General features: G+C 39.0%; 4 protein-coding genes and 1 non-coding gene across 11 annotated transcripts; 2 read left to right on the top strand and 3 right to left on the bottom strand.

The window, feature by feature from the left end:
* Nucleotides 1-9,684: 9,684 nt before the first annotated feature.
* LOC121805936 (probable protein phosphatase 2C 52) lies at nt 9,685-14,059 on the top strand. 2 transcript variants are annotated; one of them, XM_042205990.1, is made up of 6 exons: nt 9,685-9,894; nt 10,922-11,400; nt 11,486-11,836; nt 11,918-12,035; nt 12,128-12,351; nt 13,371-14,059. In XM_042205990.1, the coding sequence occupies exons 2-6, from the start codon at nt 11,140-11,142 to the stop codon at nt 13,830-13,832; spliced, it is 1,416 nt and encodes a 471-aa protein (XP_042061924.1). In that variant the 5' UTR covers nt 9,685-9,894; nt 10,922-11,139; the 3' UTR covers nt 13,833-14,059. The 2 variants fall into 2 exon arrangements, with proteins under 2 accessions (XP_042061924.1, XP_042061923.1); XM_042205989.1 differs by having other exon boundaries at nt 10,847-11,400.
* Nucleotides 14,060-15,948: 1,889 nt separating this feature from the next.
* TRNAQ-CUG lies at nt 15,949-16,020 on the bottom strand. The gene has a single exon. It is a non-coding gene; the product is annotated as a tRNA-Gln (tRNA).
* A 19,181-nt stretch (nt 16,021-35,201) lies between these two features.
* LOC121803013 lies at nt 35,202-37,866 on the bottom strand. 6 transcript variants are annotated; one of them, XR_006050890.1, is made up of 4 exons: nt 37,645-37,866; nt 36,284-37,516; nt 36,000-36,192; nt 35,202-35,898 (listed from the first exon to the last, which is right to left on the bottom strand). XR_006050890.1 is itself a non-coding variant. In XM_042202715.1 (4 exons), exons 2-4 carry the CDS (start codon nt 36,384-36,386, stop codon nt 35,308-35,310), a joined length of 543 nt encoding a protein of 180 aa, XP_042058649.1. In that variant the 5' UTR covers nt 36,387-37,516; nt 37,645-37,866; the 3' UTR covers nt 35,202-35,307. The 6 variants fall into 6 exon arrangements, 2 of the variants coding, with proteins under 2 accessions (XP_042058649.1, XP_042058648.1); XR_006050891.1 differs by having other exon boundaries at nt 35,202-36,192; nt 36,284-36,466; nt 36,624-37,516; XR_006050892.1 differs by having other exon boundaries at nt 35,202-36,192; nt 36,284-37,161; nt 37,430-37,516.
* A 1,750-nt stretch (nt 37,867-39,616) lies between these two features.
* On the top strand, nt 39,617-41,679 carry LOC121805285 (pentatricopeptide repeat-containing protein At1g03560, mitochondrial-like). The gene has a single exon (XM_042205090.1). The coding sequence runs from the start codon at nt 39,645-39,647 to the stop codon at nt 41,541-41,543; it is 1,899 nt and encodes a 632-aa protein (XP_042061024.1). The 5' UTR covers nt 39,617-39,644; the 3' UTR covers nt 41,544-41,679.
* A 762-nt stretch (nt 41,680-42,441) lies between these two features.
* LOC121802607 (DEAD-box ATP-dependent RNA helicase 50-like) lies at nt 42,442-45,050 on the bottom strand. Its single transcript, XM_042202288.1, is given in 9 exon segments — nt 42,442-42,679; nt 42,780-43,013; nt 43,091-43,198; nt 43,200-43,264; nt 43,357-43,452; nt 43,454-43,489; nt 43,633-43,846; nt 43,958-44,145; nt 44,222-45,050. Coding segments are annotated over 9 exon segments (1,257 nt in total). The 5' UTR covers nt 44,489-45,050; the 3' UTR covers nt 42,442-42,630.
* Nucleotides 45,051-72,089: the final 27,039 nt, after the last annotated feature.

Raw genomic sequence — 72,089 nt, 5'->3', positions numbered from 1 at the left:
TGCTCAGCTCATGAACGACATGATTGAAGAAGTTTGGGACCGTAACCGCCGTTAAGAATTTGTACTTTTTTTTTATTTCGTAGTGTAATGTTTGAATTTTAATTAAATGAATTTTTTTCCAATTTTTGTAGTGTTTTAAATATTCAAATAAATAAAATGCTTAGGGCGGACTATAGGATGGCCTATAGGGCATCCCACTGCAGGTGGAAAGGTAGGAGGATGAAATGTTGATGTGGCGGAGCATAGGGCACCCTATAGGGCGGACTATAGGGCACCCCATTGTGGATGCCCTAACTAGTGTATCGTGTTCTCCCTGGTGTAGTAAAAATCATTTTATTCAAATAAAGTACATGTGCTACTCTTATTTCACTATAAAAAATTGATTTTTTAAGAATACAAAAATCGAGACGCAATTACTTGCATTGAAAATTTTTATAAAAATAACAACAATTTAAATAGCAAAAGAAAGTGTTCTTAAAGTAATGATAAATTAACTTCATCTGTTGTTTTGTTATGATGTTTTTATTTGCATCATCTAATTTTAATTGGGACATCAACTATAAGGATATTTTTTGAAGCGTTAGTGGTACATTTAGAAATATAAATTAGCGTTCTTAAATTCATTAAAAACGTTCTTAATAGGGTTTTTTGTTGTGGTGTTTAAACATCTCCATAAATATTTATAGTAATCTAATTTTAATGTGCTATGCTATCTTTGGAGATCACGTAAGCATATATATTTGTGTTGGTATTTATAATAGTTATAAAAATATTTGTAAATAATTTTGAAAATAACACATGGAGTGATGGACATATGTATGTATGAGTTTTTTTTCTGTGCATGGATCTTCATCGGGATATTTTAATGGTGTATTGAATAATTTTAAGCTGTGATATTTATAAATGATTTTTTTTTAATTTATAGATTAATTTGTCAACTGAAATCCAACCTAAAATCAGGCTCATGACTAAAATGTTAAAATGCCCCCATCCCCTTAGAAATTTATACATCCATTTAGAATATTCCTAAACCGGAAGAATATTATCTGAAATAATTGATTGCCCATGAATGGGGTAATATTCCAAGTGGACCCCTACATCATACTGAATTTTACAATATTCTGTCTCAAAAATATAAAGTGAGGATATTTTTAAAATAGTCAGTATAATTGGATATTTACAATACTTTTCCATATCCCAATTTGTATATGTCGACATAAGAAGAATAGAAAAATATTATACGATGGAAAATGGGAGAAAATTAGGTATTGTGCAGTATCTCATTTAATTAAAGACTCTTCACTCATTTTTCCAGTCCATTAAGACTGTCTTCATTAATATTTTCAAACCGAATTAATTTTTAACTAAAAGCAATAATTAACTTATTAATCTTAGGTAAAATATATGCGTGCCCAATCTTCTTAACTTGTAATAAATTTTCCTATTTGAGCTTAAATAAATTTACATGTGTAGCTCTTGAAAAAAATGTAAAAATGTTAAGACTTCTTATAGTTTTTCAAAGTTATGATTAATGAAAGGTGTGAAATAGTACTTATATCATTCAAAGGGTCTTACATAGAGAAATAAATAAGGGTTAAATTATTTAAATAAAAATTACTCTAGTACGGTAAATTAAGAGGCAAAATACATTATTTGTAGTTGTGAGTCCCAAAATTGTTATTTTTCTTCTATTGAGGATATGTTATAGGAGTATTTGACATAGTCCACTTTATATAAACAAAAATGGGCCAAAATCATATGAGAATATTCACAACCATTATTCACCTTCAAAAGACAGAATATTCATATCTTTCAACACCAGAATTAGTATTTACATATCAAACGAAAATGCAATAATATAAGGGAATATAATGTGGTCCATGTTATTAAATTCGCGTCTCGTTTTGTCCTGAATAAATAATAATGAATATATATGTTTTTTGCTATCCGATTTATTATACTATTATTCAAAAGTTTTTTGCAATAAATTATGTACTGTCTAATTAAATAGGAGTAATACTTGAACTGACAAATTGTTTTTTGTGTAATGTATACTTACAAGTTATAAAAGTGGTTTAACTCGAAGTGAATGGAAATGCAGATGGTCTAAAAATTTAGCAATAAGACAATCTCCTAGTTTTGTGGGTTTAGGTCCAATAAAAGTGTGTAAATTAAGGCCCAAAATAGATACAGCTCCAAATCTATATTTATTGTTCTTAAATAAATAAATAAATAAATAAAGTTCTTAGCGTCCTATAGGGTTAAACATAAACAAATAAATAATTCTTTTACCCCTATATAGAGTTAACAAATTGGAACCAAATATAGCTTGTAATTTGCAAAAAAAAAATTTGGACCTTAATTTACACTTTTATTGGAATCTAGCTATTTTGGGAGTTAAATAAAAACACTTAAAAATATACTCTTAAATTCAATTACATCATGTAAAATTGTACCAGAAGACCATGATGCAGTGTGATATCCAAAGTAATTAATTTAAATATCTAAATATAAGTATCGTACTCCAGTAAACACAATTTCGTCATGGAAGAATTTTAAGCGAACCAACGAATTAGAAATAATAATAATTTTCAATGGCCACGTACAATTATAATCCATTTTTAATTAAAATAGTGTATGTTAAAACAATTTGGTCAAACAGAAACAGACGCTAAATTAGATAGTTGTAATTGTAAATTTGTGGAGTAATAAATTGACCGAAGTTGAAATTGTGTGAGAACGGAATATTTGGTGTATTATTAATTTTCTACGAATATAAGTAGTGGAGAGTGTTATATTGCTAACTCAATACTTAATTGCTAACTACAATTAAACAATAGTCATTAGATATTCAAATCAAGGGCCTACATCATCAGCCATGTAATGTCAATATGATTAACAAAAAAACGTCAATAAGGGTATTAAGGTCAATTTACATCAAATTAGTTATAACTAACTTTTAAAAAATATCTCATAACTTTAAAACGCATATAACTTTCTCGATTTAAATTATGTTTTCGCACAACATATATCAAATATAATTTCATAAGGATTCTAACGAGATCTCACTTGCATATGTTCTTACGTCAAAATTTGAAATTTTGTTCGAAAATTTTCAATTTTTTCGTACAGCAACAAATGTCAACATAGTATATAAAATATGTCAATATAATACATGTAGAATGTCAATATAAGCAATGTGTTAACATTCTCAAAGCATTGTGTTGATATTTTCGAAACACTATATTCACATTTTCATCCAAAACCCTAATTTAGTAGTTTTTTTTTATCTTTTTCAATTTAATTAATAAAAATAAAAATTACACATGACAAATTTTAGACCACAAGATTTCTAAAATCTTATAATCTTAAATTAATTATAGTTAGTAATTAAATGATGAATTAGCAAATAGTAGTATGCGTATTTATAAGAAACTTTACTGACAAATAAAGTCAACAACAGCTAAGAATGGAGCACGAAAATTAAATGAAGTTTGAAATTGTGGACTACCTATTTCTTGTTGAATTGAATTAAAGTTGTCCAAAAGCTTTATCTATTAATCGACAAATCACATGAAAACCTTTTTCTTTAATTTAATATTTGTGGAAATATAGTTGTGGAATTCTGCCAACCCAAAATCATAGACTCGGGTCTAATTATTTTAAGTCAACCAAAATTCTCTTGTATCAATCAATAATGTATGAGCTTGTCGTCCTTACATCTCAACATCATCGCATATTCGATGAAGCGAAGAAGGGGAAGTCCGATGAGAAGAAGGGGGGAAACACGACGTCCAAATTTATGCTATGCGGGCAGACTATGCACGTCTTCAAAACATATGTTGATGCTAATGAAGATGCATTCTGTGACATCGGAGAAGATTGCAACGAAGTAGTATAATGTAATACACCCCTTATATATCCCAGGGTAATCGGAGGTGTTCTCGTGCTACACATCGAGTATTGATCAACCCACTCACTCAATAGGACTTACCAGTTAATAGAAAAGAAGGTAGAGTGATCTGTAATAATTATCGCAATCACGATGTTTACACTATCGTGCTATCCACCAGGTCACAGTGGCTCATTCACAATGGTTCCATGTACCATCATGATAAAACCATCATGGTATCCACCAGGTCACAATAGCTCATTCACAATGGTTCCACCATCATGATAAAACCATCGTGGTTTTGGTAGCTCACTCGTAGTGGTGATTGTCACCATAGCCGGGCATATAAACATTGTCACTCACAACCTTCCAACAACAATTTCAAACATCCACGAATTCAAAACCATCATAAATTAAAACACACAATTTCAAACTTGTACTGAGAGCATCCCTATCCATGCTTTTAGCTAAGACTAAGAGCATAGAATTGAGCCCGGACCCACTTTTATTCATTTTTTACTCCATGCTCTTCCCCAAGAGCACAACACCCACATCCACGCTCTTCCGCAAGGACATGCTCAAGGGTCCCACCATTCTATTATTCAATTTAAATAAAAACATTTCCACAATATTAGAATGCATTAAAAATACCCGGAATACTATTACAAATTACTAAAAAAATAAAAATTACATAATTCAAATCCTAAAAATTACATAATTAAAGTCCTAAAAATTAAAAATTGCATAATTAAAATCCTAAAAAATAAAAATTACATAATTAAAATCCTACAAATAAAAAATTACATAATTAAAAATACCCATGTGGAAGACTAGTCCTCTGGCCTTATCCCCAATATTTTTCGGAGACCCCGTATCATTACCAAATGTGAATCAAGTTGCTAGGGAGTTGTCCGAGACCTATCGGCCAAATTGAGTTGAGTCAAAAGGGTCCACAACGAGTTGGTGGGGGGTTGAGGTGGCACAAAGGGAGCGGGGGCGGATGGAGTTTCGGCGCGACGACGGTTGGCCGTCGCCTTCTTCCTTCCTTGCGGTCGGCGTTGGAAACTGCTCGTGTCGGCGACGGGGCTACCCAAGTTAGCTCCGACAAGCTGGCTAGCCACCTCATCGAAGCCGCCGTTGGATAGGGATAACTACCTAGACCGTTTTGCTGGAGGAGCTGGAGGAGGATGATAAGCCTCCCCTGTACTTCGGATTTCTGCACACCTGCTGCCAAGCGCCGAGGTGCTTGAATGGGTTGTAATGCATGGAATGGTAGGTCGACATGGTGGTCGTGATGATGTCGGCCTCGCTCATGCCGCTCCCCGCCGACCGCTTTTCCTGGAGGTAATACCCCTGGAACTTTTGGATTTCTTCGTTGGCTCTGAAGATGGCATTGCGCACCATATTCTCGTTGCGCTCGATGGTTCCCTCCGGTCAGTTGGCATTGTATCGGCGAGAGACGCGGCACCAAAACATCTCCCCGGTTTGGTTCGTGCCGGTTTTCGGATATTCAGATATTTCCAAATAGGCTCTGAACATCTTCTCCATCTCCGGAGGAGTGTACGCGGTGCGGACGTTAGTGTCACCGCCACGACTATGAGTAGGAACACTACGAGGAAGAGGAGGAGGAGCGTTGGGGTTGTCCTCCGGAGTTTGGGAACCGCCGATCCCTCCTGATCCTTGTTCGGGTGCCCACCCGTATCCCCATCGGTGGCATCTTGCTTGTCCACTGGATAAGGCCGGTAGGCGATAAACTCGGATTTTAACTGTTTTATTGGACATTAAACATGATCTTTTGTGTGCTTTCATTGCATTATCTTAGAGTTTATGTCTATATTTCACTATAAATGTGCTTTGATGAGTTTATCTAGTGTTTGAAGTTAAAATAGGTAAAAAAGGGTCAAAATGAGCCAAGACGAGGCTGGGGTCTGCTTCAAACGTTAATCTGCCTATCAAGATGGGGTCCAAATCCTATTTTGAGATGACCGTTGTCTTCATCATTGAAAGAGCTTCGCGTGGGTACCTCACACGCCCCAATCGGAGTTTGGATGAGAGAGATATGACCGATCTACGAAAGCCGCGCTGTCCAAAAAAATCTCACGCGGCTGGGTGAATTATTACCCTATAATTCCACCCGGCCGGGTGTCGCAAATTGGTCAGAAACTGGTCGAAAATCATCACCCGGCCGGGTGATTTTTACCCTTTATAATTCCACCCGGCTGGGTACGTTGTTTTGGCGTATTTTTATGCCAAAAATACGATTTTTTGATGGGGATTAAAAGAAGAAAAAGCCTAGGGTTCAAGCATTCTACACCTACCGCCTCCAACACTCACACACACCTCGAAGAACACTTTGAGAGAGAGAATTGAAGATTGAAGACTTCCAATCGGAAGATTGAAGTTGCCATTCCGTAGATTCATTCTTACAGGAGTATCTTAATCTTTTCTTCATGTATTTCGTAGAATCTTTTGTTTCAAACAGGGTTTTTATGAAGAACATGAGTAGCTAAACATCTCTTGTAGAATTCTTGGTGATGATGCACTTATTTCATAGTTTTTATCCGATTGATTTTGTTCTTGCCTTGCTCTTGTAGTTATTTGATTATTCTTGGGTTTATTCCTTTCAATTGCTTGATCACCAATTGCTTATGTATGACTAATTAGATTAATCGAGAGATGAAATAATTAATCTGGAAATAAGAATAATGCACACCTTAATACAATAGAACTCGGGAGAGTTGAGGTTTTGAGTGAAGTCATTGACCTAATCGAGCTTTTGGGAGTTAGGAGTTTAGGATTAGAAGGGGACTTCGTTCCTAGCCCCTAATCTACAGGTTTCTCACATCGGGAGGGGGTTTAATCTATAATTGTGGTCGGCTTAGTAACTCTAAAGACACCAAAAGGTAAGGCAAATCGATTGGATAAGAGCTTGGAATTGTGAATCGGACCCTTGAGTTCTGCAATTTTCTCTATATTATCTTTCCACATCCTTTTCACACCGTGTTACCTTGTTCTTAATTGTTACTTGCTTACTATATGCTTTTATTAGTTGTTAGAACAAACCAAACTTTTCTTGATTGTCTAGATAGTAGTTGATTTTTGTTCATGGTAGTTAAGTTGATATAAAATTGTCTCTGTGGGATACGATACTCTTGCTTACTAATTGCTACACTAGCCCCGTACACTTGCGGGTATCTTTGTGTTAAAATAAGTTGAGTCAGTAGGCACCCAAAATTTGAGAACCTTGGGTTTGAGGAGGGGGCGAGAATTCCGTATCCGGATGAGGGAATGGTGTTGGGTTGAACCATTCGTGGTTCCATCCGCGGGAGTCGGAGGGGTGATCGTCGGAGCCGGACATTTTTTTTGCAAGAGTGAAAGATTGAGAATTGATGAGAGTATTTAGATGAGAATTGTATAGTGTGGTGTGGAATTTTTTGTGTGGAAATGAGGGTATTTATAGATGAAAAATGTGAATTTTGGGGGGAAAATGAAAAATAAAGTAAAAGTGTGGAGAAAACGGATATAATTTATTGGGAAGTGGGAAAATATTTTTTTTATTTAAAAATGATTTTAAATTAAAATTAAAAAAATAGAAAAAGCCAACGGCATTGCCGTTGGCCAATAGAAGGCCGCCACGTTGACCTGCTCATCCGCACGGACGTGCTCTTATTATCGAGCAGCGTCGCGCCGTCGGCGCGAGCACAACGGCGGACACGAGTGTGTCGCGCCTTCCGGCCCATCGAGCAGCGATGGGGATGCTCTAATCGGAGACGAATGGCGTTCTCATGATCTATTGCTCTTGGTGCCATTGTTGTCATCTTGGTTGTGGGTGACAATGCCTATTTTAACAACGGTTGTGAAGAATAGACGGTCGTGGAAAGGGAGACTAGTGTGCGCATGGTGATAGATATGTGGTAACAAATCTATAATTTTTTTTACTATCTAATTATTTAAATATGAGTTGCTAAAGCTTTTAAAACCAAAATAGTCTTGAAAGCTCATACTTTTATATGATAATGATGATACATAAATTGATTAGAAAATTATTTAGACATAATCTATGTACTTAATTACGATTAAATCACATAAGTATATAGCAATAATTTTTTAACTGTTATATCCATATTATATTTTCATTTTAATTTGATTAAAGAATACTCCATTCGTCTCATCTTTAGCTTGATGCATTTAAATTTCCAAATGTTGGTTCTGTCTTACTATACGAGCTCGACTAGTAAGTTACTCGATAATGTTGGAGTATTTTAGCTTGAACTCGATCTCAACTTATTTAGGGTGCGTTTGATTGGCACGAGAGTATAGTGCAAGAAAACTAGATAGAGATAGTATTTTCGGGCCGAAAGTAAAATAGTGTCAAGATAGTGTTTTTAAAATGTTGTTTGATACACAAATTAGTTTTGGTAGATATAATGTGAATTGACGAAAATATCCTTATTCTCATTTATATATAAATGTTTTCATATATAAAGACCATGTGAATTATTCGATTAAGTTAGTTAAATAATTTATTAGTAATACATTATGTTTACGTTATTTACTTGAGAATATGTGAAATTTATTAATTACTACTACTAGTTTTAGTTATCATTATTATTTTTTAAGTTAATAATTTTCTACAACAATGAATCAAATGTCAAATTTGGAAAAATATCACACCAAATTTTGCAACAATCCTTGGAAACAAATTTGGAAAAATCGAACTTCCATGCTTGCGAGAAAATCTCTGAAAACTAGAATACCAATTTCGAAGGAGAAGAAATGAAGACCGACGAACACCAAACATTCCGAAACTAAAAGTGGAGAACTGAAACCAAATTTTTGCTTAGATCCTCTTGGGAATCATCATACGCGGCCTCATTTAAAACCAAACAATCGTCACCAGCCCCAAAATTCAGAGAAGACACACCCCAAATGCCGACCCAATTCGAAGAATGATACAAAGATTTTGAAGAATCGAACACCAATTTTATGAATAATCGAAAATGGAGAACTTTAGAAATTTTTTTTGGCTCAGATACTCTTGGAAATCATCACAGCCTCAACAATCGACGACGGTTGTTAGCGGGCAAACAGCACAACAATCGAACCAGATCCAGCCCGTTGGCCATGGAGCGGCAAAATCCATGGTGTGACGGCGGCTGTCACCGTTACACTAACAACCGCCGGCCTACGAAAAAAAACTCCACAAAACGACGCTGGGCACTTGGCACCAAATCGGTGAAAATAGGCCGGCGAAAGACCGTCGGACGACCATGGAGTCACGCGCACCACTACCGCCGAGGTGAAGTTTCGAGAGTTTCGGTTGCATTGTGGAGCCAGAGAAGAAGGGATGGAGAGATCGAATGAGGGAAATTGGCGCGACTTGCAGAAATGAGGTAGAGTGAGAGGAGAGAGACGGGGACATTTTTGGGTACCAAGGAGTAACAGTGCACTATCACAGCAAAATTGTGTGATTGTATAATCACACAATTCTGAATAACTTTTCGGGCTAAGGCGGGCCTTCAACACTTTCTGTGGCCTTATGATAGTCCAATCATGGCAAACAAACAGCCATAAACTCATGACTATCTTTGCTTATCTAGGACTATCTAGCCAATCAAACGAGGCCTTAGTGTTTACAATCGAACCGAGCTTGAGCTCGAGCAATTTACTATTCAAGGAATAAACCCAAGCGTAGAGGCAACGCGCACAAAAAGGAGCGTGAGGCCCTTTATGAAAGACGATTAAAAGGGCAAAAAAAGGCAGCAGAAAAGAGGAAATGTCCATGTCTATTGTCTAACATCATCATTTCAGGCGGGCACTTTGCTCGTTCTCTATCGCCAACTCATTCTCCCCTATCTCCCTTACTCACAGTCTCACACACACTCACTTTTCATACATTTGCCAATTGTAATTAATGCACCTTCATCTTCACCCCAACAACCTTCTCCCTCCTCCTCAAATTTAAAGAATACTGCTGCTAACATTTTTCTTCATGTAACAAGGTAAGCCCCTCCTCTTGTTTATTTATCTAGATGATTATTTCCCTTCTGGGCTGCTAAAGTTCGACCTTTGTCTTCAGTTTGCAGAGTTGTCAAAAGGGTTTTTGGAAATTTATCATCTTTTTCTTGGATTTGGTCATAGATGGGCAGCTTTGAGCTTGGAATCCTTTTTTTTTTTCAATTTTTCTTGAAATGGAGTTTTGTTCCTATGTTTTTTAGCCTTTGCGCATTGGAATTCAACGTTGTAGAATTCTCTGTTTGACGAGTTGCCCCATTGTGTGAACTCCCTTTTTTTTGCTTTATGCTTTTGTATTTTTAACCCATTAGTCAAGAGAATGAAATTTTCAAGTTTGAACGAATGCATCTTTTCTTACCCTTTCCCCTTTTTTCTTTTCTTTATTTCTAGTTTAGTATAGCAAAGAAAATACTCCAATGTACATGCTTGTTTCTTTCCTTATAGATCTTGTGTGTTTGAATGCGTTTGCTTTATTATATTTTATCCTATTTTAGATCTATGGTTGCCAAGAAAATCCCACAATAGTAGATGTTTAGTTGTAAAACATTATCCTTTAATTTGATTAGAGAGGTAATTCCCCTTATCAGTCAACTGAGCTTGTTGATTGAATGGATTTTGTGATAGCAAAAAATGCATTAGAAAATAAAAAAATGGTCAACTAATTAGGATTGCTTAAAGGCTTATCTTGTTTTATGCTTGTGTTTTGTGGTGGGAAATGTGGCAACGATTTCAAGATTACCCTATGCTTCTGTCATCAAATATTATATTGTATGGCTGGGTTGTAAATTGTGATAACATGAAATCTTTAAACCTTTGTTAAAATAATGAGAGATTCCTGTCAAAGGACAAGTAGCCTTGTGATAATTTTTTAATTCACACTTTCACATGCTAACTCTTTATATTTTAGTATTGTTGATTTTGGAGTTTACTTTCTTGCAGCTATTTCCATATTTCTATACATACAGTGAAATGCTATATGAGCAATCTCCACTGATTGAATGTCATTTTTTCTAGCTGGCTTGGTTACCGGTCCTCGGCGTGTTCAACGAGCTTGATCTTTGACTTTGAGAAAAAGGGACCTAGAATCTGTATTCAAAATCTCGTGACCCCTCCTAACTGTCTTTGCTTGGTCAAATACTATCTGATCTGTAAAAATTGATTCTTGTGTGCCAAGAAGAAGAGGTTGTTCTTTGATTTAATTCTGATGGTCTGTTGTTTCCCATTCTGAGATAATGGGGGGTTGTGTCTCAGTTAGTAGTCAGAGCACTTGTAGTAGCAGGAGTAATGGAGAGAGGATGTCTCCGTCTTGTTTGTGCATAGATATGCTTAGGCGCAAGAGAAGTAGGAGGACATTTTCCGACCATGTCGCCACTTTGCAGCATCTTTCCTCTATCCCTAACCGGATGATCACCAATGGGAAGAGCAGCAATTCTTGCATATTCACTCAGCAAGGCCGGAAAGGCATAAACCAGGATGCTATGATCGTGTGGGAAGTAAGTCCCTTTTTTATTGTTTTTGTTGGGGTCATCCTCGTCTGTTTCAGAAGATAATGTTATTTAAAATCTTGTGGATGTACAGGATTTTATGGGAGAAGATGTTACTTTTTGTGGCGTCTTCGATGGCCACGGGCCCCATGGACATATGGTGGCTCGTAAAGTTAGGGAAATGCTGCCGCTAAAGATATCCTCTTTTATGAACTCCTCTGAGTCTGAGCCGATGACGAGTGGTTCAAGTGTGAATTGTTGCAACGGGAATGTGAAATCAGATGTGGTAGATCCCGTGAAGGATATACCTGTCGAGGAGGGAGTGGAGTCTTCATGGAGAGAAGCTTTTCTGAAAGCGTACAAGTCGATGGACAAAGAGTTGAGGTCTCATCCTAATTTGGATTGCTTCTGCAGTGGCAGTACGGCCGTGTCGGTTATAAAACAGGTAAATGTTATAGCTTCGTAGACTTCTTTTACATCAAAATTTGAATCTCACTTGTGTTGAGCTTCCCTTGAACTATTGAAGGGTCGGAATCTTTTCATTGGCAATATTGGTGATTCGAGAGCTATATTGGGATCTAAAGATAGCAACGATTCGATGGTGGCAGTCCAATTGACAGTCGATCTAAAGCCTGATCTGCCCAGTATGTTCTTGTTTGTTTAGTTTATATGGTTTTGAGAAGTCGTCTTAGCTATACTAATGAGATGAGCTTATGGTTGCTATTTCTTGAAACAGAGGAAGCAGAGAGGATAAAGAGGTGTAAAGGTCGAGTCTTTGCTTTACAAGATGAGCCTGAAGTGCAACGAGTTTGGCTTCCATTTGATGATGCTCCTGGTTTAGCAATGGCTCGCGCATTTGGAGATTTTTGCTTAAAGGAATATGGAGTTATCTCCATCCCTGAATTCTCCCATTGGACTCTCAGTGACCGAGACAAATTTGTCGTTCTTGCATCAGATGGGGTGAGTCTACTATTCCTTAAGCTATGATTCATGTGTTTTTTTCGAACATAGAATGTTGAAATGTGTCTACAATTCCTCACTTTTTCGCCTTTAGATGCCTTATCATTAGCTCACCTACGGCAAAAATGTTCCATAACATACGCGTTAGTCCCCATTTAGAGATCGAGATTGCAGCTTTATTTAGGCACACTGAGCATCGCGTGCGAGATAGTCGAGCCACTTTATTTATAAGCCCCCTCGTTAGTGATTATTGGCTGCAAAACCAGTTTTGAGAGTTGAATTAGACGAAAACACCTAAGTTTCTACTTGGTGCTGCAACAGGGGATGGTTTCCTGCATAGAAATAAATGAAGCAACGAGAAATAAAAAGCAGCCATGCTTATGCAAATTAGGGCATGCCCTAGGTATTGTTTCGTGAATCAGTGATATTAACTAGACATGGACCATATAAGTCGTTGCATATCTTATTCGTTTTTCTGATCACTGATGGCATAAAATATAAATAGTGAGCAAAACTGAACCGAAACCGAATAACTGAACTGAACGGTTGGATTTTGGTCGGTTTTAGCCATAGTTGGTTTGGTTTGGTTTTAATTTATACTATAGAAACCAAACGTCCGATTCATTTTCAAATATTTTTTTTGGTTAGAACCGAGCAGACCTAACTTTTAATATATGTATGTTTCTTTTATCTCTTTAATATAAAATAAAATAAACTTTGACTCTAGACCTTCACGTTGTTACCTTGCCTGTGGATTCATTTTGTAAAAAATGCTCTGCATCAATGGTTGTTTAAATTTGCCAAGAATTTTTCTCGATATAGTTTCTTCTATTTGAACTTTCTTTCCAAATGATGAATCTTAAGGAGAAAAGATGCTTACTCATTTTTATTTTTTTAGCTTATTGTTCTTGTAAGATTGCATTACTTTATTCAACAATTTTGAGCTTGTTGGTCGCAAAACGTGTATTGTCCGTCTAATCTATCACGCCCTCTTATGTAAATCTCTTTCCTGGGTGCAGGTATGGGATGTCCTGAGCAACGAGGAAGTGGTCGAGATAGTATCATCGTCCCCAACAAGGTCCTCCGCTGCTCGGATCCTAGTTGAGCATGCTGCCCGCGAATGGAAAGCCAAGTATCCAACTTCAAAGATGGACGACTGCGCTGTGGTCTGCTTATTCCTAGATGGGAAGATGGATACTGAGTCCGACAACGAGGAGCAGAGCTTCTCATCAGCGACCCTCCAGAGCAACCACTCGGGCAACGTCATGGAATCAGACGACGGCCAGCACTCCGAGCCGTGCCTGCAGCGGAACTTCACCGTCAGGTCTTCGGAGGACAACGAGCACAACAGCAGGGTGCCGGTTGGGGTGGACAACGCAGGCGGCGGCGAGGATCAGAACTGGTCGGGTTTGGAAGGCGTGACGAGAGTGAACTCTCTTGTTCAACTTCCCAGATTCTCCGAAGAAAGGCCGGGGCAGTAGCGACGTCGTTTTGATTGAACGTCTTAGAAGTAGCGCTGTCTGAAAAATCCAAGAAATATTGGTTTTTTTTACAACTATAAGATTTGATCAAATCGTATTTATGGTTCTTGCATATATTTTGAAAAGTTGAAATTTATCTGTTATTTTTTCATGAGAATTTCTTTAGCTGATAATAGTAGCTGCAAACATTATATATGGCCATGTAGCATCTTATGGTGTTTCACCTATATTTTGTGTTTTTTTTCTTTTTTCCTTTCCTTTTCTTTTCTTTTTCCTTATAAGGGCATGTAGCATTTTATTTCTATGCTTTTCAATGTTGTAGCTATACCATGTTTGCAGCCAATAAAAAGTTTCTCTACCCAAGTCTTATGTTCCGACAGCTAGTTTTAGAGGGTGAAAAGTCGAGCAATAAGCAGCAGCAACCTCATTCATCACTATTCTAGAACAATATGCATCAACATCTAGCCAAAACGACTCAAACACTAGATAATTGCAACAACTCATGAGCAAGAAACATTTAATTATAAATCAAAGTGCAACAAAAATCCTCCTCATTAGAGCAAAGTTATTATAGAATGCAACTCTTAGGCCCAAGAATTACGGAATGGAATCTGATAACTGTTTGGTGGCTAAAGTGATGAAAGTGAGAATGGAATGAACATGCCAAAAAAAATTTGTTATTTCATTGCTAGCTTCATTCCATTCCATCGTATCAGGACCTTACAGTTTCTTTAAATATGTAAATCAAAAGGCTAAACTCTTCCAATTAACTGTATCATATTATGCATCAGACATTCAGACACAACACTAGTGAAGATTAAATACAGTGAAATCAGCTCCACGTGCAAATGCTAATAAATCAACAAAAACAAAGAGCAATTGTGATGAAGCGATGAATTCATACAACCACAAAACAGCAAGACCACCAACTGTGGAACTCCTTTCGAGCCTATCGCTCTTAACACTCTACGAATCACATGATTAATCATCCTGCGTAAATGGACGGAACAACGATCTAAGCTACTTGGAAGGCAAGATTATAGCTCAAATCAAGTACTTTCAATTTTGTCCTAAGGTGATGATCTCGTTTGGTGGCCAAGGTGATGGAGTAGAGCTGGGAGGTATAAGTACATTTGCAATTATAAGAAACAACAGAATTGATCTCCCAAATGTAGTAAGCCAACAAACCTTTACCAGTACCACCACACAAACTGACTAATTCTCATTTAATTTGAACATTGGAGTGTGAAAGTGAAACCTCAAAATTACAGTTCCAACAACAACAAAATCTATCATAAATACTTTAACCAATGAAATCTACTAAATGCTCCCACTCAATTTGTAGTTTTGGCAAAACCAGGTTTAATTAAACCTCAAAAAACCCCAAATCAAAACATTTCTTCCCAAACATCTACGGTCCTACCTCCACAGATTAATACTACTACTATTCAATTTTTATTTCAGGAATGCATTTATCAAAATTTTCAATCAATGCCCACCAATCTATTAATGCATTTATCAAAATTTTCAATCAATGCCCACCAATCTATTATTTGCGCCGTTAGGCATTAACACATTCATAAAAACCCAAATCAGATCATTCTTGATTTCTTCACAATCTCCTACCTCCGCAAATAAAGATTCAATTTTTATTTCAAGAATGCATTGATCACAATTTTCCAGCAATGCCCACCTATTTCCTAACAACATCAACGCACACATAAAAAGCTCACAAATTACTTTTTCAAGAAACGGCAACATTACAACAAAACACAATAAAATCGGACATGAAAAAGTCACCTTTTTAAATCAAAAGCCGACCATTTTATAGACGATGTAGGTGAGGAAAAGAAAGAAAATGGCCAAAAAAAGGTAGTCTACGAAGATGAAAAACAATGTGGATCCGTGGCTTCTTTTGGCGGCAGTTTTCATCTTTGTTTGATGCTGCAATGTCGGCTCTTGCTCTTCAATCTTCGCCATTGATTCCTCCGATTCCGATGCACTAAAACAGTAGAGCTTACTCACACAAAATTTATGGTCGTTTTCTACTCGTGGTGATTTAAGATTTATTTTATTTTGAAAGCATAAATCCTAGTAACAAAAAATAAAAAAATTGAGGTCCCACCGAGACTTGAACTCGGGTTACTGGATTCAGAGTCCAATGTCCTAACCACTAGACCATGGGACCTTGTTGTTTTATACTCCATTTTAAATATTTATATACTTATGGCGTGTTCAGGTTATTTGATATGGGATGTCCAGAATATAATCTTGTCAAGATTTGGTACTGTTCCAACCTGTTATCTATTGAGTGTTTTTAGTGTTCAAGTTCTCAGAGATGAGCCAGTAAATGGAATTTTCATTTATTTATTTTCATTTATTTGATGCACCCCACACGGTATTATGTCTAAATTGCCCTCCTCAAAATTATATCCCGCCCTTGCTAAATTTACTACGCGCCAAAAAGGTGAATTAAATTTCATTTCAATTTGGGGTTCTTCAAAAGACGAGCTCATCTCATTTCTGAAATTCGAGAAGTGGGGTAAATTAAATTTCGCTGCAATTTGGGGTTCTTCAAAAAACGTGCGCATCTCATTTCTCAAATTGGAGAAGCGGAACAGAACGATGCAGTCGGGACATCAACATGGAAAATGTATGGACGACTTTCTCCATGTTTGGGGTACGAAAAGTGTTGGAAATATTGTAGCCTTTACACGGGAAAACTCTTGCTATTACAAAAGAACAAAACTGGAAGGTAAATATAATAATATAAATTGCAACGAAAGTAAAGAGATGCAAACTATAGTATTCTTCAAGTCGAGTCGAGGTATCCCTCTCTCCGCAAGACGAAATACGCCCCGGCTAGTGCTCACGGATTGGCGTAATGTCCCCAAAGATGAAACGACTTTCCTCCTATCGAGTTGAAGCACCTCAAACTCGTAGGCTCCGACGAACTTGAATTGGAGGCGAGAACCGAGCAATGCGATGCTCCTAAGATGCGAACTAGAGTGCTTGAGCTACGAGAGAAGAGAGAATGATTGTCGATTGTGTTGTGTGTCTTCCATCTCTCAAAACAAGCCTATTTATAGGCTAGGAGTGGCCACACGAGAGGTCTCGGGTTTAAGGCACCTCATAAACACATGGACGTTGAAAAGCCAAAAGACTTAGGAAATGAAAGGTTTTGAGACCTTTCTAATTTCCCACATGTTACATGTTTTTCCTACAATCCCCCACATTGGTTAGAGCGCTGCAAGCTCAAACCAACACCAGACACAAATGCATGTATGCAGACTCTTTGCTCAGTTCTCGAGAAACAATACTGTATTTGGAGAGGTAACTTGTGGTTTTGAACCTTCCATAGTCAATACTATCGGACATACCGGCGGGCTAGTGGACGCGATGCCTTGAACTATTCCTCCTTAGTGTATGCCTAGTCAATAGTATCAACACAATATAGTCTCAACTCCATCAGTTCTCACGTTTGTGTCCGTTTCGGCCGTGGAACGCCTCTTTGGAATTCATAAGTGACTCACACACACGAAGCGGCCTCACTCCTCACTTACATAGGTGATTCTTTCATGAGTATCCTGCCATACTGCATCTCCTTGAGATTTCAAGAATCATTAAAAGTCAAAAGACTTAGCCTCTTACCACGTGCAGGTTACAACACTCAATGCTTTCTAAAGAATGGGCGAAGATTAAAATCTTCTGAGTGTTACAGCTAGATTTGTATAGCTTCGTTTTCCCATTGAACCAATCCCATGGGATCTCCAATCGTATGGTTGGGTTACCACTATACTCATCTTTTAAGATGTGGTTTTCAGTCCCATTCCTTTTAGCAATTTTTGCATTTGATCACTGTTTAAACCTTTTGTTAACGGATCCGCTAAGTTATCCACTGACCTTACATAGTCAACTGTGATAACACCACTTGTGATCAATTGTCTGACGGTATTATGTCGCCGACGAATATGTCGAGACTTACCATTGTATAAGCCACTGTGTGCTCTACCTATAGCTGCTTGGCTATCACAGTGTATCACTACTGTCGGCACTGGCTTCTTCCAACATGAAATATCTTCTAGGAAGTTTCTAAGCCACTCGGCTTCTTCCCCTGCTTTATCCAAAGCGATAAACTCAGATTCCATGGTGGAACGAGCAATACACGTCTGTTTCGTTGATTTCCACGAGACAGCACCACCCCCACAGTGAACACATACCCACTTGTAGAAAATGAGTCTTTTGAATCAGAGATCCAATTTGCATCACAGTACCCTTCAAGTACTTGGGGATATCTTGTGTAATGCAACCCAAAGTTAAGAGTATACTTCAAGTATCTCAAAACTCTACACAGAGCTTTCCAATGTTCCTTACTTGGGTTGCTCGTAAATCGGCTCAACTTGTTTACAGGACAAGCAAGATCAGGTCGAGTACAGTTTGTGATAAACATCAAACTTCCTATGACCTTTGCATACTCTTCTTGAGCAACAGAATCACCCATATTCTTGCTTAGATGGACATTGAGCTCCAAAGGAGTCTTTGCTGGCTTACAATCAAATGAGTTGAATTTCTTAAGCATCTTCTCAACATAATGAGATTGCGTTAATGACTCATGCTAATTTAGTATTCAAAAGCGTCACCCGCAAGTGTACGAGTTAAGTAGCACGTGGTAAGCTAAATTATCGATCCACGGAGACTAAAAGCCGGTTTGAATACTATGATGTAACTTTGAACACTATCTAGACTAATAAAAGGGGTTTTTGGTTTTCTTAACTAAGATCAAAGAACAAATAAGCTAGTAAGACAATTAACTAAGAAAAACAAACAAACAAAGATAGGTTTTCACACAAATTGGGAAAGTATAGGGAAATGGATCCGTTAGAATGGATCAAGGATTTCATCTATGGGTCATGCTCATCTATTGGGCCTCAAATGCGGTTAGGAAAGTCGGGATAATCGGTTAGACCCCCTCTCGGGTGCATCTAACACGTGGGTCAATCTCTAGTGTAGGAGTCTCGTCCATACAATTCGAGATTGACTCCAAAGCACAACGGACCCAAGCCCTCTCTCTAGCTTATGCATCTCTCGATTACATATAATGCACGGAGTTGTTGATTACACATCTATCCTAATCTTGTATTTCTCAATAACATCAATTAGGTACAAGATTTATCTAATTGGTAGCTAAGCAATTAGATATTAAAAGACCAAGGTTCAACAAAACCAACAAAAGAGATAGATACGCATTCAACCATAGATTCAATCCATACAATCCATTCAAACTTCACCAAATCCCTACTAAAAGCTTAGCTACTCATAGTCAAAGCTAACATAAAAGCAAAAACAAGGAAAACAAAGCTACACATAATAGAAATGATACTAGAACTCCCTATGGTGGAATTGATGGTGGGGGGTCTCCTTCCTCCAATCTCTTGGAAATGGGAAGCTCCTTGACTTCAAATCCTCTCAAAACCTTACTTTCTTGCTAAGATTCGTGGTGTGGGAGTTAGGGTTTGGAAATGAGTGAGAACCCTTTTATATCCGGAGTGAGAAAGAGGCAAAGTTGGCAACAGCGACAAATCGCCCTGTCGGGCGATCTGTAAGTCGGAATATGCCCGGTCGGGCGATCTGGGTAAATCGCGATGAGGCTTCAAACGCCCGGTCGGGCGTTTTGTTGGATGAAAAACGCCCGGTCGGGCGAACTTTCTGTTTTCTTCGGCTTGCGCCCGACCGGGCGTTTTTTATATGAAAATCGCCCGGTCGGGCGAACTTTCTGTGGTCAGCCCGTTCGCTCCGTTTTGCCCGTTTTAGACCTGTTCTTGCATCAAAACTCCGACAAACTCGTTAACTCTAAAAAATAGCTGAAAAGTGGGTGAAACATATACTTTATACCTCAAAAGATTCAACAACATGTGTTAATCACCCATCTAAACATCCTAAACTATGAGTTTGTCAGTTAAGGCAATTCCCTCATTAGTCCTCAATATTTTGATTCCGAGAATCACATCAGCTAGACCCATATCTTTCATATCGAAATTTCTTTTCAACATGTTTTTTGTCTCGTTAATAATGGCACTATCGCTGCCCATTATCAACATATCATCAACATACAGACACACAATAACAAACCCGTTATCTGTGTTCTTAATGTAAACACACTTATCACACTCATTGATAGTGAATCCATTTGCCAACATCACGTTGTCAAATTTCAAATGCCATTGTAATGGTGCTTGCTTCAATCCATATAATGACTTTACCAGTTTGCATACTTTACGCTCTTGCCCAGGCACAACAAACCCTTCGGGTTGTTCCATATATATTTCTTCTTCCAGATCACCATTCAGAAACGCAGTTTTCACATCCATTTGGTGAATCTCAAGATTGTGCAAAGCAGCAATCGCTAGAAGCACCCGAATGGAAGTGATTCTCGTAACAGGTGAATAGGTATCAAAAAAGTCATGCCCTTCTTTCTGCTTAAAGCCTTGGACAACTAGGCGAGCTTTGTACTTATCTATAGTACCATCGGGCTTATATTTCCTTTTCAGAATCCACTTGCACCCTAAAGGCTTACAGCCTTCAGGCAAGTCTACTAACACCCAAGTGTTATTTCTCATGATGGATTCAATTTCACTGTTGATAGCTTCTTGCCACCACGCCGCGTCTGGGCCAGACAGAGCTTCCGCCAATGACTTTGGTTCGTCATCCAACATAAAAGTTATGAAGTCAGGACCAAATGTTTTAGCAACTTTAACTCTTTTACCACGCCTTGGTTCAACATCCTCAGGACTTGACCTCGTCCTTTTTGGAGGATCAGAACTAGTGGATTCATCCATCATTCTTTCACTAGAACAATCCTCTTGCCTCTTGCAAGGGTATACATTCTCAAAGAATATAGCATTCCTTGACTCAATCGTTGTTCCTTCAGCCATGCCAGGCACAGCTGACCTATGGACTAGGAAACGATAGGCACTACTATTAAGTGCATGGCCAATAAAGATGCAATCGACTGTTTTAGGCCCTATTGCAACTTGTTTCGGAGGTGGCACTTCTACCTTCGCTAAACACCCCCACACTTTGAGGTATGAATATGAAAGTTTCTTCCCTTTCCACAACTCATAAGGAGTCACATCCCTATTTTTTAGTGGAATTTTATTCAGGATATGATTCGCTGTTAACACAGCCTCCCCCCACATGTTCTGGGATAAACCAGAATTAATCAACAGAGCATTCATCATCTCTTTAAGTGTTCGATTTTTTCGTTCAGCAACTCCATTTGACTGGGGAGAATATGGAACCGTTGTTTGGTGAATTATACCACTTGCATGGCATAATTCTGCAAACGGGGCTACATACTCACCACCTCTATCACTTCAAACACACTTAATCCGACAATTAAGTTGATTTTCGGCTTCATTTTTGAAGTCTTTAAACGCTTCAATTGTCTCATCTTTACTTCTTAATAAGTAAAGGTAACAATACCTTGTGCAATCATCTATAAATGTGATGAAGTACTTTTTACCACCTCTAGTTTGCACAAATTTTAAATCACATACGTCTGTATGGATTAACTCTAGAGGTTTTGTGCTCCGTTCTACCGAGCGAAACGGTAGCTTGGTCATTTTTGCTTCAACACAGACTTCACATTTTTCTTGTGAGTTAAACTTATCTACTTTTAGTAAATTAAGATTTACTAATCTTTTTATAGCATTTAGATTTACATGTCCCAATCTTTTATGCCATAAATCAGAGCACTCAAGCAAATAGGAGGATGCATTATCTTCCTTATTTCTTAATCCTTTTCCACGGTGAATGACCGTAACATTCAGCTCAAAAAGCCCATTCACTAGGTGACCTTCACCTATGAACTTTTCATACTTGGTCAATATAACCTTTTCACACTCAAATTCTAGTGAAAATCCATGATTTACTAGAAGAGAGCCTGACACCAAATTATTTCGGATGTCTGGGACATGCAGCACATCCTTGAGGGTAAGAACCTTTCCGGATCCTAATTTTAGGAACACATTACCCACACCAACCACCTCGGAAGAGGCTTGGTTTCCCATACGCACTTTTCTACCTCCAACAGATTTGTAAGTAGAAAAAACGCTTCTCTCGGAGCACACATGACATGTGGCACCCGTATCAACAAACCATTCATTTGGATTATTACCATGGTCCACGTCGGAGACCACTGCGATCACCTCGTGATCTTTGTTGTTTATAACAACACGTTCAAATAATTTGTACAGTATTGTTTCCAACAATAAGTACACAATTATATTGAACCAAATGTGCATTGGTATATTCATCGACCCATGCATCCCAATTACTACTACCAAATCTAAATTGGTCTTGCTTGTCAAATGACAAACGATAAACATCATTCTCAAGAGAATAGATCTCAAGGAATTAACCACTCCATAGCGCATCGACATTGCGACCGTTAGTTGCTTTATTCCAGCTTTGAATTTCATGTTTCCTCCGGCATCGGTCGACATGAATTCAACAAGAGTACAATATTTCGTCTTGCGAATGTTGGAAATATTGTAGCCTTTACACGGGAAAACTCTTGCTATTACAAAAGAACAAAACTGGAAGGTAAATATAATAATATAAATTACAACGAAAGTAAAGAGATGCAAACTATAGTATTCTTCAAGTCGAGTCGAGGTATCCCTCTCTCCGCAAGACGAAATACGCCCCGGCTAGTGCTCACGGATTGGCGTAATGTCCCCAAAGATGAAACGACTTTCCTCCTATCGAGTTGAAGCACCTCAAACTCGTAGGCTCCGGCGAACTTGAATTGGAGGCGAGAACCGAGCAATGCGATGCTCCTAAGATGCGAACTAGAGTGCTTGAGCTACGAGAGAAGAGAGAATGATTGTCGATTGTGTTGTGTGTCTTCCATCTCTCAAAACAAGCCTATTTATAGGCTAGGAGTGGCCACACGAGAGGTCTCGGGTTTAAGGCACCTCATAAACACATGGACGTTGAAAAGCCAAAAGACTTAGGAAATGAAAGGTTTTGAGACCTTTCTAATTTCCCACATGTTACATGTTTTTCCTACAAAAAGTAATGTATTCTTCGCCTTATAGTGATTGTGGTTTGTTCGATTGGTTAAACCCAATTTGTGGGTCATTGAATTTATTTTTGGTTTCTGTTATCGTTTGCTATGCTTGATGTGCTGTCGGACAACGATACGGTGTTGTGCTAATTATTATTGCATCAACTTTCATATTTGTGCTAAAATTGTAGTTTGAATTTGATTCAGTTGCTATTTTCATCTCACTTTTATGCAGCCAATATAATTACGTGGATGTTTGAAGTGAATCTGACTCGGAAGTGATCTAATTCATCTCTAACTCCTTTCTATGGAGGTTCGAATGTAGGTGTTAACAACTCAATGAATCGTCCACCCGGGGACAGTTCAAATAGCTTTGGTACTGACGGTATGTTTAACACATCTTTACAAGATGAGTGATGATTGTTGCAAAAGCTTATGCGGATTGTTCAATCTTTTGTAATTAAATTCTACTTGGGATGATGCATTTTGTGTTCCAGTTGTGGTTGAGTCGGGGAGGAATAAATTTCGCAAGGGGGAAAGATCGCGGCGGATGTGGACTGCTAAGGAGGAGGACATACTAGTCGCGACACTGCTAGAACTCACTGCAACAGGCTGGAAATCAAACAACGGATTCAGGGCGGGTTACCTAAGTAAGATAGAGGATAGTCTCCGTGCAGAGTTCCCCAATACAGACTTGAAGGGAAACCAGCACATAAACTCAAAAATGCAGGCATGGAAGAAGAGTTATGGCAGTCTACGATTGATTTTGAGTCGGAGTGGGGTAGGGTTCAACAATCACGGTGATTACAAGATTGATTGCAGTGACGACCAATGGGACCAGATAGTACATGTATGATTCGGTTGCTATTCTTCACGTCGTCAATTTTACTAACCGAATCGACAACAACGCAGGCAGATAAAGAGGCCAAATTTATGCGGAACAAGTCATGGCCATTATAGGAGACATGGAAGTCTATATTTTGCAAAGATCGCGCATCCGGGGGAGGTGCTGAGCAGTTACAAACAGCTACAGTTCGTTTGCGTGCACACTCATCCGGTGTCAGTCAAGTTAACGAAAATTAGTACCACCCATCCTTCGAAGATTTCATCCCAGAACCATACACAATGGTTGCAGACACCCACGCTGAAAGAAATGAGAATAGCTCTGTGATGGGGTGCGTACTAAACAAGCCCAACAGCAACAACGGCCCATCAGCCCAAAGCCCAAGGAAGAGTATGAGTTCGGCATTACCAAAGAGTTCGGCCTCAGCCTACAGCTCGGTAAAAGCCAACCAATCAAGCTCTGCTCTCAGGTCGGCATCAAGCTCTACTCTCAGATCGGCAACCAAAGCAGTTCGGTCTCAGTATTCGACCGAACAAGGAGTTAGTGGACCCATACAGGATTTCCACAACTTCCAACACACCCACTACCACGTGGTGTCAACTCAGGCCACGATCGTAGGCCATGACCTACGCTACATCCACGATCTTAGGCCATGACCTACACGACATCCACGACTTAGGGTGGTGATGCAAGCCACGATCTTAGTTCAATGTATAAATAGAACTTAGATCAGATAGAAAAAGGTTAAGCTCTCTAGAGATAAAATATCATATAGCAAGTCTGTGTTGTAAGCTGTAGAAAAACAGATCAAGCAATACAATCTTGCCCTCCCTTCTTCCCGTGGACGTAGATTTACTTCAGTAAATCGAACCACGTAAATTCTTTGTGTCGTGATCTTTACTCTCTACCTGCATTCATCACCATCAGAAATTCGCGGATCCATCACTGGCGCCGTCTGTGGGAAACAGAGAACAAAATTTGTGATAAAGCGAATTTTTGACCCTTTTCCACCCCAAAAATGCGTACCAGATCACGTAACACCCGTAACACCGTTCGCGATAACCAGGAGGAAGCTAGTCCAGCCCGCAGCTCTGGGAAACAGCCTCGGGAGACTACCTCCTGTTCTCACGGTAAAGAAACTAGCCGCTCCAAAAGCCGTCACACCGAGTCTTCCCAGCAGCCCGATTTGAACGAGGCTGTCAAGCTGTTTTTGGCCGAAAAGCAGGAGGAATTCTTAACCTTCCTGCAAAAAAGCCAAAAGCAGCCGGAGACGAAAACGGCGGATTCTCCCTCTCCCTCCATACGAGACAGTCACTACCGCAGTAGTGTCATGTCTTCCAGGAGAAAGAATCCTCGGTACCGGAATCACAGGAGAACTCCATCTCCTCCATACCGAAGAAATGTCGGGTTCGCCATGTACGGAGCATTGAGGACTCCGTTCTCGGACGATATTACCCGAACTCCCCTACCACCGAACTACCGAACTCCGTCGATAACCTATGACGGACTCGTTGATCCTCATGATTTCTTGGGACGCTATCAATATAACATGGCGAACCAGGGTCTCAACGAGGTCCACATGTGCAAGCTGTTTCCCGAGCTGCTTATCGGGAACGCGAGAAGGTGGTTCGATAGCCTCCCCAAGGCAGCATTAGATCTTACCGAGATCAAATGGATGCTTTCCACAGGAGGTTCTTTCAGAAAGCGGAAGCCCGGATCACTTCGGCTCAGCTGCTTTCTATACGTCAAGGTCGCGACGAAAAGATCAGCGACTTCATGACGAGATTCCACAAGGAATGCCTACAAGTAGATGATCTCAACGATCTACTTGTCATTTCGGCATTCCAAAATGGAATCCTGCCCGGAGCTCTCTACAGAAAGCTCGTGGAATGCAGTCCGCAAACAGCTCAAGAGATGTGGGACATTGCGGACAAGTTTTCTCGTGCCGATGAGGCAGACCGTCGAAAACGGTCTTTAGACAGCTCATCTAGAGAAGACAAAAAGAAGCCCGATCATAGCGATCAGAGGCTTCCTCGCCGAACACCTTCCCCACCAAAGGAGGGATAGCGGTCATCCGAGGTGATCGAAAAAGAGCAAGTGTGTTCGCAGATTGCGCTTAAAAGTGCCGAGCAATCAGTTCGGCACCATCAAGCATAGCAATCACAGCAGCCGGAGTCAGAGGCAGGCGAAATGACCGAAGTCACACCGGAGCCGAACTCGATGGTGTACGGCACTGAAGCCGTGATTCCGGTTGAGATCGGCATACCCAGTCCCCGAACTCAATTTCTCCTCAGAAATGAATGGTGACGGACTGAGAGCCGAACTAGATCTTGCCGAAGAAAGAAGAGAATTGGCCTGCATAAAAGCAGCCAAGTACAAGGAGCAAGTAGCCCGGTATTATAACCAAAGGGTGAAAAAGCTGCAATTTCAAGTGGGAGATCTCGTCTTGAGAAACAACGAAGTAAGCCGGGCAGAAAAGCTGGGCGAACTCGAACCCACATGGGAAGGTCCATATCGGGTGTCAGAAGTCCTCGGCAAAGGGTCTTACAAATTGACCCACGTGTCAGGAGCACAAGTACCCCGAACATGGTACGTTTCCAACCTCAAAAAGTTCCATTTGTAAGAGACAGTCCGGTCAGTCAGTCTTGAGTCCTGTTCGGTCAATGTGCTTTCTTTGGTTTGCTTGGTCTTTGTTTGTCTATATGCGTTTTGTCTGTCTATGTGCGTGTCGTCTCTTACAAATGTTACTGAGGTATCTTGTTCTTCGAAGGCTGATCCCCTTCTTAGAACATATACAAGCCAACGATTGTGAGTCAAAGCTTCTAAAGAGGATACAAGACCACAATTCAGCTTAAACAAGCAGTTCGTCTGAAACGAACTGCAATAAGCCAACGATTGTGAGTCCACGCTTCTAAGGAGGATACAAGACCACAATTCAGCTTAACAAGCAGTCCGTCTGAAACGAACTGCAACAAGCCAACGACTGTGAGTCCAAGCTTCCAAGGAGGATACAAGACCACAATTCAGCTTAACAAGCACTTCGTCTGAAACGAACTGCAATAAGCCAACGATTGTGAGTCCAAGCTTCTCAGGGAGATACAAGACCACAATTCGGCTTAAGAAATAAGCACTTCGTCTGAAACGAACTGCAATAAGGGAAAGTCCGATCCACGCGATAAACCTCGCCGAATTAGGACGACCAAGTTCGGTCAAAGAAGTTTACCTCATAAGACCGAGGACGACCATGTCTAGTCAAAGAGGTTTACTGCATAAGACCACTTCGGTTAACTGGGAAAGTCCGATCCACGCGATAAAACTCGCCGAATTAGGACAAGGGAAAGTTCGATCCCGGCGACAAAAATCGCCAAATTAGAACACAAACCAAGTCCGGTCAAAGAAGTTTCCTTCATAAGATCAAAGACGAGTCCGGTCAAAGAAGCTTACTTCAAAGTCCAAATTCGAGTCCGATCAAAGAAGCTCACTTCAAAAGACCGATGACGAGCACGATGAAATTGTTTCGCAGAACTGTAAGTAAGCAGTGATAAAAGCGAAAGGAAAAAATTTCATTTATTAAATCTCGTTCGGCAGACAATTCAGCTCCCCTACGAGAAGGCATTACGCCATTACAAAGGACTATTCTACTGTCCTCGGTTGCTAAAGTTAAGCCACCTATCTGCAAAATCCTCTGGAAGCCGAGTTCGGTTGTTCCGAGCAGATGAAGAATAAGCAGGTCGACGAGATGCTATCCTCGACCCAACACCTCTTCCGCGAGCCCCAGAAGCTCTAACCCCTCGGCGATGAAGAGTCTCTGCAATAAGCATCTGCTGATCTTGCTCGCTCATAGTCACAACTCCTCGGCGAATTTCAGTCCGTCCCTGTCTTGACGATTCCGGTTGCTCCTGAGCCCGTTCTCGTCTTGACGTTTCCGGCTGTTCCGGAGTTCGTTGTTGACTTGGAGTAGGATTTTGAACAAGGGAACCAGAGGCTTGATCTGGAGTGCGAGCATCTGTTGGCGGGAAATGCCTAAGGAATCTCTCGATTGCGGGACGCCGGGAAAGAATGATGTCGTACCGAGAAGCCCAGCGCCGTAATGATTTCACAACTTGTTGGCAAGCCGAGCTCTCCAGCGCATTGTTCCTCCGGAGTACATGATATTCCTCCCACAGTTCGTCAACTCGACTCTGAACATCTGATATGGTCACTCCCCCGCGCACACGGATGTAATCCTCGTACGCAGTCCTCTCAGCAATGGTCGTATTCAGCTCGGCCTCCAGATCCTTCTTATCGGACTCTAAGTCCTTATTATCGGCCTCCAGCTTCACTAAACGAGCCAGAAGCTCGTCATTCTTCGTCTGATCGGCTATAGCTCTTTTCTCAGCTTCGTCTAAAGCCGAAGAGTACAGCCGTTTCCAGTGAAGTATCTCCATCTCCTTGAGTACAAAGCAGCTATATTAGTTCGGCAGCTGTACCGAGCAGATAGTAAAATACAACAGGAATAAAGGCGAGTACGAAAAGCTATACGAAGACAAGTGTAGAGAATTTTTCATTCACAAGGAAAATTTTTTACACTAGGGCTTCAAGGCCATTTTACAAGGAAGAAACTAGACTAAGAGAAGGGAGACGAAATCATACTCCGCCAGCTTCGTCTCCGGCTCCTCGGTCTGGTTCAGCTTCTTTCTCCTGAGCTACCTCAGCCTCGGCCTCGCATCCTGCCGGCCTCGCCTCCGCCTCCTGATCGGCTTCCTTCTCCGGATGCCCGGCCCGCTCGACTTCGGCCTCCTGCTGCAGCGGCTCGGCCTCACCCTCTCCGTCGTAAGTCGAAGCGGGTGAAACGGGTCCCACGGAGGCAAAGATAGCCTCCAGGTTCTCGTCCCGATCAGCTCGACAACTCCGGACTCGGTCTGCAGAAAGCAGGACCGAGGATGAAGCGAGCTCCTCAAGGAGCGGCAGATTCTGAAGCCGAGCTGCTATCTCTCGGCTGTACAGAGGCAACACGACGTCGGCCCCCTGCTCGCCCTTATCGTTAATTAGCCTTACCAGACTACCGACAAAGGCCGAGAACTGGCTGCTCAAAAAGAGTTTCTCCGTGTAAACACGGAGAGCTTCCCCCTGGGCAGCCACGGCGGCAGCCTCCTTCTGAGCCTCCCGGTGCTTCGTCTGCTCTTGCAGGATGATGAGCTGGTTTTTGGCTGACCGGGCTTCATCCTGAGCCGAGATCCTAGCAGCTCGGGCCCTCTCAAATTTGGCCTCAGCCTGTTCGGCCAGACTACGAGCAAGATGCAACTTCTTCTGCATCTCCTCGTAGTCGTGGGATGCTTTGGAGAGCTCCACGGAGACGAGCTTGGCTCTCTGAAGATGAACAAGGAAAAAACTCAACAGAATGGCCATCAAAAAATGTGGAAAAGAAGCCAAGTCAGAAAGCTTACCTCCACAAAATTCGTCGGCCATTGAAAAGGCTCAGGGACGTGTTCCGGGATGTCTGCAACCACCTCGGAGATGACCAGGTCTTTCCCCGGCACTCTTGGGGACTCATGAAATTTCCCCTCCCCTTTAGCCGAACACGGCTCCGGCTCTTTCGGATCCGAAGAAGAGGTTTTTTGCCTCTTCGGATTCTTCTCGGCTTCAGACGCCGAGCGAGGGGCTCTCTGCCTCTCCGGCTCCACAAGCTCGGAGGACTTTCGGATAGCCTTATTCAGCATGTACACTGCCAAAAAGCAAGAAAGCAAGGTTAGTTTTCGCCGCTAAAGCAGTAAAGCATAAAAAAGAAATCCTCACCCTCAGTTTCTTCGTCCGAAGACGAGATATTGAACACGAGGTCGCCCTTGACGAGCTCAGTTTCCGAGTATTGTTTCCTAATCATAGGAATCTTATTGAGCTCGCCCTCGAGCTCGGCCAACGGTTCTAACCGAGGATGAGGAATCACGGACTTCGGCCCTCTCCAGGGAAAGCCCGGAGCCGCTGTCCTATTATAAAAAAAGAAGCGGTTTTGCCATTTCGGCCACTTGGTTTTGCAGAATGCCCTAAAAGGCTGTAAGGGGATCAAGTAAAACCAAGATCCCTTCCTTTTAAATTGGAAAAAATTAAGGATTGCCCGCAGAGACAGATCCTTATCTAGCCTACGGAGTTCGGCAGCAAAAGCCGACAAGTGCCTCCAAGAATTCGGAGTCACCTGACCTAAAGGGAGTTGAAAAAAATCAAGAAGCTCTACAAAAGGTGGGGGAAGAGGGAAACGAAGCCCGCATTCTAAGCAGGCTTCGTAAACGGTGGCATAACCCTCCGGCGGGTCGTTAGCCCTATGATCATCGTCGGGAACCACCGCCTTCCCCCCGGGAAGAAGATATTTTTCGTGTAGAGATATCACGGTGTCCTTACTCAAGACGCTGTGAAAGTATTCTACAGTCTTCTCTCCGGACTCTTTCCGGCTAGAAGACCCCTTGCCCCCTTTCCTACCGCTACCTAACTCGGAAGAAGAAGAAGAAGACATGGTTCTTACTCTTTGCAAAATCTGAAGAAATTCTTGAAAGCGGAAGGAAATTTTTACGCAAAGGAGATAGAGTGCAGAAGAAGCAGTCGCAAAAGTGCTTCAATGATGAAGAAAGGAGGTATTTATCAGATTCGGCGAAGATTTCAAAATCGTCGCACCGTTTCGAATCCCACCTTTTCAGGATTCAACGGCCGGATTTTACTGTCGCATTTAATGCAGTCACGTGCAAGGCACGTCCCCTGACGTCAGCCTCCCCCGTACCTTTATCCAGAATGCCGAAGTGACTCGCTTCGCCGAAGTGATTCACTTCGTCTTTCGGGGGGGTAGTGATGGGGTGCGTACTAAACAAGCCCAACAGCAACAACGGCCCATCAGCCCAAAGCCCAAGGAAGAGTATGAGTTCGGCATTACCAAAGAGTTCGGCCTCAGCCTACAGCTCGGTAAAAGCCAACCAATCAAGCTCTGCTCTCAGGTCGGCATCAAGCTCTACTCTCAGATCGGCAACCAACGGCCCATCAGCCCAAAGCCCAAGGAAGAGTATGAGTTCGGCATTACCAAAGAGTTCGGCCTCAGCCTACAGCTCGGTAAAAGCCAACCAATCAAGCTCTGCTCTCAGGTCGGCATCAAGCTCTACTCTCAGATCGGCAACCAAAGCAGTTCGGTCTCAGTATTCGACCGAACAAGGAGTTAGTGGACCCATACAGGATTTCCACAACTTCCAACACACCCACTACCACGTGGTGTCAACTCAGGCCACGATCGTAGGCCATGACCTACGCTACATCCACGATCTTAGGCCATGACCTACACGACATCCACGACTTAGGGTGGTGATGCAAGCCACGATCTTAGTTCAATGTATAAATAGAACTTAGATCAGATAGAAAAAGGTTAAGCTCTCTAGAGATAAAATATCATATAGCAAGTCTGTGTTGTAAGCTGTAGAAAAACAGATCAAGCAATACAATCTTGCCCTCCCTTCTTCCCGTGGACGTAGATTTACTTCAGTAAATCGAACCACGTAAATTCTTTGTGTCGTGATCTTTACTCTCTACCTGCATTCATCACCATCAGAAATTCGCGGATCCATCACTCTGGTACTACAAACAAGCAGGCGTCTACTACCAAAGCATATGAAGGTAAGGGAAAAAAGAGGTCCCTCGACTCAGAGCTTATGGATTTCCTTGGCAACCTCCACGCTGAAACAAACTCCCATCTTGAGATGATTTCGACCCGCATTGGATATGAGTTTTACATGGGTAAAGCACGGCAGGAAATCTTTGACAAGCTCGGCATTGCTGAGGGTCTTACCTTGGCTCAATGCTATAAGCTGTGCAATATTTTAGGTGACAAGCATCAGTGTCTTGAAGTTTTTATTGGCATGCCACCCAATGCTCATCTCGGTTATCTTCTATGCCTTATTGAGGACGAACAGAAGGTTGGGTGACTGAATCAAATACTTTCATTTTGACTTTGAAACGCTGCCACTGTTTTATATATATATATATATATATATATATATATATATATATATATATATAGTGGAGTGCGATTTTCAGCTTTGCAGACTGCTAGTATTTTTGGGTATGTATTAACCTTAATTTCAGTGCTAGTGCACGAACAAATTAGTTTTTGTGTATGTATTAAGCTTATTTCCAGTACTAGTGCCTGGATAACTTAGTTTTTGTGTATGTATTCACTTCTTATTTCCAATGCTACTGCACAGATAACTCAATGGGTGTGGATCAGACCATGAACCTCAATCTTATTTTTTTTGTATTTGATCACATTGCAAATTTTCTCAGTCTCCAAACATGGATATTGCAGTGCCTTGTGTTGAAAAATGGCAGCAACGGACACACATGAGCCACTAAGAAGTATTGGCTTGTTAAACAAAGGAGATGAAAGTTTAATTCACAACACAGTTTAATTAAGGAGCTAACAACAACATCCCACCATACACAAACAAACATCGAGGTCCAATGACTACAATGGTGTCCATCCGTGAAGTGTGTGTTAAAATAAAACCACAAAAACTACAACAATACCCTATTATACTACCCTACCGTGCATCAAGTAATGAAACTTAGAACCACGTCATACCATCACACATCGTAGACACCATTATAACAGACCTAAATATATCGAAGCACACAAAACGGAAGCCATTGCACACTTTGAACTACCAAAACCACCGTTTCACGTATCATAACAAGACTTCACCCACCCAACTTGTGGGAGCTCATGGCCGCTTAACATTATGAGGCCACCACTTCATCGATGAGTTTGACCCGCAGGAACTTGCATGAGGTGACTTCAAGGCTGAAGGACCTCCCACTTCATGAGATGGTCCGGGTGGTTTGGGAAGCATCCTTCCCTTCTCCTCCCGATATCGCATATACCCGTCCGACCCTAGGTCTATTAAGTAGTCCCCATCCTCTGTAGCGGACTCGCGATCATTGGGCTCTGCATCTTCGTCGAACAACTTTCGGCAAACTTTTGGCCAGAGAACACGACCGGAGAGTTAACCTCTTCTTCTCCTTTGATGACATCATTGATTTTGATCGAATCAGAATGTATCACTTCGGTGTTGTCAGAGATGACGACCACCGTTGTCTAGCCCTCAACCTTTACGTCATCTAACCTAAACACACATGCGAGGAGTGCGTAAATGGGTTCTTCCTGTTAGAAATACGCACTCGCGTAGGCGTTCATCTACATTCAACAACATGTTACAGACTTGCGATCATTAGGTGATTTTGTATACAGACTTGACAAGTGCAAAAGAAACAATACCTTCAACATCTTCTCCCATGAATCAGCAGGTGCCACGACAACTTTCATGGGTGCGTCCAGGTACGCACCTTGGATGCGGAGGACGACTTTGAACGTGTAGTACCGCTTCCGCAAAAGGTCCACCCCATCCTTAAGCTCAAGCTCGGAGAAAATGACACTTGCTTTGTCCTTCATCCACTCCGCGGCCGTAGGTAGGAACCACGAAGGGACGACGGACTTTGACCATTGTGTCTCTCCCTTCAACATGATGAGGCAGTCCACCAATACGCCGTCACATGCCGGAGACCATTTTCCTTTGTAGAAGAAATCTGATAGAGGTGGGATGCTCATCTTTGTGTTTAGCGTTGGTGTGAATCGTGCTCAAGTGTGTGAAGTTAGCTAAGCAACTTCTGTATTTAAAAGGGATGAAGGTGATTAATGATGATTGACATTTATCTACCCTTTCCAGCTTTGCATCGCCATACCCTTTATTAATGAGGAGGATCGCATCAACTGCAGCCAACGGTCATTGAGATTTCCCCCGACTAATAGAGTTGATTTGGTCTAGATTCACTTCAATGAAATTTCAAATCAAGTAAATAAATGAGTAGCTTAGACAATGCAAGTGCTGCTTTGAGTGGGTAATTTTCCTTTGGGAATTTAATCAAAAAAATTATGCAAACATATATCAAGTAAATAAATGAATTCACTCGCAAGTATAGATTCCAATTATAATAACTGTTGGTTTTGCAGCGGAAATCAATTTAGTTTGATTGAACGATTTACATCTAAACATGCTTTCATCCGATTGTAAACTAGAAACATGTTCAAACAAGCATATAATCACAGATCATACTGAATATATATGCAATTAAATACAACGATTTACCGTATGAATTCAAGTAATTGAATTCGAACTCATTCTTCAATCGTCTCTACCACGGATCTTCTGATCTGTTCCCTTTAACTTGGAATTGACCTTTGTGTGGGCAAAGCTTGTCAAACCCTCAAAAGCTGGAGAAGAATTTGAAGAGAGAAATCTCTACCAAAAAAATGCAGAGAATGAATTTTACGCTGGAATTCATTATCTGTCTTCTCTTCTTCTCCCTTTTATAATAAGTTAATTATTTTGGGCCAGACCAGGGATCCGTGGAGGATTGGATTGGGCCACAGTTCAGGCTTTCACTAATTAAATTAAAATCAATTTAATTCAAGCTCAAACTTAAATATTATTATCATCCACTATAGATATAATATTGACTGCCCGTCCAAACCGAAATTACGAGCATTCCGGGACTTCCTCTTTAATTAAATCATTTCCCATGTTAAAGATATAAATATCCATTAATTAATATCAAGTCTGCTATCTGACTATTATTAATTAATTTCTTTTTCCAAGAGTGGTCTAGTTTAGAAATATTATTTATTATTCATGGAATAAATTCCAACTGGCCAGTTTTCTGAATAATAAAACTTTTTTCTAAACACCTCTTGAGGATATTATCATACTGGCCTCTCCCAGCACACGATTCATTGCAATAACAATACTAGCACCACTTAGACATTAATGATCATTACCCAATCTATCAGGATTCTTGGGCAACGAAATTCCCTCACCATTTGATAAGTCAAAGTAGTTTTCAATTAATATCGTATGCTCAATGTTATGTCAACAATGATTAAGAAACGACAATCACCGAGACCTCGTCTTTCAGTAAATAGCCAAGAAAGACTTATCTCACTGTTTGATCCTTTCAGTGCTATACCACACCGACGTCGTTCATTTCCTTAGGTAAGGAAACTTTCGGACTGACGTCGCAACCTTTCACGATAGGTAGTCAAAGCCTATCTAGGTTGTGAAACAGTTTTTCTTCTGCATGAACTGACAAGTTACCTACTGTGAACGCCGCTCACAACTCGTCTACTATGCAGAAGACTTAGACTCATTTTGCTTAAACTATGTATTTAAATGGAAAACACATTTCAACATCTCATAAATACATAAGCAATACATAAGCAAAATACATTGTAACAAAATATTATTTCTCATAAAATGGTAACAAATGGATAAAAGAGTTATTACATATACAAGCATTCGAAAGATGCTTTCAGTATACTAAACTCTAACAATAACTACTGCAACATATATACATTCCAATTATAATAACTACTACAACATATTTAATGCAGCTCCAATAAACATAAAATTATAATATTATATATTATATATTATCATATACCAAAATAGTTGATGCACCACAAGAAGTGTTCATACAAAATAGTTATATATCCAACACACTGATCACATTGGCTCTGATTCAGGTACATCTTCAGCTCGTTTCCCTCTTTCAGTCTGGAGATTCCAGCTTCGATGCATGGTGTCTGAGGCCACCTCGTCATACCACTTAAAAGACCCCGGATGCTTCCCGTTCACTGGACACTTCAAGTAATATCGTCCAGCATTCTGGGCTGACTTCCCAGCACACCTAAGTACCATCCTCCCGTAACCGCAAACACATTCCGGCGTTTCTCCTTTGGGATTCATCGTGCTGTCAAAAAATCAGATAGAACCATATATCTAGATCATCATCAACAATTAATTTAAGCAAATGAGTAGGTGTTCATAGAGCAGCAAATGACATAATCAACAAATTATATAGTGCCTAGGGATACAAATAGATCATTTAGAAATAGTTTAACAAGTCATCCAAGTCACGTGTTTTGAAACAAGTCATTCATCTGTTATTCCACATGTTGAGTGCTACACTATCTCGGAACTGAGTCCATTCTGAAGAGGGCTCGATATATTCAACATACTCCCCGACGATGTTGTCTTCCTCTGTGTTCGCGGTAAAGTTGTTTGTGTCTAGTTCAAGTTCTACCAAGTCCACCTCTATTTCACGTCGAATAAAATTGTGGAGCAAAAAAAAGGCCATGATTAGGCGGATTTGTGTCTGTACATGATAAAAGGAAGAGCTCTTTAGAATTCCCCACCGTATTTTTAAGACTCCAAAGGCACGGTCGATCACATTTCGTGCCTTGGTATGCCGCATGTTGAATATTTCCTTCGTGTTTTGGGGAGTCTCAGTGCTGGGACCCCACTCTTTCAGATGATAGCGTACTCCCTTATATGGCGTTAGGAATTCATTGCAATTCGCATAAGCATTATCGCAAAGGTAATAGCAACCTACAAAATAAAAAATGGAAAGGACTTGAAGTTACATATTGTGGTTAGGTAAAATGAATACATCCAAGAATGACTTGATTAGAAGTGCTACCTTGAGGTACTTTAAGCCCATCGGGATGTGAAACTGCATCCCTCAGAACACGGGAGTAGCCTGCGGAGCCTTCCCAACCTGGGAGCAAGTACACAAACTGCATTTGACGATCTCACACAGCAAGAACATTAGTTGCTATTTGACCATTCCTTGTTCTATACAGTGGTTTGTCATCGTTGCGGACTAAGACATTAATATAGATGTCGTCAAGCGCACCGAAACAACCCCGAGTTTAACAAATAAAACACAGTTAGACATTAACAAATAAGTCGGTGGCACGTCATGGTCATATCGCCTAATTGGAAATTATACACAAAATAAACACTTGTCATTGTAATACCTTAAACCACTTCCAGCGGTTGTCGGTGCAATCATCCGGAACAGGAACAGGCTTCGAAAGAAGAACAAGATGCAGGCTAAGTACAACAACAAGAACCTTGTTGACATAATACGATACAGTTCCACCCGAATGCCAAAAAGTAGTTCTAACAACTCGATTCTTTTTATGGTGTGCCAATACAGACAAAAATATATCGGTCTCCTCATTTTCCTACGGTCAGCCCCCCCTGAGAAAGTAAACGACACAACCTACCAAACGTGTTACGGTCCATGCGTAGATTGGATACACACGCAGAATTTGTCAAGTCCAAAAGTCTGTCTAAATACTTCAACTGGGTAGGGATCCTGGTTAGAACACTGTGTCGCCAAGCATGCACAAATTTGGCGCCTTTCACGTCTAGGCCGGACACTGATGTAATGATTTAACAGTCTTGTGGTTTATGTACGATAGAGGAGCATAATGTCCTCGAGCAACAAGCATAGTCGCATATATTTGGTGGACAAAGGACTCGTCGACATCGAGCGAGTAAGCAACTGACCTTATATAAAAACAAAGTACAGGCAAATTGTATAATTTTCAACACAGCAACAAAATACTCTTGCACCCATAAATAAAAAATCGTTGACAGTGGATGGTGGGCTGAACACAAACTGTAATTTCTGATCTACCCAAAGTGGGGTCATGTAGTAACCTAATTACAACTCACAAGTGCATATATGGTATGCAAGAAAATGATAATAACCGAGAAATCAACGCGGTGGCATCAATTTTTATACAAGTAATGAAATGTAAAAAATTATTTGTACCTAGGAAACAAGGGATGAGTAAGTAGCACCAATGATGTGATCGAGGCCTACACTTTGTAAACTTTCCTGAATGGTTGCGACTGAGATCTATTTCAAATGTCGAGAAACACCAACAAATTGTGGGAAGTGTTAAAACAGATTTCGACCAAAATATCTTTCCAAGGAATAGCTAAAAGAAATCATATTTTCTTTTAGGTGACCAAGGCCTTACTTACGGAGCTAATCGAAAGGGAACAATGGACATCAGCGCCACTCGGTAAACTTGTGACGTCGGGGGAAAGCAAAACTCCGACAACTTTGTATTTCACTGGACCGATATTTTGAGTTGATTTGAATGAGGCGAATCAGAGATCTGGGTTGGCGTGCCTTTTTGTGAAAGCACCTGCGAATGAGGAGGAGCTATATCAATTTTGGGGGTGATTTGAAAATAACAGGGGCAAAAGGGTAATCTTTGGTACAAATCTGGATTCGAAATCCAAGGCAAGAAATAAAAAGCAGCTCATTCGGCTGTTTTGAATTAGACGCATTCTCCACTTGAACAGTGCGGGCCCATATATTATCAGCGGGCTCTACAAAAATTAATGGGGTAACCTTAACAGCCACCAACTCCAAGAATTACACCCGTATCTGCCCATATTTGCACATCTATTGTAACTTGAACACGCCCTTATATTAACTACTCCCTTCGTTCCTCTGTAGTAGAGGCGTTTCATTTTGAGCACTTATTTTAAAAAAATGATAATAAATAGTTAAAGTGTAGAGAGAGTAAAATAAGAGAGAATAATATAGATAAGAGTATTCTCTATATTATTCTATCTCTTACATTACTTTTTCTATACTTTAACTATTTATTATTATTTTTTCAAAACGAGTGATGAAAATGAAACGTCTCTACTGCATAGGGATTATATTATTCTATCTGTTATGTTACTTGTTGTATACTTTAACTATTTATTATTATTTTTCCAAACTACTGAAAATGAAACGCATCTACTTCTTAGGGGGGATAATTACATGTTTTATACAAAATGTTTCACATTTGTTTCAATTTAGTACAAAAAGTATTAAGTTTACGTATTTCATACAAAAAGTTTACCTAGTGTTTTAAATTAATGCATTTCGTCAAATCCGACTAACATAGTTAATTCTACTTACATCATACATACAAAATGTTTCACTAATGTTTCAAATTAGTACAAAATGTTTTAATTTTATATGAATCATATCATTAGTGTTTTAAGTTAATACATTTCGTTAAATATTTTAAACACGGTTAGTTAGTTTTGTAATCTGTCCAACTTATCAACATAATAGGAATAATAATTAGAGATTTAATACAATTAATCACTCCAAAAAAATAACAGTCAATATCATTTCTTCTAGCAATTGCTCGTGGTTTAAAAAAGTTTGTCTCTCAATATTCTACTTTTTTATTGTATTCTTTATAGAACATATATAAAATAAGTCCATATTTCATTTTCACAAAATGGTAAATTTAGCTTCGAACAATCAATAAGTATTTAACTTTTATGAAAAAGAGTCAATATTCTTTTGGTTTTATTCTCCATTGTTACGTTAGAAAGCTTCGAACAATAAAATGCAATTCGCTAATTTGATGGAAAAGAGTGGTGATTTGTTTTTTCTATATATTTTTCATTTTTTTTGAGTAATAAAAGTAATATTATTTGAAATAATTAATGTATAATTTAAAATTTTTTGTACGAATGTGAAACATTGGTGAAACTTTTTGTATGTATGATGTAATTGGAATTAACGGTGTTAGTAGGAAATTGACGGATGTATAGTTTTGAAATACTAGGTAAACTTTATGTACGAAATACGTAAACTTAATACCTTTTGTACTAAATTAAAACAAATATGAAACATTTTGAATGAAATACTCCCTCCGTCCCGTGCTACTCGCACGTTTGCTTTTCGGCTCGTCACAAAGTCCTTACACTATTTATAATTTAAGTTAGAATTAATGCATTTAATTAATATGTTAGTTTAAGTTAAGAGCTCTTTTATTAAGTGATGTCTCATTACACTTAAAATTCTTTTTTAATTAAATAAAAAAATCAATCCCAAATTTACGGCCTAAAATGAAAAGTGCGAGTAGCATGGACGGAGGGGGTATGTAATTACGATGAGAGAGTATATCTTCTTCAACAATATACCTGTCGAAGATACTTTATCAACCATTCTAGGTGCGCAGATGAGAAAAGCCATCTTTAAACCCTATTCCGCCGCCTTCTTCATCAAAATCCACACCTCCCCAATTGTATCCTCCCTCAAATTCTCATCCTCATGCACTCCTCTACCGCCGCCAGAATGGGTGCACCCCTTCACCGACCTCTCCGACGTCATCTCCGCCGCCGACCGGCAAACCTCCCCGTGGCTCCCCAAAATCCACCACCTTTTGCAAAACACCATCAATTTCGAGCAGGATTTAACCATCTTCTGCGATAAATACCTAATCAGACTCCCGCCCCCTTTCACCGCCCACATTCTCAAGACCTTCAGCCAGCTCCCGAACCGGGCCGAGATCGCGTTCCGGTTCTTCAATTGGGCCGGTGAGCAGAAAGGGTACTCTCACAATCTCGAATGCTTCGTTCAATTGATCGAAATTTTGTGTTTGGAGGGCGATTTCGTGACGGCTAGGTCAGCTTTCGATGAGATGAAAATTAGGGGCTTTTTGATGAATTCAGTGGCTGCCAATTCCCTAATTAGAAGCTTTGGCAATGGGGGAATGGTGGAGGAGCTTCTGTGGGTGTGGAAGAGAATGAAGGATAGTGGGATTGAACCCTCATTGTATACATACAATTTCTTGATGAATGGCCTTGTGAATTGTATGTATATTGAGTCTGCAGAGAGGGTTTTGGAGGTGATGAAGAAGGGGAGGGTGAAGCCAGACGTCGTGACGTACAACACCATGATCAAAGGCTACTGTAAATCAGGGAATCTGAGGAAGGCCATTGATGAGTTTGAAGCTATGGAGGTGAAAAATGTGGCTGCGGATAAGATCACTTTCTTGACTCTGATGCAGGCTTGTTATGCAAAGGGGGATTATCATCTGTGCTCGAGGCTTTACAACGAGATGCGGGATAAACAGGTTGAGATCCCTCCCCATGCGTATAGCTTGGTGATCGGAGGGCTCTGCAAGGAGGGGAAGGCGATGGAGGGGCACGCCGTGTTTGAGAGCATGATTGGGGCGGGCTGTGAGGTGAATATGGCTGTGTACACGGCCTTGATTGATGCGTATGCGAAGAATGGGAGCTTGGACGTGGCGATGGAGCTGTTCAGGAGTATGCAGAGGGATGGTCTTGTTGCAGATGAGGTTACCTATGGTGTGATTGTGAATGGCTTGTGCAAGAATGGGAGGTTGGAGGAGGCGTTGGAGTGGTTCGACTATTGCAAACGGGAGGGTGTGGCTGTTAATGCCATGTTGTATTCGAGCCTCATTGATGGCCTTGGGAAGGCGGGGCGTGTTGAGGAGGCGGGGAGGCTGTTTGAGGAGATGACCGGGAGCGGCTGCCCGAGAGACTCCTATTGCTATAACGCGCTCATTGATGCGCTGGCGAAGAAGGGAAAGGTGGAGGAGGCGGTGGCGCTGTTCGAGAGGATGGAGGAGGAAGGGTGTGATCCGACCGTGTACACGTACACCATCTTGATAGATGGCTTGTTTAAGCAACATAGGAATGAGGAAGGTTTGAAGGTGTGGGAGGCGATGATCGAGAAGGGGATCACACCCACGGCCGCCTCGTTTAGGGCCCTAGCAACGGGTCTGTGTTTGTCAGGGAAGGTGGCGAGGGCGTGCAAGATATTGGACGAGCTGGCGCCGATGGGGGTTGTGTTGGACAGTGCTTTTGAGGATATGATCAACGTGTTGTGTAAGGTGGGGCGGGTGGTGGAGGCGTGCAGGCTGGCCGACGGGGTGGTGGATCGCGGTCGGGAGATTCCAGGGAGGGTTAGGACTGTGATGATCAACGCTTTGAGGAAGGCGGGAAATGCGGATTTGGCTATGAAGTTGATGCACAGCAAGATTGGAATAGGGTATGATAGGGTAAAAAGCGTCAAGAAACGAGTGAAGTTTCGAAATTTGGTTGAGAGGTGAATATGTCTTGCTTGATTTGCAAGTGTTTTATTCATGATGGTGTCATTTTTTAAAAATTAAATCAACATATATCAATCACAGTCAAAACTGAAATACTTATAATATGAAGTAGCAACTCGTAAGCTTCTTTTGGACATATTTTTTGTTTGAGACGTATGTTGAAATTTGAACATATAATTAGGGATGTCAATTGGGCCGGCCCGTCGGGTTTCGGGCCAACCCTACTCGGGTTGCGGGTCAATCGGGTGCGGGCTAATCGGGTTGTGATTTCTTTCGGGTTATAAAAGCTCAGCCCTAACCCTAAAAGCTCGGATTTCGGGCTAGCCCAGCGGGTTAATCGGGTTGCTACCGATAATATTAACATGCGATAAATCCAATAAATAATGATTAAAATTACTAATATTCATACAAGGTAAAACATTTAATTATGATATATTTGAGATATATGCTTAAACTCAATCATAAACATGATCAAATACTAATATTTGAGATATTTCATAGAATTTTAATGCATGTTTTAGAAATTAAATTTTTTTTTGTGTTGAAGTTTTTAATTTATTTATCAATTATTATATTAATAAAGATTCAATATATAATTTGTATATTTAATATAAAATTGAAAGTTATTTTTTTAGTTAAAATTAATCAATGAAATGTCGAATTAGGAGTAAAAAATAGAATAATAGAAATTTTATCGGGTTTTCGGGTCTGGCCCTAATGGATTGCGGGTTAATCGGGTGCGGGCTAATCGGATTTTGATTTTATCAGGCTACAAATTTTCAACCCTAACCCTATAAATTTGACGGGCTATTCGGACCAGCCCACGGGTTACGGGCTACATAGACATCCCTACATATAATTATGCGAATCAACTTAAATGCTTGGAATTGTACAAAAATTTCAATAACTCACATTTTATTCACACAACAAATGAAGACAACGGAAGGTTAAAATTCGAATCCCATTAAATGTAAAACCGTAATCAATAGTAGGATGGCAAGTTGGAGAGAGTGAGTTTCAACCTTCTCTCCAAGACGAGTGACTGCACCACACAGGCGTTCGTGTGCGGCGCTCTAGTTGTCTAAAGCTACAAGGCAGCCGATATAACCATCTTCGTCGTCTCATGTATGTAGTTTCTACACAAAAGTGTTTTTGACTCTGTTATATGATGCAACCACGGATGAAAAACTTCAATGAATCAGATTTACATGTTACAGCATGATGAAGATGGTCTACCTCATCACCTCATAAGCAGACGGAACGTCGTGCAACGGGTGCCCCTTGAGATTTCTTTCGATAATCCTCCTCGCGAGAGAGACCTGCTTACCAACAGCGAAAATAAAGGCTTTTCCCGCACCTCCAGCACCTCGGGCTGTTCGTCCCACACGGCGCACATATTCACTTGGATCCCGGGGGAAATCAAAGAGTACTACATGATCGACCCCAGCAAAGTCGATTCCTCGGGATGCTCTGGAAGACAGAATGAGTCAGTCGCTTCTTCTAGTATTCTCATCAATCAAAGCCATAAGTTAAAATAAAGTTCTAACCTATCTGTGCAAACCAAGAACAAGGACATATTCTTCGATGGGGTGCCACGAAATTCCTCTATATTTCCAAGTCCTGTTTCTTGGTCTAAAGCAGCGTGGAAGGGTAACCTTCACATGTATTTCTTTACGATCAAAACGTTTTAATGCATTTTCAACTTTTCTACATGTCTCGATCTGTTATCACATAAGAAACAACCTTTTCAGACTACAATAAAGAAAGAAAGTACTATTGGATGTTGCTATTGCCAATGAGATCTTGAATCTACCTTGTTGCAGAACACAATTGTCTTTGTCACCGGACTTTCCCCCACAAGTTGAAGAAGAGCATTTTTCTTGTTGAGAAAAGCTGTATCAGGATATTTTTTCAGCTCTTTCATCTCCGCTGCAATCTACGAGAAACTGAACGCAAAAATTTAATCAGAGTAGTACAAAAACAGGTGAAAGTTCGAGTAATGTAGCAGATTACATCTTAGAACTTTGAGTTCTAATGCTGATTTACAACGTATTAACATGAAGGTAAAAAAAACAAAATATTTCAGTACCTCCTCCAGTCTGGAGCTGGTGCGATGCACACCAGGACCCATTATAACCTCGCAATCAGGGAAAACCTCAACCAGTTTGTTGTATATTTCCACAGGTAAGGTGGCGGTTACAAATAGATATTGGGCAGTGACAGGTGCCAAGTCAACCAAAGTTTGTAATGCAAGCTCAAAATCTTCATCATTGTAGAGCATATCTACCTCATCTAATATGGCACTGGAGAACCCAAAAAATATGAATTAAAATTTTCCCATAAAACTCACTCAACTCAAATTCCAGTTATAAATTATTTTTAGAGGTATTGCACGATCAGTAGAAGAGTCGAACCTTTTAATATCAGACAATTGCAGGTGGCCCTCGTTTACTAGAAACGTGAAGCGTCCAGGAGTAGCAATCATAACATCTATTCCCTGTTTAAGACTCTCCAGTTGAGTTTTCTGCCGAAAACCACCAGTGGCAACCATAGATCGGAAAGGGACACCAACTTTTGAGAGTGAACGACAAACATTCAAAACCTAAAAATGTACCCTTGATGTGAAAAAATCATCCATATAGCGGATAAATCTTCTACTGTTATCAATATTGTCATACCTGAGAAGCCAAATCAGCAGTAGGGACCAGTATTACAACTCGGGGATTTTGCGACTTTGATTTGCTAAGTCCTTCGATTTCTTCTTGTCTAAGTCGCTGCACTAGTGGTATCAGATATGACAAAGTTTTACCAGATCCACTCTGATCAGATATTATACAACTCTTCCCACCTATGACCGAATCAAATGCCATTGCCTGCAATACCGTTATCTCAAATTGTAAAGACATGTTAAAATTCAAACGAATGCAGAACACAATATTAAACATATCATTTTATTCGTGTGATACACTCTGCAACCATTGTTACATTCCTTTACAAATCAAATGAAAGTTCAACATCCAGAAGAGTGAGCCAATGACAGCAACTTGAAGCAGGTCTTTGATTAGTCATTGTTCCCCCTCAAGAACAAGAAAGATTCACAATGTTTGGACTTTAGGTCCAAAAAATGTTAATACTATTCTGGTCGGTGTATATTTATCCTATTAACTTAATAGGATAATCATATACACCGACCAGACTACAAGAACATGCAAGCAGAAGTACAAGGATAAGGAATAAAAGAAGAAAGGTAAATAAAACAAGTAGAAATATGGAAAACTCGGATTGACATCACAAGAGAAGACGGTCATTAATCAAAGACGAGAACAAAATCAAAGTACAACATAAAGCACCAACAGGTCAAGCAGATTTAATATCTTGAGGACGAGGGAGTAATTGATTGATTAATAATTCATTACAAAAATGAAAGTATCATTGTTGAATAAAACTTCGCTATTCAATTAATCTATAACAAATGAAATCAACATTGTTCAAGCAAACATCTCAATTCATTTAATCTATCACATGTCCTGTCAAGATTATTTAATCATTTGACCTCTATAGACCACAATCGTAATTATTGCATGTACATTATCTCAAAAGAATTTCATAATTCAAAAATGAATATACATTCAAATCAAATGTCCTTATATATAGAATAGGTGCACCAAAAAATAATAGGTACAAACGAGACATGGTGGTAGGAATATGTGATCCTTCTAATTGTTCCTCGTGTGTCTTCTATTATAGCAAAAATATTCATTTCACATGCTAAATTGTTGATATTGAACAGTTTGATCATCAATGATGTTGACGCATCATTGTTTTTATAGTAGATAAATTAACTACTACGTGAATCGTCTTATTAATTGATAATATCAATTGATACAAGGAAAAACCATAGAAGCAGTTGATGATAAATTTAAGTGTAATTATATATTTTTACAAGTCGCATCAGTGAATGTAGATACATATGGTCGTATTTTATGCTTGGATATATTACAAATAAGTATTTATTTGAAATTACTTTGGACCTTTTAATTCAGTTTAACTAGAATTGCAATGAGATCACTACTATTAGATAGATAATTATTGAAAAATGTGTTGTGGCATGTTCCGATTAGCCCATTAAATTTATAGGATTATAATTATGAATTTCTAGCCCTATATAATTACAATTCGAGTAGGACTGACTCGGAACCTAATGAACTAGTCATATGAGTTAGACCTAATGCACTATTGCATGTTGTTTTATGTGATAGTTGATTTGACACTTCAACGATGTCTTTTATATTATAAATAACTATAAAAACAATTTATCACTATAATATGTTTTGAAATTTCCCAAAATGTATATGCCCTTTGTGCTGCTATAAGTAATTAATTTTCTTTTTTTTTTGTCTCACTATAAATTATTGATTTTCAACTTTTAGCTACAAATAAAATATCTAATTTCTTTTACGTTATTATCTCTTTTACTTCATTCTCTCTTTATCTCTCATACTCTATATTTCAATTAACTTAATAAATATCATTTTCTTAAATTTTGTAAAGAAAAGAATTTGGTCATTTATTACTAGGAAAAAAGGAGCATGTTTTATTTTGATTTTAAAAAGGAGCATGTTTTATTTTGATTTTATAAATCATAAATTCAATGTTCAATGTCATGTCCCATCACAACCTATTCTTATTAGTATATGTCATGTGTTTTTTACATCATTAGTATTTAATCATGTTTGTATTTTATAAATATGATTAATCTCTATTATTATGCATTAGATCGATCACATATTAATCCAATCAGCTTGTTGAGCTAGTCTAAAATCCAAATAATTAGTTTAAGTTAAAAAAATTAACTTGATAAATTGCAATCCGATTAATCAATCCACAATCCAAATATAATAATCCAAAACTCATTAGACTGACATGATTAGCACCCTCTATGCAAGTATTCAACGTTCATAATATCAAAACAATTGACCATATTTTTATCAAGGACACACGAATCATCTTTTTGAATAATAAAAAATATTTACTATTCCAGATTTATACTATCTCCGATGATATACTAAAACTTAAAATAGAATAGATAATTAGGTTCAATGGTACCCCAGAATCAATCTCTTTTTTTCAAAAAAAAATCTATTTTTTGGTTTATACTTAAACAAAATAAAAAACTACTTTAAATTTTGTGAATAAAAAAGATATAATATCCTAATAAAGAGAACATTATTTTAAGTTTGAGTTTCTTATTTGATATGAAGTATCTATATGAAGGGGTGTGATTAATTGCTAACTCATCCCTTAATTGCAACTATAACTAATTTAAGTTCATAGGATATCCAGAGATCTAGTGATTTATAAATTATCATGTGTAATTATCATATGTAAAATAGTCATTTAAATTATACTTTTAGTTTTAGTTGATTTCTAGTTAAACTAATACTTTTACACTATCGAATTAAACTATAAATTTTGTACATTTTGTAACTGTTTCATATGATTAAAATTATAATGAAATTTGTTGTGACTTTTGTATATTTTGTCATTATATCAATCACCTATAAATCGACCGTCATATAGAGAACAATGCCAAAATTGTTGAAAAGTTATCCTAAGTTTTGATTGTTAGTGTTATATTTTACTATGTGATTGCGGTATGTTTAAGTATCTTTTAATTTTAAGTTTGAATGTTATTGTAGTATAATCAGTGTGGTTTAATTTTCAAGCTATATATTTTTTACAATAAGTAATAGAGTTAGTGATCAATGTCGAACCAATTTTAAAGACCGAACTAGAGACCAAATCTGGGCAATTAGATCTAGTTTTTTTGATGAGATGTGCTGCTGTGTAAATTTTTCGGTCTTCATTACAAGCTCATTTTACTTCATTGTATAGGTTTATTACTTCATTCTGTACGTAATACCTTGAAACTACAACATGTTTTAACTTTATTCCAAGAGGTTTTGAAATGATTCAACATATGTTTCATTTGAATTCATTGACCTAAGTTTTTACTTTATTTACATTAAAAAATGCAATTTATTCAAGTGCGTTTAGTACTTCATTCAGAAACGTTATTACTTCATTGGATAAGGTTTTTACTTCATTCTAGTAGGACTTCAAATGCTTCTACACATACTTCATTCCATGTGTTTATTACACCATATCAGCGTTGTGGTGGTGGTGATAGATATTGTAGAGAGAAAGAACGACACGCGACGGCGAAACCGCATTTACGTACTGGAATGAAGTAATAATCCTACTGGAATGAAGTAAAAACCTACTAGAATAAAGTTAAATCTTCATAACATGTTAGTATGACTTATTTACCTTCGGATGAATTAAAATAGGCTCGTAATGAAGGCGAAAATAATTGATAAATTTGTGTCTCTCATCCATAAAAAACTAGATCTACAAACCCTAATTTGGTATGGTTCGGTGGTTCGGTCTTTAAGAGTAGATTTGTGAATAATGAGACTCATAAGTAATATATATATATATATATATATATATATATAGTTAGGTTGAGATTTTTTAGCTTAATTGAGAATTGAGATGCATTTTCAGCCACTCATTTTGAAATGTCAACTGCAAGTAGATTATGTCAACTAAGGGGTATTATCGTCATTTCATTTCAATAGCCAGAATATCAAATGTCAACAACTAAAAAAAATTAATTTTTTTAATTTTTTTAATTTTTTAATTTTTTTTTAAATTTTTTTTAAATTTTCGCGCGATGTCAACTACTGAGACATTATGTCAACTACGATGTGTAGTCTGCACATCAAATGTCAATAGCTCTGCACATCAAATGTCAACAGCTTATAATTGACATTATATATGTGTAGTTGACATGAATTGTATATGTAGTTGACATTATATGTGTGTAGTTGACATGAATTGTATATGTAGTTGACATTACATGTGTGTAGTTGACATGAATTGTATATGTAGTTGACAAAAAAAATAAAAAAAATAAAATAAATAAAAAAATAAAAAATCGAAAAAAAATAATTTTTTTAAAAAAAATAAAAAAAAATATTTATTAAATAAAATATATGATGAAATTACAAATATTGTCACACCTCAACCCCTCTAACGAATACTCTTTTAATAAATAAATCCCTTATCATAAAAGCAATCAATACACGTGTCTAATTCATAGAACACCCATATAATATAAGTTCAAACCAACACTTATCCGACACATATTTCAAAATATCTTGTAAAGTAGTGGAACCCTCACACCACTCTATATACTATACATTTATCTACATGCAAAATGATGAGGAGGAGGAGATTGCCAATATGCGTCAGCCGAGTTCCTATGACCCATGTCAGTCAAAACTTTACTGTTATCTTATTCCTGAAAAATTTAGTGGTTTATATGAGCCACAACTCAGTATATATAAATTTCCACCTTTAATCTCACATGATACAAACATCAAGCATATTCTTTTATCAATACATATAATCAGAAACAATATATAACATAATTTAAAAACAAACCAGTTCATATTCATATGCATATGCCACTCTATTCAGTTTATTATTCTGTAACAGTCAAGCCTGGTATCTGCCCGGGATTCCTCTATGATTGACCCGTAGGTCCCATTATGATTTGGACTCATAGGTCACTCTGTATTTGGACTCATAGGTCCCTCTATATTTGGACACATAGGTCCCTCTGTATTTGGACTCATAGGTCCCTCTGTAATTTCAGATCCAGTACAAGGCTGTCACAGATCCTCTTTAATCCAATGATTCACATAATCAATATCATAAACATATCCTTTGCACAAATAACATATCCATATCATATTCCATCAAATTATCCAATATATCTAAACAAACACGTCCATTTCAGCAATCAAATATTCATATCATATTCGACCATCAAAATCAAACAATTCATAATCATATCAATTTCACACCATATAATCCAATAATTCACTCCAATTCAACATATAACAATCAACCACATAACACATGTAAAACTAAAAGTGTGATTTATACACACCTGATTAGGACAGATAGTTAAGCCGTGCCCTTGTCCCTGTTTCTTGATCTACGTTCCTTGATCTTCTCAAAAATTCATAAGTGTAGGATTTCTCTCTTCCCCCCTCCTTTTTTTTAACCTCTTTCAACTCCTTTATATATATATTTACCGAAGCTTACTTCATAAGCTAAGTACGAAGCTTACCTCGTAAGCTAAATACGAAGCATACCTCGCAAGCTAAATACGAAGCTTACCTCATAAGCTAACTTAATACAAGGAGTTACTTTCTTTTCTTTCCTTATTCTCACTACATATTACTTTAAATCTCATGCACACATTTTCCATGCACAAGACACTTTGTATTAAGCATACATACACATTTACATAACTAATATATATATAATAAAATATGTAATTATGCAATATGATGTATGATTTGGGTCACGGATGTCACAAATCTTCCCCTCTTTAAGAATTTTGTCCGCAAAATTCATTTCTTTCTAACATCTGTATAATTCTCTCTGTCTTACCATCTTTCTGTTGGTGAAAAAAATATTACTAAAATGTAATCATGTCTCCATAGATAGTGAATTGCGGACCTCTAGACATAAAAGATAGAATACCATATAATTGTGATGCATCCTTCGCATACCTTTCAGCTAAGTGATATAACGAACAACGCCATCTTATAGGTGAGAAATGTACTATCGGTGACTCTGTACCAAAATTTATGGTAATGTATTCTCATTTTGAGACTAGAATAGTTAAAGGCTTCAACAAACTTGTAGGTACACACTGTTCTGCTTTAACCTGTTGATATATCAACACCTTGAAACAATCTTCATCTTCGACCACTAATAATACTTTAATAATGATGTTATTTGCATAGGTGTGCTCACTCTGCTGGACTTGTAACTCAAAGTATCTGTAACAACATTCACCTCTTAAGATGATATTCGATGGTGTAATCATATTCTTTAAGAAACTCCATCCAATGTCTTAGTCTCATATTCAACTCCTTCTTACTCTTCAAATATTTCAAACTCTCGTGATCAACCAGAATTCGACGAAGTCCTCCATACAAATAATAATGCCAAATCTTCGAAGGAAAACCACACTGCTAAATCTAGATCAGAAATAGAATAAGAAGCTTCATGTACTCGTGATTGTCCTTGACACATAAGGAATAAACTTTCCATTTTTTTAATAGAAATCCAGATCAGAAATAGAAAACCAAATCCATGTTGCGGTGCATTACTGTAAATAACATAATATCATGTACCTTGAAATTGATCAAATAAGTCTTCTATTCTCGGTAATAGATATTTATTCTTCACAGTCACTTGATTCGACTTCCAATAGTATATATAATGTCGCAGTGTTTCTTCTTCAAAAATAATATTGATGCTCTCCAAAGTAAAACATTGAGTCATACATATCTCTTGTCTGACAACTCTTGCAACTATTTATTTAACTCTTGAAACTCTAATCAAGACATTTGATAAGGATGAATAGAAATAGATACAGTACCTGGTAGTAACTCAATAGTGAAGTTTGTCTCTTGATCAGGTGATAATCTAGAGATATTTTCACTTCGAATAAATTGAAAAGCCGATGTAGCTAATATAAGACAAGTTGCAATTGGTCGATACCATTAAATATCACTCGATCTCGTCTCGATGATTATATTACCATTTCTTTAACATGACAAGCTGCCTTAGTTCGATGAAGTGACAACCAATCTATACCTATGATAATATCAAATTTGTGTATGAATAAGAGAATCAATATTCGCTAGCAGCTCAAATCAATTAACTCGCACCACATAGTCTAGATAAACCGTGTATACTGAAACAAAGTCAGCTCGTAATCAACAACAAACATAGTTCCTTGTAAAGACAAAAACTCTCTTTACTTCTCATCACAATACACTTCTTGCATATATTTATCATTAAATTCTCTAGGAAAATCGTCTGAACTGAGTACCAGAGGTTGTATCATAGATTGTGGGACTGTTTCTCACCAATAGTAAGTATTGCTTCAAAGAAAAGACACTGTGTAATCAAACCGCTCATCTGACATACAACTCATCCGATTGAACACATGTTCTATCCTTTTCAACCATATCTCGGCCTCGGTCGGATCAGTAGTCTCACAAAGTCAACAATTCCACTTTTCAGTGCTATTTAATGTTTCTACCTCTTTGACTCATCAATGGTCCATGTATTTACTAGAAATCACCATATGATGCAATATGTATATGAGGTGTTTCTATAATTAATTGATGATGCAGGGCGGCTGACCCTTCTCTCCTCGGTGACACATGTTCATGATAATATTAATGCAAATGATACTTATAACCAATACGTATCATATGCAATGCATGGATGCAATGTCCCAGCGGGATCCTTATCCCTGCTCTGATACCACCTAAATTGTCACACCTCAACCCCTCTAACGAATACTCTTTTAATAAATAAATTCATTATCATAAAAGCAATCAATACACGTGTCTAATTCATAGAACACCCATATAATATAAGTTCAAACCAACACTTATCCGACACATATTTCAAAATATCTTGTAAAGTAGTGGAACCCTCACACCACTCTATATACTATACATTTATCTACATGCAAAATGATGAGGAGGAGAAGATTGCCAATATGCGTCAGCCGAGTTCCTATGACCCATGTCAGTCAAAACTTTACTGTTATCTTATTCCTGAAAAATTTAGTGGTTTATATGAGCCACAACTCAGTATATATAAATTTCCACCTTTAATCTCACATGATACAAACATCAAGCATATTCTTTTATCAATACATATAATCAGAAACAATATATAACATAATTTAAAAACAAACCAGTTCATATTCATATGCATATGTCACTCTATTCAGTTTATTATTCTGTAACAGTCAAGCCTGGTATCTGCCCGGGATTCCTCTATGATTGACCCGTAGGTCCCATTATGATTTGGACTCATAGGTCACTCTGTATTTGGACTCATAGGTCCCTCTATATTTGGACACATAGGTCCCTCTGTATTTGGACTCATAGGTCCCTCTGTAATTTCAGATCCAGTACAAGGCTGTCACAGATCCTCTTTAATCCAATGATTCACATAATCAATATCATAAACATATCCTTTGCACAAATAACATATCCATATCATATTCCATCAAATTATCCAATATATCTAAACAAACACGTCCATTTCAGCAATCAAATATTCATATCATATTCGACCATCAAAATCAAACAATTCATAATCATATCAATTTCACACCATATAATCCAATAATTCACTCCAATTCAACATATAACAATCAACCACATAACACATGTAAAACTAAAAATGTGATTTATACACACCTGATTAGGACAGATAGTTAAGCCGTGCCCTTGTCACTGTTTCTTGATCTACGTTCCTTGATCTTCTCAAAAATTCATAAGTGTAGGATTTCTCTCTTCCCCCCTCCTTTTTTTTAACCTCTTTCAACTCCTTTATATATATATTTACCGAAGCTTACCTCGTAAGCTAAATACGAAGCTTACCTCGTAAGCTAAATACGAAGCTTACCTCATAAGCTAAATACGAAGCTTACCTCATAAGCTAACTTAATACAAGGAGTTACTTTCTTTTCTTTCCTTATTCTCACTACATATTACTTTAAATCTCATGCACACATTTTCCATGCACAAGACACTTTGTATTAAGCATACATACACATTTACATAACTAATATATATATAATAAAATATGTAATTATGCAATATGATGTATGATTTGGGTCACGGATGTCACAAATATGCCCTTTCACAATTAATTAATGTAAAAATATTTTCCATGTGGCAAATTCTGGACCACTCATTTAATAAAAATGAGTGGCTTATAATGCATCTCAATTCTCAATTAGGCTAAAAAATCTCAATTGATCACAACCCTATATATATATATATAGGGGAGCGTTATTCTCCTTTTCACATCTTAGATCCTTTTTCCTTCTTAATATTACGTGTTAGATCTAAGGCATCAACGGATCAGATTGATTCTATAAAACTGGTTCCGTGTTGCATTATAGAAGGTGGTTGTATGCATTACAGGGTTATTATTGACATTTGACGGAAAAGTAACTGCCACATTTTGGTATCTGCGAATAATGCACCACATGGTCACGAGTAATGCATATAATTGACTATATAATGCACAATATGTGAACTGCAATGCATACGAACAAGATGTGCTGTGTTATGATGTTTGACACACGTTTCTTGTTTCCCCTAAGGGTTTAATAAGCTTAGGGGCTAGGGTATAGTACGTAGACACGTATGTAATCTTCACATGGTAACGAGTAATGGATATAATTGACTATATAATGCACAATTTGTGAACTGCAATGCATACGAACAAGATGTGCTGTGTTATGATGTTTGACACACGTTTCTTGTTTCCCCTAAGGGTTTAATAAGCTTAGGGGCTAGGGTATAGTACGTACGCATTAATAACAAATTATAAAACGATACGAATAATTCATCAAATTGTCACGAGTAATGGATGTTATTAACTATATAATGCACATATGTGAACTGCAATGCATACGAATAAGATGTACCATGTTATGATGTTTGACACACGTTTCTTGTTTTCCTAAGGGTTTAATAAGCTTTGGGGCTAGGGTATAGTACGTAGACATTACTAACAAATTGTTGTTATTGGAATATACGTATGTGCATTATTTGGTTTAGGTAGTGCATTATGTAGCTGTTAATTGTCATTATCTCAGTATATTATGCATTATTAGAGGTATTGTGTATATGGGTTAATCAACGGATTGAAGATTACATACGTGTATTTAGTAATGTCTACGTACTATACCCTAGCCCCTAAGCTTATTAAACCCTTAGGGGAAACAAGAAACGTGTGTCAAACATCATAACATGGTACATCTTATTCGTATGCATTGCAGTTCACATATTGTGCATTATATAGTTAATAACATCCATTACTCGTGACAATTTGGTGAATTATTCGTATCGTTTTATAATTTGTTATTAATGCCTACGTATTATACCCTAGCCCCTAAGCTTATTAAACCCTTAGGGGAAACAAGAAACGTGTGTCAAACATAATAACACAGCACATCTTGTTCGTATGCATTGCAGTTCACAAATTGTGCATTATATAGTCAATTATATGCATTACTCGTTACCATGTGAAGATTACATACATGTCTACGTACTATACCCTAGCCCATAAGCTTATTAAACCCTTAGGGGAAACAAGAAACGTGTGTCAAACATCATAACACAGCACATCTTGTTCGTATGCATTGCAGTTCACATATTGTGCATTATATAGGCAATTATATGCATTACTCGTGACCATGTGGTGCATTATTCGTAGCGGTTTCCAGCCTAGATTAGATTACTATTGTACCCTCATAATGCACAAAATAGGACAAATAATGCAACACAGGATTAATTACCCAATGTTGATCTTGACCGTCCATTTCTCTAATCTAATGGCTGATATTAAGAAGGAAAAAGAAGGAAATATAGGAAAAGGAAATGAATACATCCCTATATATATATATATATATATATATATATATATATATATATATATATATATAGGGTAGTGATCAATATATAACTAATCTTAAGTGTATAACTAGAGAACAAATCTCAGCCACACATCTTAAATGAACAAATATTATTTTTTTTAATAATTCAAAATAGGCCAAGGGTATATTTGGCAATAATCAAACATCTCCGCCATGATTGGGTGGTGGCTCAGCTCCACCGAGTTCCACGGAGCGCCATCGCCAACTCGGATGACGGCGATGACGCACTCGTCAGTCGCTCGCAGGTAATACTCGTAGAGCGGCGAAAGAGAAGGAACCGATGTTGATCGTCTAATGGAGGGCCTGCCGCAACTGGATAGATTTTACAGAAGTCACAGTGTCTTCGATCCACCCCATCTTTTTTTCTTCAGAGATTCTTTGCTTTTCAAGTTGAAAATCTTGCAAATTTTCTACATTTACGGAGAATCAAGTATGTTAGTGTTTATGTTGGAAGTGTGACAGCAGCGGTGAATTTTGATTGGTTGCTTAATACACGTATGACTCACACGGTTGAGGTTTGGTTACTGATGTGGCATGCATTAGTGAAATTGTTAAACTGAGTTCTATTTTATTCTAAAAGGAGTATTAGTAATATTTTTTTGTCATATGTTTAAAGTTAACAGTATGTAGTCTCCAACAAAGAGAAATGACGTTTGTTTTGTTTTATAGTAATATAAATATTTGACTCATTTTGTTATTTACTACTACTTAAACAGGAGAATTAAATATGGTAAAAAAATTATTTTTTTATTCTGATTTTACTTCACTCTTGTTCACAAAACACATCACTCTTATTCTGATTTTACTTCACTCTTGTTCACAAAACGCATCACTCTTACTCTGATTTTACTTCACTCTTGTTCACAAAGCACATCACTCTTATTCTGATTTTACTTCACTCCTGTTGACAAAACACATCACTCTTATTCTGATTTTACTTCACTCCTGTTGACAAAACACATCACTCTTATTATGATTTTACTTCACTCTTGTTCACAAAACACATCACTCTTACTCTTATTTTACTTCACTCTTGTTCACAAAACACATCACTCTTAGCATGATCGTACTTCACTGTTGTTTACAAAACACATCACTCTTATCATTATTTTACTTCACTCTTGTTCACAAAACACATCACTCTTATTATGATTTTACTTCACTCTTGTTTACAAAACACATCACTCTTAGCATGATTTTACTTCACTCTTGTTTACAAAAACACATCACTCTTAGCATGATTTTACTTCACTCTTGTTTACAAAACACATCACTCTTAGCATGATTTTACTTCACTCTTGTTTACAAAACACATCACTCTTAACATGATTTTACTTCACTCTTGTTTACAAAACACATCACTCTTAGCATGATTTTACTTCACTCTTGTTTACTTGATTTTCACACATGATAAGCAGTGCTTTGCAATGGAATCACGCAGTAAAAGGAGGAAAGGAATTAAAAAGGCACACTCCACAAACAGAAAGGTAAAAGACCTTTACTGCCAAAAATCTAAAAGCAAAAAATAAACAAGGATGTGACAGAGAAAATATAAAAACCTACTTGTCCTTACACTTAGCCAAACAAGTTGAATTTTCACCGAAAATGAATAGAAAAGAAAGTAGATCTTCACAATTTCTACAATATATGCCACATTCAATAAATGATTGAAGATGCAGAATCAATCAATAACCAACTTGTATCCTAAATAGTATTTGAAACAAGTTACATAGTTGATAAAGCAACAGAGTAACATGAGGCTATTTGCATCAATTCACTCGAGCAAATAAGTAACTTGTTTCCACAAAAATGCAAAGGTCAACGTTTCACGATGCACAATTTTACCACTTCCAACTTGTTAGGAAAAACAAGCTCGAGCAAAATCCACAAAAATGCAAAGGTCAACTTGTTTACAAAACTTCACTCTTATCATGTCGTCCAGTTGAACATATAAAATTATGCAACGTAAATACATTCAAAACTCAATCCAGTTGACACAGCGACTTCGATTCCCCGCTTCGCCACCCCTCTCTCGCCGCCGGCCACACCTCCGGCACGACCTTCTCCGTCTCAATCCTCACCTTGCCGTCCAATCTTGAATAGATTTGCACCAGCAGCGGCGCCTGCTTTAGGTTCCTAACAATGTCCGGCACCAAATCCTGCAGCCACAAATCGATTTTCTCCAGAGGATCGCCGCCTCTGGTGTGCGAATTGATCGATTCCTCGCTTTCGTGATTCCGGGGCGTTGCGGCGGCGGCGGAGAAAAAGACGCGGTTTCAAATGAATTCAATTTTTGCAACGTGATTTTGGAGTTAATTCAATACGCCATGCAATTACTAGAATACCCCTGCCTTGTTATTATGGAGTAAATTTGCGATTGAGGGAGCTAATATCTCATTAAATTCGAAAATTAATATTAGCCCTTGATTTTTTTGAATATATATATATATATATATATATATATATATATATAGGGTAGTGATCTATGGAAAACACTCCTTAAGCAAATAACTAGAGAACAAATCATAGCCACAAGATCAAAAAAATCAAGGGCTAATATTAATTTTCGAATTTAATGAGATATTAGCTCCCTCAATCACAAATTTACTCCATAATAACAAGTCAGGGGTATTTTGGTCATTGCACAGCAAATTAAATCCAATTTTGAAAATTGAATTCAAACCGTGTCTTCTCTTCTTCTCTTCTTCTCTCTTCTCCTCTTCTCGTCGCAGTTGGCGGTGTCGCAGAAGAGAGTTTTGGTGGCGACAATGGCGGTTGCCGAAACCGTCTTCGCTCTCATCGGTAGCTCAGCCGCGCAGGAAGGTCCCGCACCGGTGCTGGCTTCCGTCGCTCGCCGTCGCCGTCGCCGTAGCCGTAGCCGTAGCTTCGTTCGTCGTCGGCGCGGCGCTCATGACCTGAGTTTTTATTTTCCTTTCTAGGCTATGGCAGAGTGTGTATGTAATATATATTGATTTGCGGTGTTTGGGGGTTTGGATCAGTTGAATTGCTGTGTTTGGGGTTTTTGAAATTCTTTTTCGGTTTGTAATATTCATTCGACATTTTTATGTGTGACTTCTAACAGAGTGTATCACACTATTAGATATTCATACTATGCATTTGATGTTAATTAGGATAAGTAGTATAAAATTGCCATTTTCTCCAAATCATATTGCCCATAAGTTCTTACCAATTTTGATGTTATTATTATATTGATTTCGTTACTTATTTTGTTGTTGTTGTTTATACTATAAGAGTGATGTGTTTTGTAAACAAGAGTGAAGTAAAATCACAATAAGAGTGATGTGTTTTGTAAACAAGAGTGAAGTAAAGTCATGCTACGAGTGATGTGTTTTGTGAACAAGAGTGAAGTAAAAATCTGAGTAAGAGTGATGTGTTTTGTGAATAAGAGTGAAGTAAAATCTGAGTAAGAGTGATGTGTTTTGTGAATAAGAGTGAAGTAAAATCTGAGTAAGAGTGATGTGTTTTGTAAACAAGAGTGAAGTAAAATCTGAGTAAGAGTGATGTGTTTTGTGAATAAGAGTGAAGTAAAATCTGAGTAAGAGTGATGTGTTTTGTAAACAAGAGTGAAGTAAAATCTGAGTAAGAGTGATGTGTTTTGTGAACAAGAGTGAAGTAAAACCTGAGTAAGAGTGATGTGTTTTATGAACAAGAGTGAAGTAAAACCTGAGTAAGAGTGATGTGTTTTGTGAACAAGAGTGAAGTAAAATCTGAGTAAGAGTGATGTGTTTTGTGAACAAGAGTGAAGTAAAATCTGAGTAAGAGTGATGTGTTTTGTGAACAAGAGTGAAGTAAAATCTGAGTAAGAGTGATGTGTTTTGTAAACAAGAGTGATTTGTGTAGCCCACAAATAAAATGATTACATATAGTACTCTTCACGTTACGGTGAAATGAAATCTAACTTCCATGTCTCAATTTATTTATTTCCAATTATTTCAATTCTTTAGTACTCCATATATTTTTTCACCTTTTCTTTTAGGTGTCCAACGACCGTCCTAGTATTTTGCTTAGTGTTTCATCTGAAAATATTAACAACATTCTCAAATAGAATATCAAATTAAATCAATCCCAATTTAAATTTTATTTAAAAGAAATTAATCGTATTTTCAATTCGACTTAAGTAATTAATCTCCGATAACAACTAAACCACCCGTTCCACTAAAAAATTTCAACACCCTGATAGGATAAACCTCCTCGTATCACACCCCCACCCCCAAAAAAAAAGATTAAAATCTCAAATAAAACATAATTAATCAAGAAAAGGTTCTGATTTCATTTTCTGTTCAAGTAGTGCATCTAGACATAAAATGCAAATAAATTCGTTGCGTTATTGTTAATCCGACCACTTTGCTTTCTCCACACAGACAGAGAGAGAAATTATATTATAATCTGATAAGAGTGTAGCAAAGTGCATGCCTTGCCTGCTATATGGTGGGGCTAGCCTGCCTAGTGGTTATAACTCATAGCGAGCGAGAGAAAAAAAGCATTCAAGAAAACATCAGTGAAACCGAGTGAAGTAAAATCTGAGCAAGAGTGATGTGTTTTATGAATAAGAGTGAAGTAAAATCTGAGTAAGAGTGATGTGTTTTGTGAATAAGAGTGAAGTAAAATCAGAATAAGAGTGATGTGTTTTGTAAACAAGAGTGAAGTAAAATCAGAATAAGAGTGATGTGTTTTGTAAACAAGAGTGAAGTAAAATCATGCTAAGAGTGATGTGTTTTGTAAACAAGAGTGAAGTAAAATCAGAATAAGAGTGATGTGTTTTGTAAACAAGAGTGAAGTAAAATCACGTTAAGAGTGATGTGTTTTGTAAACAAGAGTGAAGTAAAATCATACTAAGAGTGATGTGTTTTGTAAACAAGAGTGAAGTAAAATCATGCTAAGAGTGTTGTGTTTTGTAAACAAGAGTGAAGTACAATCATGCTAAGAGTGATGTGTTTTGTAAACAAGAGTGAAGTAAAATCATGCTAAGAGTGATGTATTTTGTTACCGGGTTAAAGACATTGAAAAATGCCGTTCAAGGATGTAATTGAACGCACATCGTGTATCACAAATTCAATTTGACAATTACTCCAACAGTTCACCTCTGTTTCTTGAAACACAATTTTTTATTTAAAATTTTCTGAAATCATACCATATACATATCACACTAACATATTTCCATTCTTTGGAGAAAATTCATATGCTTTTTTTTAATGTAAGAAACTACTACTATGAATCAACATCCAGCTGCACCGAATCCCAGCTTCCCTCCGGCGACATCATACACCACTTCAAATGTCAATTGCTGTGTGTTTCCGAAGATTCCGGTGTCTGTGGCGTCTCCGTTTCCGGCGAAAGCAAGGCACGCCACCGTGGAGCAAACCGATATCAGTATCCCCGACGGGATGAGGTCGATCTTCACTCCGCCGCCGAATGCGAACGACACGGTGGGGATTGTGACGGTCGTGTAGTTGGAGAAGTCGAAGCTCGTGTCCAAGATGGAGTACTCCGGCGCCGCCGGGTAATTCTTCATCCCGTCGCCGGAGAGGAAGTGGAGTCGTGCTCCGTCACCTCCTTTGAGAGAGAGCATAGTGTGTCTACGAGAATGGTGTGTGTATATGCAGGAATGGTGTGTGTGTTTGATTTCCCAAAATGTCCCTATGCAATTTGTATGAGTTAAAAATGTATGCTTATTTTAGTCATTGGATTAAGATAATGTGTGGCTGAGATTTGTTCTCTAGTTATACACTTAAGATTAGTTATACCTTGATCACTACCCTATATATATATATATATATATATATATATATATATATATATATATATATATATATATATATATATATATATATATATATATATATATATATATATATATATATATATATATATATAAATATAGGGGAGTGTTATATTGTTAACTCAATACTTAATTAATTAAGGGTATAGATCATTAGCCTCGGGATATCAATACGATAAAAAAACGTCAATAAGGGTATTAAGGTCAATTTATAACAAATTAGTTGTAACTAACTTTTGAAAAATATCTCATATCTTTAAAACACATATAACTTTCTCGATTTAAATTATTTTTTCGCACAACATATATATCAAATTAAAGATAATTTTATAAGGATTCTAACGAGATCTCACTTGCATATGTTCCGATGTCAAAATTTGAAAAAAAAAATTGAAAATTTTCAATTTTTTCGTACAGCAACAAATGTCGACATAATATATAAAATATGTTAATAAATACATGTAGAATGTCAATATAAGCAATGTGTTAACATTCTCAAATCATTGTGTTGACATTCTCAAAGCATTGTGTTGATATTTTCGAAACACTATATTGACATTTTCATCCAAAACCCTAATTTGATACTAGTTTTTTTTATCTTTTTCGATTTAATTAATAAAAATAAAAATTACACATGACAAATTGTAGACCACAAGTTTTCTAAAATCCTATGGTCTTAAATTAGTTGTAGTTAACAATTAAATGATGGGTTAACAATTGATCACTCCCTTATAAATATATATAAGTAAGTTTTGTTGCATTATTTAATTTTATATAAATTACTCATGAAGTGTTGTGAGGCTTATTTTATTTAATGTGTGAATGGAAATTATTTAAAAATAATAATAATATGTTTGATTTAAGTGGTTAAAGTAAAATTACGTAGTTGATTTGATACACTAAAATTGAATTTGGGCTTGATTGGTAGGAGAGGCATGAAATTAATAATGCTTGACCACAATTGATAATGTGTCTGTGGGGGGAGGGGGGAGCCCAAAAACCACAAATTGATGAATAATAGTATTAGTATACTACCCACTAAATAAATCAATTTAGAATATTGAATAGTATGATATACAGTTGTCATTAACAATTTAAGAAAAAGAGTGATGGTTTGGCGAATTTTTGATGGTGATGAATGCAGGAAAATGCAGATCACGACACAGAGATTTACGTGGTTCGATTTACTGAGGTAAATCTACGTCCACGGGAAGAAAAGAGGGCAGAGTTGTATTGCTTGATCTGTTTTCTACAGCTTACAATACAGACTTGCTATATGATCTTTTATGTCTAGAGAGCTCCTTTAGAACTTAACCCTTTTCTATCTGATCTAAGTTCTATTTATACATTGAACTAAGATCGTGGCTTGCATCACCACTAATGATGGTTGTGGATGTCGTGGAGGTCATGGAGATCCTGCATGGGTCCACTATCTCTGTACTTGGTCCACTATCCTGCATGTGATCCTGCATGAGTTGACTATCTTCCAGTTCGGTCGAATACTGAGACCGAACTGCTGAACTATTGCCGAGCAGCTTTAGCCGATCTGAGAGTAGAGCTTGACTGGTCGGCTTTTACCGAGCTGTAGGCTGGGGCCGAACTCTTTGGTAATGCCGAACTGATACTCTTCCTTGGGCTTTGGGCTGATGGGTCGTCACTGCTGTTGGGCTTGTTTAGTCCGTACCCCATCACTACCCCCCCCGAAAAACGAAGTGAATTACTTCGGCGAAGCGAGTTACTTCGGCATTTTGATAAAGGTACGGGGGAGGCTGACGTCAGGGGACGTGCCTTGCGCGTGACTGCATTAAATGCGACAGTAAAATCCGGCCGTTGAATCCTAAAAAGGTGGGATTCGAAACGGTGCGATGATTTTGAAATCTTCTCCGAATCTGATAAATACGCCCTTTCTTCATCCTTTGAATACTTTTGCTATTGCTTCTTCTGTACTCTGTCTCTTTTGCGTAAAAATTTCCTTCCGCTTTCAAGAATTTCTTCAGAATTTCTTCAGATTTTGCAAAGAGTAAGAACCATGTCTTCTTCTTCTTCTTCTGAGTTAGGTAGCGGTAGGAAAGGGGGCAAGGGGTCTTCTAGCCGGAAAGAGTCCGGGGAGAAGACTGTAGAATACTTTCACAGCGTCTTGAGTAAGGACACCGTGATATCTCTACACGAAAAATATCTTCTTCCCGGGGGGAAGGCGGTGGTTCCCGACGATGATCATAGGGCTAACGACCCGCCGGAGGGTTATGCCACCGTTTACGAAGCCTGCTTAGAATGCGGGCTTCGTTTCCCTCTTCCCCCACCTTTTGTAGAGCTTCTTGATTTTTTTCAACTCCCTTTAGGTCAGGTGACTCCGAATTCTTGGAGGCACTTGTCGGCTTTTGCTGCCGAACTTCGTAGGCTAGATAAGGATCTGTCTCTGCGGGCAATCCTTAATATTTTCCAGTTTAAAAGGAAAGGATCTTGGTTTTACTTGATCCCCTTACAGCCTTTTAGGGCCTTCTGCAAAACCAAGTGGCCGAAATGGCAAAACCGTTTCTTTTTTTATAATAGGACTTCGGCTCCGGGCTTTCCTTGGAGAGGGCCGAAGTCCGTGATTCCCCATCCTCGGTTAGAACCGTTGGCCGAGCTCGAGGGCGAGCTCAATAAGATTCCTATGATTAGGAAACAATACTCGGAAACTGAGCTCGTCAAGGGCGACCTCGTGTTCAATATCTCGTCTTCGGACGAAGAGACTGAGGGTGAGGATTTCTTTTTTATGCCTTACTGCTTTAGCGGCGAAAACTAACCTTGTTTCCTTGTTTTTCGGTAGTGAACATATTGAATAAGCTGAGCCGCAAATCTTCGGAGTCCAAGGAGCCGGAGAGGCCGAAAACCACCAGCTCGGCGTCTGATGCCGAGAGGACTCCGAAGAGGCAAAAAACCTCTTCGGATCTGAAGAAGCCGGAGTCGACTTCGGCAAAGGGGAAGGGGAAAGCCCAGAAGCCCCCAAGAGCGTCGGAGAGAGACATCGTCATGGGGCCCCCTTCGGAAAATGTCTGTGAGCCTTTTGCATGGCCCACGGACTTCGCCGAGGTGAATTGTCTTCTTGATTCTTTGGCTTTGCTTCTTTCCTGTATTTTTGGTACCCTCTGTTGACTTTTTTCTTTATCCATTTTCAGAGGAACGATATGCTCTCCAAGCTCGTCGCCGTCGAACTCTCCAAAGCGTCCAATGACTATGCTGAGATGCAGAGGAAGTTGGCGGCTGCTTGTCATCGGGCCGAACAGGCTGAGGCCAACTTTGAGAAGGCCAGAGCTGCTAGGATTTCGGCCCAGGATGAAGCTCAGTTTGCCAAAAACCAGCTCGTCATCCAGCGAGAGCAGACGAAACGGAGGGATGCTGCTGCCGTGGTTGCCCAAGGGGAGGTTCTCCGTGCTTTCGCGGAGAAACTCTTTCTGAGCAACCAATTTTCAGCCTTTGTCGGTGATCTGCTGAAACTGATGACCGATAAAGCCGAGCAGGGTCCCGAAGTCATCCTGCCGCTGTACGGCCGAGAGATAGCAGCTCGGCTTCAGAGTCTGCCGGTGCTTGAGGAGCTTGCTTCGTCCTCGGTCCTGCTTTCTGCAGACCAAGTTCGTAGTTGCCGAGCTGACCGTGATGAGAACATGGAGGCTATCTTTGCCTCCATAGGGTCAGTTTCACCCGCTCCAATTTTCCACGGAGAGGGTGAGACCGAGCAGCATGAGCGGCAGACCGGCGATGAGCAGGCCGAGCAGGAGGCGCAGCAGATCGGCTACGGTGGCGCCGAGCAGGCTGGGGAGAGCAGGGAGGCCGAGGCTGAAGCTGAAGCAGACAAGGAGAAGGAAGCTGAACCTCACCGAGAAGGCGGAGACGAAGCTGGCGGAGTATGATTTCGTCTCCCTTCTCTTAGTTTAGTTTCTTCCTTCTTGTAAAACGGCCTTGAAGCCCTTGTGTAGAAAAAAAATTTTCTTATGAATGAAAAAATTCTTCTTACTGCTCTTGTGTCTTCGTATAGCCTTTCGTACTCTCTTTTACTCCTGTTGTGGTTTACTACCTGCTCCGTAATCTGAAATGCCGAACTGACATAGCTGCTCTATATTCTGAACTTTTAAGGAGCTGGAGATACTTCACTGGAAGCGGCTGTACTCTTCGGCTTTAGACGAAGCTGAGAAAAGAGCCATAGCTGACCAGGTGAAGAATGACGAACTCTTGGCTCGTTCAGTGAAGCTGGAGGCCGACAATAAGGACTTAGAGTCCGAAAAGAAAGATCTGGAGGCCGAGCTGAATACTGCCGTCGCTGAGAGGACTGCGTACGAGGATTTCATCTGCAGGCGCGGGGGAATGACCATCTCTGAAGTTCAGGAACGAGTTGACGAACTGTGGGAGGAATATCATGTACTCCGGAGGAACAATGCGTTGGAGAGCTTGGCTTGCCAACAAGTCGTGAAATCATTGCGGCGCTGGGCTTCTCGGTACGACATCATTCTTTCCCGGCGTCCCTCAATCGAGAGATTCCTTAGGCATTTCCCGTCAACAGATGGTCACACTCCAGCTCAAACCCCTGATTCACTTGCTCAAAACCTTACTCCAAGTCAGCAACGAACTCAGGAACAGCCGGAAACGTCAAGACAAGGACGGACTGAAGTTCGTAGAGGAGCTGTGATTATGAGTGAGCAAGATCAACAAATGCTTCGTGAAGAGACTCTTCGCCGCCGAGGTGCTAGAGCTTCCCGGGCTCAGGGAAGAGGTGGTAGGTCGATTAGAGCATCTCGTCGACCTGCTTATTCTTCAGCTGCCGAGAACGCCCGAACTCGGCTTCACGAGGATTTTGTGAATAGGTGGCTCAACTTTAGCAACCCCGGACAGTAGAATAGTCCTTTGTAATAGCGTAACGCCATTTTGTAGGGTAGCGGAGTTGTATGCCGAACAAGATTTGAAAAATGAAATTTTGTTTTCGCTTCTAACACTGTGTATTTACAGCTTAGCGAAAAAATTTCATCGTACTTGTCCTCGGTCTTATGAAGTAAACTTCTTTGACCGGACTTGGTCCTTGGTCTTATGAAGTAAACTTCTTTGACCGGACTTGGTCCTTGGTCTGATGAAATAAACATCTTTGACCGGACTCGTCTTTGGTCTGATGAAATAAACATCTTTGACCGGACTCGTCTTTGGTCTGATGAAATAAACATCTTTGACCGGACTCGTCTTTGGTCTGATGAAATAAACATCTTTGACCGGACTCGTCTTTGGTCTGATGAAATAAACATCTTTGACCGGACTCGTCTTTGGTCTGATGAAATAAACATTTTTGACCGGACTAAGCTTGTGTCCTAATTTGGCGAGTTTTATCGCTTGGATCGGACTTTCCCTTGTCCTAATTCGGCGAGTTTTATCGCGTGGATCGGACTATCCATTTGTTGCAGTTCGTTTCAGACGAATTGCTTGTTTTTTAAGCCGAATTGTGGTCTTGTATCTTCTTCAGAAGCTTGGACTCACAATCGTTGGCTTATTGTTGCAGTTCGTTTCAGACGAACTGTTTGTTTCTTAAGCCGAATTGTGGTCTTGTATCCTCTTTAGAAGCTTGGACTCACAATCGTAGGCTTATTGTTGCAGTTCGTTTCAGACGAACTGCTTGTTTCTTAAGCCAAATTGTGGTCTTGTATCCTCTTTAGAAGCTTGGACTCACAATCGTAGGCTTATATATGTTCTAAAAAGGGGATCAGCCTTCGAAGAACAAGATACCTCAGCAACATTTGTAAGAGACGACACGCACATAGACAAAACACATCTAGACAAATAAAAAGCACATAGAGACAAAAACGCACATAGCCTTAGGACCGAACTAGACACAAGACTGACAGACCGGACTGTCTCTTACAAATGGAACTTTTTGAGGTTGGAAACGTACCATGTTCGGGGGTACTTGTGCTCCTGACACGTGAGTCAATTTGTAAGACCCTTTGCCGAGGACTTCTGACACCCGATATGGACCTTCCCATGTGGGTTCGAGTTCGCCCAGCTTTTCTGCTCGGCTTACTTCGTTGTTTCTCAAGACGAGATCTCCCACTTGAAATTGCAGCTTTTTCACCCTTTGGTTATAATACCGGGCTACTTGCTCCTTGTACTTGGCTGCTTTTATGCAGGCCAATTCTCTTCTTTCTTCGGCCAGATCTAGTTCGGCTCTCAGTCCGTCCTCATTCAGTTCTGCTGAGAAATTAAGAGTTCGGGGACTGGGTATGCCGATTTCAACCGGAATCACGGCTTCAGTGCCGTACACCATCGAGTTCGGCTCCGGTGTGACTTCGGTCATTTCGCCTGCCTCTGACTCCGGCTGCTGTGATTGCTATGCTTGATAGTGCCGAGCTGATTGCTCGGCACTTTTAAGCGCAATCTGCAAACTCTTGCTCTTTTTTGATCACCTCGGATGACCGCTATCCCTCCTTTAGTGGGGAAGGTGTTCGGCGAGGATGCCTCTGATCGCTATGACCGGGCTTCTTTTTGTCTTCTCTAGATGAGCTGTCTAAAGACCGTTTTCGACGGTCTGCCTCATCGGCACGAGAAAACTGGTCCGCAATGTCCCACATCTCTTGAGCTGTTTGCGGACTGCATTCCACGAGATTTCTGTAGAGAGCTCCGGGCAGGATTCCATTTTGGAATGCCGAAATGACAAGTAGATCATTGAGATCATCTACTTGTAGGCATTCCTTGTGGAATCTCGTCATAAAGTCGCTGATCTTTTCGTCACGACCTTGACGTATAGAAAGCAGCTGAGCCGAAGTGCTTCGGGCTTCCGCTTTCTGAAAGAACCTCCTGTGGAAAACATCCATTAGATCTCGGTAAGATCTAATGCTGCCTTGGGGGAGGCTATCGAACCACCTTCTCGCGTTCCCGATAAGCAGCTCGGGGAACAGCTTGCACATATGGACCTCATTGAGACCTTGGTTCGTCATATTATACTGATAGCGTCCCAGGAAGTCATGAGGATCCACCAACCCGTCATAAGTCATCGACGGAGTTCGGTAGTTCTGTGGAAGGGGAGTTCGGGTGATATCGTCCGAGAACGGAGTCTTCAATGCTCCGTACATGGCGAACCCGACATCTCTTCGGTATGGAGGAGATGGAGATCTCCTGTGATTCCGGTACCGAGGAGGAACAGGAACATGTCGGGGTTGAGGATTCTTCTTTCTGGAAGACACGGCACTACTGCGGTAGTGACTTTCATGTCTGGATGAGGAAGGAGACTCCACCGTTTTCGTCTCCGGTTTTTGGCCTGTTTGCAGGAATGCTAAGAATTCATCCTGCTTCTCGGCCAAAAACAACTTGACAGCCTCGTTCAAATCGGGCTGCTGAGAAGACTCGGTGCGACGACTTCTGGAGTGGCTTGTTCCTTCACCGTGAGGACTGGAGACAGATTTCTCACGAGGCTGCTTTCCAGGCCTATGGGCTGCTGGACTAGCTTCCTCATGGTTATCACGGACGGAGGCACGGGTGTTTTTTTTTTTTTTTTTTTTTTTTTTTTTTTTTTTTTTTAGAAGGATCGACGATGGTTCCCCATCTACCCTCCGATGTGACTCGGACCCCCGACCTAACAGTTGGAGGTGAAGCGTCTTACCCCGTAGGTGCGCTTCGTTGTCATTCTGGGCCTGTGGGCCCAAGGAGAAATTAATCCCCAAATCTGCACTTCCTAGGATTCGAACCTGCGACCTCCTAGGAAGTGAAAGCTCCCTGATATCAACTCCCAAGTATGCACGGGTGTTATGTGATCTAGTATGCATTTTTTTTTTTTTTTTTTTTTTGGTGGAAAAAGGGTCAAAAATTCGCTTTATCACAGATTTGGTTCTCTGTTTCCCACAGACGGCGCCAGTGATGGTTTGGCGAATTTTTGATGGTGACGAATGCAGGAAAATGCAGATCACGACACAGAGATTTACGTGGTTCGATTTACTGAGGTAAATCTACGTCCACGGGAAGAAAAGAGGGCAGAGTTGTATTGCTTGATCTGTTTTCTACAGCTTACAATACAGACTTGCTATATGATCTTTTATGTCTAGAGAGCTCCTTTAGAACTTAACCCTTTTCTATCTGATCTAAGTTCTATTTATACATTGAACTAAGATCGTGGCTTGCATCACCACTAATGATGGTTGTGGATGTCGTGGAGGTCATGGAGATCCTGCATGGGTCCACTATCTCTGTACTTGGTCCACTATCCTGCATGTGATCCTGCATGAGTTGACTATCTTCCAGTTCGGTCGAATACTGAAACCGAACTGCTGAACTATTGCCGAGCAGCTTTAGCCGATCTGAGAGTAGAGCTTGACTGGTCGGCTTTTACCGAGCTGTAGGCTGGGGCCGAACTCTTTGGTAATGCCGAACTGATACTCTTCCTTGGGCTTTGGGCTGATGGGCCGTCACTGCTGTTGGGCTTGTTTAGTCCGTACCCCATCAAAGAGTATCACAATGTTTGAAGCGCTCACACTAATCGGCTTGAAATTTATAATTGCTAATCCTCTTTAGTCAAAATCATATGTATATATTTAATTATTTAAAGACGAGTTAATCTATATAGCATTGGCTTTATTTGTTATTGATGTCCCATCATGTATTGGATTAGGCCTGGAGTAAAATGGTTTATTATACTAGTTGGAAAAGCCAAATAAATGCAAAGGGGGCCTCCTACGTAGGCATGCACAAACCGACCCGGCCTGGCGGTTAACCGCCGGTTCGGGCCCGCCGGTTCATGAACCGGAACCGGGCCCGGAACCGGCGGGTTGAACCGGCAGAAGGGTTGAAGGGTCGGAAGGGCCGGTTCAGGTTCGGCAATATATTAACCTGAACCGGCGGTTCAAAACCGGCGGTTCGGCGGTTCGAACCGCCGGTTCAAAGGGTTAAATAGTGTTTCGTAGGTTAGGGGTTCGTAGGGTTCGCGTAGGGGTTTAGTATAGCCGTTGGAACCGGCGGTTCGCGGGGTAAACCGCCGGTTTGAGGGGTAAACCGCCGGTTCGGGAGCCGGTTTCTGACGGTTCCGGCAACTTTTCAGAGGCTAGGTCGTAGGGTCAGTGTGTAGGCCTGCAAAACCGGTCAGAAACCGCCGGTTTTCGGTCAGAAACCGGCGGTTTTCTGACGGAAACCGGCGGTTTTCTGACGGAAACCGTGGACAACCCGCCGGTTTAGGGTTGAACCGCCATATGTTTTTGTATATGCAAAAACAATTACATAATTGTATTTGTATATACTCTAGTCGATGAAGTATATTTCTCTATACGGCTAAATGAGGGAAACTTTTGACAATTCTACTATATTTGTTGATTGTTAGACGAAACTCAACATTTAAAATTGAATTGCTAAAGGTGTCCTTAATTTAGTTATGTAGAAAGATCTTCTTCGCCGGTTAAGAGTATATATATAATACACTTATACGTTTAAGAACTTCAACATCGTTTCTTGTCATTTGTAATTAGTTCTTCACTAGTAGTCTTATTTGTATTTAAATTTTGTTTAAGACTTCAAGACCGTCATATGTTTTCAATTTGTAATTGTTGTAACTTGTAACGTGTAATTTGTAAACATGCAATTTCAATAAAATTGTAACTTTATCCGTATTTTTTTCAATTTTATTTACTCACATTTCATAAAAAAACAAACTTGAAAAGTGTAATGTAAGTTGATTAAAATTGAAAAGTTGAAAAATGCAAAAAAAAAAAAAAATCGTCGAACCGTCGAACCGGCCCGGAACCGGCGGTTCAAGCCGAAAACCGGCGGTTTTGAACCGCCCCGTAACCCGCCGATTTTTTGAACCGGAACCGGAACCGCCGGGAGCTAGGCGGGCCGGTTCAGGTTCATACATTCCCTGACCCTTGAACCGCCGGTTCATGACCCTGAACCGGCGGTTTTCGACCCTTGTGCATGCCTACTCCTACGCAATGCATGAACAAGGATAAAGACAATATTAACATCGTTTTATTATTTTCATGGAGAAAAATGTTAACATCATAATCATCATTCGATTAGACTAGGTTATATTTGCTCCGATTGTACATTGTAAATTAATTGTTTTATAATTGCAATAAATTTGTCTTAATAATTAAATATGATTGGTAATAGAATAATTCTTATAAAAGGGCAACATGGTAAATGTCTAACTAAATAAATGAATTTACAGCAGTGAAAAGGTCAAAAATAGCGGTAGAGCATAACTCATTTGTCACATGCAATGGGCCTACAATTACAGGAATCAATTCCATTAGGACACTTTAGTTTTTCTTTTTTGTCTCTTAACGAAATAAAAATAGTGACTTTTACCGTTGGAATGCATGTTTCTAGTCGTTTCAATATTAATAGATTAATAATTGAGTTTTTTTTATTAATAACACAAAAATAGTACTCCTCATATGTCCAAACAAATTAATGACACAGTATAAAGGACATGAATTTTAATAAAATTATTAGTGGCGTGTCAGTAGAGTAAGAGTTAACCTAATATTATAAATAGAAAACGATCACTTTTTTATAGAAGAACCAAATAAAATACTAGTACTCCATATAACAATTGTTTTGTGGATAAAAGAGAGTGATAACTTCAGATGAATGACTAATTTGGATTGTTCGTCTTATTTTAAATTTTAATTAAAACCTGTAGCATGATCGATTTGCATAGGAAAAACTTTAGAACCCTAAATTTTAATTAAAAAACCTATAGCATGATCGATTTGCATAGGATAAAGAAAACATATAGAACCCCTTTGCATTTTATGACTATATTTGGTTTAGCTAATGTGAGTGAGATATAGTACTAGTATAATCCAACACTTCGAACATCATTTACATATACCTACCATGAATATTGTTTATGGTGTATATCGGAGACTACTTTAATAAATAAGCAAACAGAAAGTACTTAACAACAGAAGGTACTCGGATTTCACCTCTCAATCCAACACGATTGACTTAGCGAGGGATCCCCATTTTTAGTAAGACGGAGACTTGGAATGCAGTTTGCCTAAGTGATTGAACTTCAAGGGCTATAAAATTCTTTAGTTACCATCCTAACCACTTCGTTAATTATATTTATTTGTTTAAAAGAATTTATATTTATATAGTATCATAAATTCTTACT

The sequence above is a fragment of the Salvia splendens genome, chromosome 5 (genome assembly GCF_004379255.2).
Source record: "Salvia splendens isolate huo1 chromosome 5, SspV2, whole genome shotgun sequence".
Classification (NCBI taxonomy): Eukaryota; Viridiplantae; Streptophyta; class Magnoliopsida; order Lamiales; family Lamiaceae; genus Salvia; species Salvia splendens.
This window is presented reverse-complemented; position numbering and strand designations above follow the sequence as displayed.

Excerpts from the sequence above, each read along its gene's own strand:
- LOC121805285 (XM_042205090.1), top strand. The coding sequence starts at position 39,645 with ATGAGAAAAGCCATCTTTAAACCCTATTCCGCCGCCTTCTTCATCAAA.
- LOC121805936 (XM_042205990.1), top strand. The coding sequence starts at position 11,140 with ATGGGGGGTTGTGTCTCAGTTAGTAGTCAGAGCACTTGTAGTAGCAGG. Across the intron at positions 11,837-11,917 it reads CCGTGTCGGTTATAAAACAG|GGTCGGAATCTTTTCATTGG; the intron begins GTAAATGTTATA and ends GAACTATTGAAG. Across the intron at positions 12,036-12,127 it reads TCTAAAGCCTGATCTGCCCA|AGGAAGCAGAGAGGATAAAG; the intron begins GTATGTTCTTGT and ends TTCTTGAAACAG.
- LOC121803013 (XM_042202714.1), bottom strand. The coding sequence starts at position 36,386 with ATGCAGTTTGTGTACTTGCTCCCAGGTTGGGAAGGCTCCGCAGGCTAC. Across the intron at positions 36,193-36,283 it reads TGGGCTTAAAGTACCTCAAG|GTTGCTATTACCTTTGCGAT; the intron begins GTAGCACTTCTA and ends TTTATTTTGTAG.